This window comes from Solanum pennellii, chromosome 11 (genome assembly GCF_001406875.1).
Source record: "Solanum pennellii chromosome 11, SPENNV200".
In the NCBI taxonomy this organism is placed as follows: domain Eukaryota; kingdom Viridiplantae; phylum Streptophyta; class Magnoliopsida; order Solanales; family Solanaceae; genus Solanum; species Solanum pennellii.
In genome coordinates this window covers 2,689,638-2,756,894 of record NC_028647.1, presented here as the reverse complement: position 1 = coordinate 2,756,894, position 67,257 = coordinate 2,689,638, and the positions used below count along the sequence as shown (strand labels likewise).

Sequence of the window (67,257 nt, the reverse complement as noted above, 5' to 3'; positions counted from 1 at the left end):
TCGCTTTATACACAGAAGTGTATAATTCTGTTTCTGTTTTGTATAAAGCGAGAGAAAATTGTATATACACATGCAGAAATGTATATCTTCGTGTTATACACTTAATTATACAATTTACAAACATTTTACTTCAAATATTACAGAGAAAAAGGCTAACGAATTATACAATTGCGAATTATACAATTGCAATGAAATACAATTTTCTCTAGCTTTATACAACAGAAGTGTATATATTGTGTTTCTGTTTTTGTATAAAGCGAGAAAAACATATATCTTCTTGCTATACACTTATAATTATTCAATATACATACATTTTAATTCGATTCAACTGTATGCAAAACAAATTATACAATTGCAGCGAAATAGGTCAGCGAATTATACAATTGAATATGTATAGCAAATTATACAGTTTTATGTTTGCTATGGAGCGCAATTATGCAAAGTTTGCTATAGCATACAAATATGAATTTTTTGTTTGCTATATATGAAAGTTGCCCTTATCATAATATAGTCATTACATATTTATAATTTAAATATAAAGTAATTTATTTACACGTGCCAATATTTTCACACATCTAAAAATCAATCACTTTCTAAAAATGTAAATAAAAGTTTAATTTCTTAAAACTATTAAATTTGAAAACAATATTTGAAAAAAAAAGGTTTATATATAAATATTCGAGACCACAAAATTTATTATCTATCCGTAAAAATTTAATTCTCTCATTATATTTGAAATTATAAATTACATTTTCTTTCGAAATAAAATAGATATTCTTTAAGCAACAAAAAGTGATTTAACTGAAAAAATAATAATTTACAAACTAAAAAACATATTATTCTGACGTGATACATATAATATTATTCTGACGTGATACATATAATATTTACATATAATCTTGTCCCTGTACAAAAAGATAGTGTTTAGATCGGTTATAAATTCCATTGAATTTAGTAATTTTGATTTTAAATTTTTAATAAAATATTGAATATTTACAAATTATTAATTTGAAGTGCAAACAGTTTAAAAAGAATTAGAATTTTAAATAAATTAATTTCAATTTCTGATTTTGTCTCTGCTGATTCAATATTATTATTTTTTAAAATTTTGATTGTTCATCTGATGTCTGATACTCATATTAAAATACGATTAAATCTAAATTCGTGCTAAAGGTCTCACATTAAAAATAAAATACTTCTTAACAAAGGTGACGACAACCGTTATTCAAGTATTAGTCCAACAAAAAGAATGCTTAATTCACTTAATTTGCTAATTGATTTCTTTTGATAGATCACACGTGAACACTGCCATTTTTTTAGATGACTATATATCAATTTAACATATAATTTTATTTTTTAGAAATAAAAAAAGAAGTTATATATTCCTTCTGTCGGGTATTATTTATCATGATTTCTATTTTTAGAGTTAAACTATAAAAATTTTGACTAACATTTTAATTTTTAAAATTTATTTTTTCATCATATTAATATGCGAAAAATTACAATTTATAGTACTTTTCATATAGTTTTAGAATATCTGTTTTTTTGTTTAAAATATCAAATTAATGTGATCCAATTTAACTTTAAAAATTGGTTAACTAAACTTGCGAAAAAACGTAACATGACAAACAATACCGAACGGAGGGAATATATAGCTTCAACAAGAAAATTATATATATGTAGCTCCAAAAAACTTAATAATACTTCTTATAAGAAGTTTTTCTTTGCAATAAAAATCGAAGAGTGTCAATTTACTAAAATATAAAATTATATAAAAATAATTTTTAAAAGTCATAATAATCTATTTTATAAGTATATATATATATATATAAGTTAAGAAAACTTGAAATTGAACAAATTATAATCATTTATTTTACTACACCATTAAATATGAAAATCAAGCTTAAATTTTTTTTTTTTTTTTAAACCCATATAATCATAAAGTTGCTTCAAATGAAATACTTTGTCATTTGGAGCTGATATACCCCTTATTATGAAAGTAGCTCGTATATCAAAACAGTCAAAACTCAGTTACCTATTAGCTTTCCAAACAGACCCTCTTAATAAAATAAAGAAAACGAATTCAGGCAAATCAACCAAAGCAAACACCAAAATTTCTTGCCAACACCATAAAGGGTTCAAAAATAAGTCAAAAAAGCAACACAATATGTAGAATGAACAAAACTTTAGATATTCGACAGGATAAGAAAATGGTAAAGGAACATAATAGTTCTACGAATTCTCGAGTATCTTCTAATCAATCTTACAGTAACTCTTCCATCTTCAAAGGTCTTGGACGCTCAAACCTACATATCAAAGTATACTCAAAACAATGAGATTCATGATCATCGAAAAGTAGCAATGAAACAACTTAACTAAAGTGAAAGCACCAAAAGATAAGTATACCTGGAGGAAGTGACTGCTTCAACTTGTCAGCCTTCTCAAAGTCGGACACACAGAGTGTGTAAAGATACTTGGAGCAGCGAACCTTGAACTTAACCATATCCTTGTTCTTCTTGATCTTGACAGATCGTGCATCCTTCCTCCTTGCTGTTAGAAGGAAATCCTTGATCTCGTGGATTTGCTTCGGCTGAAACCAATAAAAAAATGTTCAAATAAGCAGTCATCTCTCCCACAAGGATAAAAATTTCCACAAAATAGTCCTAAGCAAAGTTGTCATACACAACCCTCAACAAATAAACATTTGTCTGCTTAGCAAGTGAGAACTGATGTACGTAGGATAAAGCGAGGAAAAAGAAAACAAGGAATCACATTCCTCAAGACTTAAGCTATAATCAAACTTCATTTCTTTTACCAATAAAATACCCACTAGCAACTAGAAGATAAGTAGCTTCATCCACATTCCCATAACTGCTCAACATATACCAAGATTATCTAACAAATGCACACATAAGCAGAGAAATAAGAGAGTAGAGACAAGAAAATAACCCCGAAAAAATCCAGTTTTGTTCATGAAGTAATCAACTTTATTGTCTGGGAGCTGACATAGTTCAGAAAGAAATCAGGGGAACCTAGAGGGGATAATATCCTTAAGCAACTAAAAGAGGGCTAAAATCTTGGATTAAATAACACTTCAAGCACCACTAAAAGAATCTAATATATCCACATCATGTATTCAACACATGAAAACTCTTTTTTTGTAACGGAAAATTCGGAACTCAATGGACAATGAGCCCGTCGTCATGCCTTTTCCACTTAGATTTCTGTCAGCAAAAGCACAACTATCCCACCACTTGGATACCATGCTTTTGCAAAACAAGAGCCTAACCTATCCATCAGCACCTAAGCTATAACCATCAGGTCAGAATTCCAGAGGCTCGAGAATAGCTTTACTATTCACAAAGAAAGTCCCAGAAAATAATACTACAAGCACCACCAAAAGAATCTAATATCGCCACACATCAGGATTGTCTTTCAAAGCAGAAAACACCTAAAAGTTTCAGTAGCTCACAGTTCAAAACTCGACGAATAACGAGCCTCCTCATCCCTCCACCACTTAAGACACTACACTTTGGTCACAGACCAGTATCAACCATAAAACTCACCCATCACCACCTAAGCTCTTACCACTTCGACACAATACTTCCAGCCACAAACCTGAATTAATCACTAAACTCACCCATCACCACCTAAGCTCTTACCACTAAACCAAACCCTTCATCACTCGAGCTTTAGCTTTTCTACTCACACAAAATTACTAATTCCAAAAGCAACTACACAAAATTAGGTTATATCTGAAAAATCAACACCGAAAAACCCATAAAACATAGAAGAAAAAAACTTTAATCACATAATCACCTAACAATCAACGAACCCTCAAGATTAATCTCAAACAACACAAACTAGTTCCAAAAAAACATTTAATCATCAAAAACTCATCTAAAAACAAAACTTCACAACCAAATGACTAAACATACAGTAAATTCAACAATGTCAAAAACAAAAAAGAACACAAACCCACCATGATTAGGTCTTCAAATTAGGGTTTTGCTGCTATTCCTGCTGCTGCTGCTGAAGGAGAAGACAAATGGAAAAACAAAGAGGCAGTAACTATATAAATGGGATCGCTAAAAAAAAACCCTAATTTGTTCACTTTACAATTTTACCCCTAACCCGGAACCGGTACCGGAACCGGAACCGGTACCGGCCCAGCCCATTAATATCCCGTCAGGCCCGGCACAATTATCCACATTCCTTACAGGGCCTTAACTAGCCGTTGGGCAACGGCCCAATAACGGATATATTTTCTTACCAAAAATCCCAATTATAAATACCCAAAAAAATATTCATTTTATTACACTCACTTTCTCTCTCTCAAATCATCTCTCTTAAGTTTATTTGCGTACTCGACGGCTATCTGGTTTTGACTTGATACGACTTTTCGGTAAACTCGTTCCATCTCTTACTTTTTATTTTAACGTATTGAATTTTTGTTAGTTTTGTTGTTATGTCGTCGAGTAAAGGTATGTTTAAAGGAGGACATAAGAATAAATATAAGTCATCTGTTTCTATTAATCAAATACTTCCTCGTAAGTCCAAAGATGATTCTTTCGAGGATAGTGAAGATTGTATGCATGATACTAATAAAAATAATAATAATCGCGAAAGTGTATCGAGTGAGGAGGAAGAAGAATGTAAGGGGGTTTCTGGTATGAAAAAAATTATTAACGATGATTCTAAATAATAGAAAATTATATGGTGTTAGAAAGAAATACAAAAAAAAAATTATAAAATCAATAGCTAGTGAAAAAACTCTTCATTTTACTTCTCCTAAAGATTTTAATACATATATCAATAGATTTTATTCTAATCGTTTGATTAATGGTATTCCTAGAATAACTTGTTTAAACGATGTTACGAATTTTTATACACAATATCAACAATATTTACGTTTTTATTTTTCGAAACTCGATTGTAGAGTTTCTCTTGCACTTGATATTTGTCGTGATGTTCGTAATTTAGATTATTTAATTGTTACGTGTCATTGGATAAATTCTGATTGGTTAATGGAAAATCGTATCATTGCTTGTCGTTTTATTGAAAATAAAAATAATAGTAATTTTATTGTTGCATCAATTAGAGATATTTTGACATTTTTTGGTCTTAATAATAAAATTATGTGTATTTCTTCTAATAATAATTTTTTTAATGATATTTCAGCTTTAGAAATACAATCTATACCACCTTTAAATGGAAATTTTCATGTTAATTATGTATGTGAAATTTTTAATTTAATTGTACATGATATAATTGATCTTTTTAGTACTTATATTTCCAAAATTAGAGGAGCAATAATATTTATTTTTCAAAATAATTCAAAAACAAGAATTAAAGAATTTAGAAAAAATTGCAATGATTTTAACCTTAAACCTAAAAAAATATCAATAGACACTTCTAAAAATTGGAATTCTTTATATATTATGTTAAATGTTGCATATAAATATAGGGAGCCAATTTCTGTTACATATAATAATTATATTGAAAAAAATTCTGCTAATTTTTTAATTGATTCAGATTGGGATATTATTGAAATTATTGTCAAAATTTTATCAAGATTTCATAAAACTATTAAAGAATTTTTTAGTAATTCTGATCCTAATATTTGTAATATTTTAAGTCATATTACTAATTTTGCTTATCTACTTTCTAAATATAAGGATAATGAAATTTATAAAGACTTTATTATTCCAATAAAAGAAAAAATCAAAAAATATTTTATTCCTATGCCACCTATTTTTCAAATTTCTGCTGTATTAAATCTTGATTTAAAATTAATTTATGCAAAAGAATTTACAAGAGGATTATATGAATTATTAGGAATTGGTGAGGAAGTAAAACCAGATTTGGAAGATGCTAAATCTAGTTTATTTTCAAATACTGAAGCATTATTTAATTATTATAAGAAATTAAAAAAAGATAATGATAAATTAAAAAAAATTTCTAAACCTAATGATATAGATTCTGTAGATGATTATGTGCTTAAGTTAATAGGTTTAAAAAAACCATGTGAGTTTAATGCTTATGTGAGCCAACATGGTGAATCTACTAATATTAGTGTTTTGCAAAGGTGGAAGGATAGATCGACGTTTAATCGAGTTATGATAAAAATGGTTCGAGATGTGTTCAGTGTTCCAGTTGTTTCAACTGTCACGTCAGAAAGGATGCGCATTCGGTCATTGCCTAGGAGGACAACGGAAATGCTAGTGTGTGTTGAAGATTGGATTAAAACAGAACGAAGAAAGCAATACGTAGAAGAAATAACTCAACTAGAAGATGGAGATGAAGAACTAGAAGATGATGTGATAATGTTGGATGATGATGAAAGTGATAATCAAGATTATCAAACTCCAATTAATCCTTCTTATATTGATATTAAGGAGTTGATTAATATTTTTTAGAAAAAAATTGATCTTGTAGAAATTTCCATTATTATTATTTTTTGTATCAAGTCTATGTTCAGAAATGAAAGTAATTAACTTTCAATTTTGTATAAATTTTGATTATTTTGAATATCAAAAGTTATATTCAACCCTCTCTAAAAAAGCAAAAAAAAATAAATAAAAAATCGAAACTATTCAATACACGGAGTAACTCTATTAAAATCAACCCTCTCTTACCATTGTAAAAATAATTAGAATCATATTAGGTAAAAAAGCAAAAAAAAAAAATCGAAACTATTCAGAATACACGGAGTAACTCTATTAAAATCAACCCTCTCTTACCATTGTAAAAATAATTAGAATCATACTAGGTAAAAAATCCAAAAAAAAAATCAAAACTATTCAGAATACACGGAGTAACTCTATTAAAATCAACCCTCTCTTACCATTTAGAATCATACTAGGTAAAAAAGCAAAAAAAAAAAAAAAAATTCGAAACTAATCAGAATACACGGAGTAACTCTATTAAAATCAACCCTCTCTTGCCATTGTAAAAATAATTAGAATCATACTAGGTAAAAAAGCAAAAAAAAAAAAATCGAAACTATTCAGAATACACGGAGTAAGTCTATTAAAATCAACCCTCTCTTACCATAATTAGAATCATACTAGGTAAAAAAGCAAAAAAAAAAAAAAATTCGAAACTATTCAGAATACACGGAGTAACTCTATTAAAATCTGAGATCTCTGGTTAACGATGAATAGGTTCAATCCTCATACCACTCTCATAAGGTGGTTGCCAAAAATTAAAAGATAAAATAAAATCCCTTGCAAATAACCAAGATAGAGACTATCAACTGAAGTTAAGCCTCTTAGTTTTAAACTAAGAAATTGTACAAGACTACTGCAACTGCAACTGCATTAACAATAAACAAGAAGTCGATGGAACGCGTACTGTACTCAAATGTGTCGCGTTTAAAAGCATTTTCGATGAACAACAGAAGGTCCACTCTCGTCGTAATCAGCTTTGGTTATGTGCTGGTTTTGAGGGAAGACAACTTTGGCAAGTATAGCACCACCAATCCATGCTGAATATGAAGTCAAGTTTTCTGGCATATATTCTGGAGGCTGTAAAGAATATCACAAAATCAAAATTCAATAAGTAGGTTATGTCATCGTGCTCGATTAGAGAAGCAACGTGGTAGTTCCTGATTCGGGATTACAATTCACACAACCTTCTCTCGTGCTCTTCTTAGCACAACCTCTCTCGTGTTCCGAAGTTCGAGCCTTGTGCTAAGCTAACTAAGTCTAGTATTTAAATGGAGAAGGGTAGAGGAGTGGTTGGCTCCAGACAGATTTCTCGGTTATTAAAAACAAAATCAATCCATTTTCTTTTAGTTGGGATTTACAAGAAAGATACCTTTACGAGTGAAGGACGAACTGCTGATGAGCAAAGGGTAGCTTCTCTCTGAAACCGATCTTCAAACCCTGCAACCACGAGCGACACAGGTTTAATTTATTTTGTAATGGTAACAGTATATTCATCAGCACAAATGCTATGCTGGTAGCCAAATTTACAAAGATCCAAATAGTTATCTATCCTGGTCTTCTTACAAGGACTCTTTAAGACCTGTAATATCGACTCTGCTTCAACTACAAAAAGTTCTTTATACCACAAATTAAAAGACACGTAACTATCTTCTGTAATGTGTTTGTCTTCGAAGCACCTAGCATTTCTTTCTCTCTAGACAGTGATATACAATCTTAATCTTCTGTAATGTGTTCGTCTTCAAAGCACCTAGCATTTCTTTCTCTCTAGACAGTGATATACAAGCTTAATCTTCTGTAATGTGTTCGTCTTCAAAGCACCTAGCATTTCTCTCCAAACGCTCCACCATATACAGGTTTTATTCATATGTATGTTAGCCCGCAAGACCCAAGGAACACCAGAGTCTAGACTTTACAACAAATGGCCAGTGCAAACTTCAGAAGGAAGGAGGCAGTTTGAGCATGACCAATCTGTCCGTGCCAACTGACTGATTGAGGGTTTCGCGATCCGTTCCCCTCTTCACCTAACACTCATTCGTGATATATGTTAGCTTAAGTAGTGATGGGGAGGAGAAACAGATTTTACTTCTCTTCAATGTGATACTCCAAACTGATCTACCTCAAGTTACAATTATTGTTGTTATGTTCTTGTTGTTATTAAAACAATCTCAAATGTATCAGTAGATAAATATCGAAAGCTTGCCAAACAAAATACCAATAACGGAACATTTAAAAGGAATAGTACACTTCAGTGCATTAATTTGAACGAGAAAAGGACTGTCTGTAATAAAAGCCTTTCAAATACATACAATAAAATTGAACTATTTGAGATTAAACCAACCAAAGTCCAAACAAGAAGAAAAGTTTTAGTAACAAACAGACACAAAGAAATACAGGAAAATATGAGCATTTGTCAAATTATATTCAACTAAACAAAGAGATGAACAAAACTGACCGGTTAAAGTAGCAGTGCCACCACAAAGTACCGTGTTCTCTAGCAGCTGGCGATGATTTTCAGATGACACAGACGAAATACTATGAACAAGCTGCTCAACTATTCCATGAGTATCATTGCCTATAATAGATGGTTGAAACAATGCCTCTCCAACAGTGTATCTTTCTTTTCCAATTGTGATTACCTAAATCACAAAAGATGAAATGAGATTCATTCAGACATCAACAGTTCTACATGGTAGATAAGGATAACAGAACGACAATAAACGAATGCCAGCAGGAACCTTTTTTTTCTTTAATCAAAAACACTGAACTGGAATACACAATGATCTTAAAATGCAACTCCCCTTACTGCTATTAATATAAGATGTTTAGTGGAATGCAAAAATCTCAGCCTGTAGTTTCTATATTATGATGTCTATGTAGTTCTCTAATATTCACATTGATGGTAAGACCCCATTTTCTCAATCTTTTCTAACTTTCCTGTATAGGATTCCCTTGTTCCTTCACCCTCCTATCCTGAAAATGAGTATTGCACATGGCAGCACTCTTTGGAACCCTAACTGGGTGACTTATGCTATTCCACAGAAAGAGGCAGAGGAAATATCTAAGATCAATCCTAATAATTGTTAAATCAAATCAGTCTCCGATCTCATCAAAGCGCAGCGAAAGACGTCAATCCTAGAAATGTTAAAATCAGATCAGTCTTCAACCCCATAATGGGTCACCCGGAAGAATTCACCAATGGAGGTTTTAAGCCTCTTTGCTGGAACAAGACAATCAGAAACGAGAGTTCAAAGGCATAATGTACTGGCTTGTTCTGCACCACAATGTCTTTAGGAGAAATCAAAAGAAGGATTTCTTTCAGAGGTTTGAAAACAAAAGCTTATGTTTACCTTAAAAAACTAGAATAAGTTCTAGAAATTAAAGATGTATTAAAATACAACCAACTGGTTTTCTATCAACTTCATATAATGGTGCCTTATAAGCTGAAATGTAGTGCACAAAAACCTGGCCATCAGGCAGAGTATGTTTCTCTTGCAGGCAAGAGTGTTGAAGCTTCTCATAGGCAATATCATCATCAGCACAGCATGCATACTGCTCTTTCAATTTTTCAACATCAGAAATATTGAGTTTCACCGTGGGATTTGATTTACTAAGCTCATCTGCTAGTAGCTTTGTCAAATCCAATCCCCCAACTTCCAACCTTCTTGATGCTATGTGCTGAACAGCACCCTCAATGACAGGTGCAATATCTAAAAGGTCATAAAAAAAAGACATTCGGAAGAACTCTGAGAAATCAACACAGATGGGAGAAAAAACAAGGAAAAGTAAAGTAACATTTCCAAAATAGAAAACAAACAGTTTAACCTTTAGAAGAAGCACACGAAAAAATCTTGAATGTTCATTATAGCAAAATAAGCAGAAGTCCTATTTCTGATAGCAACAGAGCGAAATCAATTCTCATAGTTCCTTAATCCAAGGCAAGAGAAGAAAACATCAGTGTTCTGCCCATACCAAATGAATAGAGGCTACAAGATTCTTTTCTTTCTGACCATTTATTTGTAAAATGTAAGCATCAAAAGGGTCTCACTGTACCAAACCTGAGTAGTGATGAGCGATAAAGATATTTTTCCTACTGCTCAGATTTTACTCAAAAGCAAAATTGTGTTACTAACTTACTATGAGCTCTCAAATTACAATACTTCTAAACTCAAATGATGAAGTCTCTAATTATACAGAAGAATATGTAGCATTTATATGCAAGAGTGATATTACAACACTGCAAACTAATATCCTCCTTGTAGAAACCCAAAACCAACTTATCAAGATGCAAGAAGATGAATAGAAAGTATTCAAGGTCATGAGAATTATCATGTTCCATACAGATGTGCTGTCCACCAGCACACAATCTTCTCTTGAATATATGTCGAGAAAAAAAATTCTGGGGTGGTAGTGGTGGACATGGCCAAAGAAGGTGGAAACACAAGGTGGACATGTGCAATGAACAGGAAGAAATGAGGTATCGCCTCTTTTTGTTTTCAACACAACTTGTTAGCTGCAGTTCTCAATATTTTACTTGTGCACATCCAGTCGACTAGAGTTTAAAATCAGGCTTCTACAACCATTGATCTCTTTCTTTACACTCTTCTTGTGGATATGCTTCTCATCAATTGAGATTGCACCTACCATGTGCCCCAAAATACCTCTAAGGGGGGTGATAAACCATCCCACGTACTGGTTCTTTGTAAAAATTACCTCAGTCAGGGAAGCCAGTAGCTTGAAACCTTTCATGAAATACCTTTCTCTTTTCTAGAGCTCATATTTAAGGTTAGTGATTTTTGTGGATGCATGTGTGGTGCCGTCCCTGAGGGATATGGCTGCAGCAAGGTTGAAGTGCCCCATTTGTACATATATTTTTTTCATAAATCAGCATTAACTGTAATAGGTACAGCCTAAAAAGTCTCAACTATAAATAGACGAAGAAAATGCAGAACATTGAGGGACATATCAACCCTAGTAACCACAGACAGGATTATAACCCTGATCTGTTTCTCGAAACTAATAAACCAACAGAACTACTAAGTTTTTCCAACCAATACTGCAATGATAACCACATTCTCAAGCCTTCATGTCTCTGCTCACTTATACTTTGCCAAAGGAAATACAAAAAAAATTATGTATGCTACCTAATGACAAGTGACTAAATAAGTAGGCTAAATCTGATAACAGCATAAGTAGGCTAAATATGATAACGGAAGACTAAGTGACAGAAAAAACAAAGAATCTTCAAATACATGGATGTTGAAGGGTGATAAGCTTTAAGTAATGCAGTTACCAATTTTCCCATGACCAACATCAACAGTACAGCCAGATATGCGTCCAACTGCATAAAGCGACAGTACTGCCTGCTCAGAGGCATAAAACCCCGAGATGTTGAATGTTTCAAACATCAACTGCACCAATTGTTCCCTAATAGCCTGTTGACACAAAGGCAACAATATGTATATTAAATTACATTTCCAAACCAATACACAGAAAGACACCAACTTGATGTTGCAGTTAAAAAATAATAAGCAAAATCTAGCATCCAGAACCAATGACTTACTATATTCTCTATATTTCAAAACTTTTCTTTAACCTCATAAGACCAAGCCAATTATTAATCCCTGAGGATCCTCTTTAAGCTTCATAACTAGATGTGCTGGATTACAGAAAGGAAAGCCACTAAGGACATATTCACTTAGTTGCTATTCCTTTTTAATTTTTATATCGATGTTTCTGGACCAGCTTGTGTGCATCTAGATTAATCCATATATCACGTCCACAAGCACATGTTTCCAAGGTAATACTAATCATGCCCACCAACCTGGAGTAAATGGGCTTACACCAAAGGTTGTAACTAGGATTTGAATCTGAGATTTCCAGGCTCTCTCAGTTACTATTCCCTAGCAAAGGAGTAAAGCTTTTCAAGTTGACATTACAGCCCATCCAATATGCAATTCTTTAAAACATTTTCTTGTCATGTGCATTCGCAGTTTGCATACTGAAAAATCATTCACTAATTTCTACGGAAATTTGGTACTAGCCCACAAAAAATAAATAAATTACAGAAATTCTGAATAAGTTTTTAAAGAAAAATCAAGAACTCACCTTGGGAGTGCAGAGCGGGTCAGTGAACAAAATTTGACCTTCATTTCCAATTTCCCAACCAAGACCAGAATAAAGAACATGATGCAACAGGTCTTCCATTGCATCCCAATCTTTAACGAAACCCCTCTCAATGGGATCCACAGCCACTTCCTCCTCCTCAAACAAGGAACCTTCATCATCTTCAGGAATGCGTTTCATTTGGGTTGGTATTACCTAAACCATACATTCCCAAATTTACAAAAAGCAATAAATATACCATTACCATCTTAAAATCCAAAAGATACACAAACTTTCAATCTTGAAGCTCTTTCCTCATAGGGCTTTCTTGTTCTTCATTCCCAAAGTTACAAAAAGCATTAACTATATCATTATCATCTTAAAACCAAAAAGAAAATATCGCACAAAATTGGGGCAAAATAACAAGTAAATCGCAGAAAATTCCGATCTTGAAGCTCTTTCCTTATGGGGTTTTCTTGTATTTCATTCCCAAAGTTACAAAAAGCCTTAACTACATCATTACCATCTTAACACACACACACACACACACACCCAAAAAAAAATACACAAGTTGGAAAAACAAAACAAATAAATACCAGAAAGTTCTAATCTTGAAGCTCTTTCTTATGGAGCTCTTTTATACTTCACTCCCAGAGTTACAGAAAGCATTAACTACAACATTGCTCTCTTAAAAACCCAATCCACACAAAATTGGAGCAATTAACAAGTAAATAGCAGAAAGTTTCAATCTTGAAGCTCTTCCCTTATGGTTTTTTTCTTTTACTTCATTCCCAAAGTTACAAAAAGCATCAACTACATCACTACCATCTTAAAAACTCAAAAAATCCACACAAAATTAGAGCACAAGTAAATAGCAGAAAGTTCCAATTTTGAAGCTAAAATTCATATGGGGTTTTCCTGTACTTCATTCCCAAAGTTACATAAAACATTAACTACATCGTTACCATCTTAACACCCCAACCCCACAAAAAAGAAATACACAAATTGAGGCAAAATTAACAAGTAAATAGCAAAAAGTTCCAATCTTTCAGCTCTTTACATATGGGGTTTTCTTATACTCTGCCTATACACAACCAAAATCAAGAAAAGAGTCATAAATACAGTATAACCACAACAAAGCTCCAAACTTTCCCACAAATTAAGGTAACACAGCAAGAAAACTCCAAATTTGGACCCTTTTTTTTTGGTGGGGTTCCTGTTTTACAGTTGAGAAAAGTAAAAAAAAAAGTACCATAGCAGGAGTTTGATCTGGAATAGCGAAACCAGCTTTGAGCAATTTAGAACCAGCATCCACTACTACTGCCTCCATTGTTGAAAGCTCTGAGAAATTGTTATCTCTTTTTCTCTTTCTCTTTTTTGATTAAATTAAATTTCAAGAACTGAAAATTGAATTTGCTGCTATTCCCACCTATTTTAATTTCTTCCCCTTTTCATCTTTCTTCACTCTTCATTTTTTTTATATTATTTTTTCCATTAAGAGTTTTGGTGAAATTTTTTTTTAATTTTTTTAATTTGAGTTTTGATATGATAGAAAATTTTATTTTGAAAAAATCATCTTTTTTAGAAAAAAAAACAACAAGAAAATGACTTGTAATACACTCAAATTATGATGTTTCTATTGTTATAGTAACACTTTTATTGTTATACACTTTTGTTGTTGAATGATTGAGTAAAATTATTTTTGTTTAGAAATATGATTTTGTATTATCACGATTTGAGTTTTTTTTTTTGTTTTTCCGTTTGATTTTGAATATGTGTATTAGAATTTATTTAAATTTATGCGCATAAAAATGTATTTCTATTTATTTTATATGTGTCATATAACTTGTTTGGTAAAGTTTATACGTGTAATATACACTATTTAATAGGTCTATACACTTTTTAATAGGTTTAAATGATTCAGTAAAGTTATTTTTATTTACAGATATGGCAACATAAATCATTTTTTGTATTATCGTGATTGAGTTTCTTTTTTTTTTAATTTTCGTACTGAATATGTGTATTTAAATTTATTTAAATTTATGTGCGATAAAATGTATTTGTATTTATCTTATATGTGCTATATAACTTGTTTGGTAAAGTTTTAGGAGGCCATAAATGTTTATTTTTCTTTTAAAAAAAAAGTGAGATTTTTGATAAAAGTATAGAAGAAATTAAGTATTTTTGAAGAGTAAAAGAAATTGTTTTTCAGAAGCTAAATAATTTAGGGAAAAGGCTCAAATATATCATCGAATTTTCAGATTAAGACTCATTTATGTTATCAGTTAAAAGTTTGACTCATTTATGTCATTACTCTTAAAGAAAAAGGCTCGTTCATGCCATTATTTTTTAACAATGATTTTGCAAAATCATTTTTGACACGTGGCCAATTATAATTCTGCCACATCATCAATTTTTTTAATAAAAAGAAACATGATTCTGAAAAAAATTTGAATTAATTTTTTTCAAAAATAAATTGATGACGTGGCCAATTATAATTCGACCACATCATCAATTTTTTTAATTAAAAAATTAAAATTCTGAATAAAAATTGAATTGTTTTTTTTTTATTTAAAAAAATTGATGACCTGGCCGAAATATAGTTGGTCACGTGTCAAAAATGGTTTTGCAAAATCATTTTTAAAAAATAATGGTATGAATGAGTCTTTTCTTTAAGGTAATGACATGAATGAGTCAAATTTTTAACTGATGACATAAATGAGCTTTTTTCTGAAAGTTCGATGGCATATTTGAGCCTTTTCCCAATAATTTATTGGTACAGTCACATATATCTAAAGTTGATTAACCAGCGGTCTCGAATTCGAATTTTAGGAACGGAGCAATCAATATGATAAGATACATATCTTTCGTACTTATTCAAGAAGGAAGAAGTGAAGAAATATACGAAAAAATTACTAATTTGCATTTTTTCAAATTTCTGGAAGTTTCACCCATGGAGTAATGAACAATTTTTTTACCGTTTATTAGGAGTTGTTTGACAGTTCACTGAATAAAAACAACAAGAAATAAAAAGAGAGACACAAGTATCTCGTAGAACATTAGAAAACACAAAGAATAACAAGTATCTCGTATCTCTTAGAACAACATTTTTTGCATATCAACCGTAACCATAAAAAACTATGATAAAAAAAACTGTTCATATTGCTCCATGGCTAAAACCTCCAGGCATATATAGCGTAAATAGAACTAATCGGACAAATAAAATTTCAAATATCAGATGATTATATGCAAAATTTCCTCAATTTTTCATGCTTGAGAAGTATCAGCTTATTTACAAATAGTTCCAAAAAAAACATGTAGCAACTAGCATATAATAAGTTGCCTCATTTCACTACCCAAAAAATAATTACAGAGTTTCCATTTACAATTATTTTGGCTGAAGCAAAACTGGATTGCTGCTTATTTACAAGCTATACACAAAAATAAAAATGTCTTCAGTTCTTCAAAACTGGATTGCCTCGAGAAGAATTCATCGATAGAGCCACGTGTTTCTCTGGAAAAAAAGACGATATAATGGTCGTTAGTAAGTTAGTTAAAGACTAAAGTACCACGAAACGTTGTTATATATCAAGGGAGGGGAGGGGAGTGTGTACTAACCTCCTGTCGCGATGAGTTTTTCAACACGAGATACAATGTGTTTTCCGTAAGTGTATTTCTTGAGGGCAGTAAGGTGTATTCTAATACGCGAAAGAATTAGTTCACGACTTTGATCATCACATGTCTCAAGAACCTTCTGTACTACATAGTTTCCAAATGGATCCTTCATCATAGCCTGCATTTCGTTGAACTTTAACATGTTAGATTTTGAATGACGATGAAAATGTTCAAGCAGAAAAAGAAAAAGAGATGATTATGTTGTTGTGGAGATGGAATGTATATGCAGAAAAGGGGCATTACGTGTTAGCAGGGTCCGAGAAAGACCAGCACACAAACTATCTGGAACGTATGATCACTCTCTCGATTAAGCCTTTTACCTGTCTTTGAATTGAACATGTTGGTTACCTATAGTTAGCGCTCAGTTTCTACCCGAGAAGCCTATTCTGTGCACTTACCTTGAGTTTCGTGCTGAACTTTACTGATAGACGTGGAAGGGATTAGACAGGGCGATGGAAAAAGATGAGAAGGGACAGCATCACAGCAATTTGTGAATAACAAAGTTAAGCAAATATCTTCTCTAACGTTGTTATGTGTTCCGATTACTAAGCTAAGGATAGAAGTACTACATAGTCTACCAATTCTACTGTCATGATGACTAAGATTTCATCGTAAGAACAAATACGTTATATGACTTCTCCTGGAGGTCCTGATTAGAGTCCTGACGTTTGTAGTGTTGATTCATATTGTTGCTGATACGTTCTCTTCAAGACTACGTAAGTATTCTATCCCGTGCTAAAGCAAATGGCAGAAGCACGGATGTAGAACGTTCACTTAACACATGCAAGAATAAGAGATAGTGTGTTCTTGTTTTTCCGCTTTGCAGCATTTTACCTTTCAAATGCAGAACAGAATGGTGCAAAATCTGTGTAAAATTAAAGAATAGTAACAGACCTGTAGAGGCTCATTTTCTTGTGTCGAACCAAGCATTTCGTTCACCAGAATTTGACGCTCCTCTGGAGTTGCAAAAATCAAGCACTTTTCAACGACATTAGAAGCGTACTTGTGCTGACTCATCTTTACAATTTGTCCAGTAAGTTTGCCTATTATCTCAGACCTCTCATGTGGTTTACCGTGTTGCAGTACATGCTAGAGAAGTAAGAAGACAATCGAAATAAGAACCACGAACAGAAGTCCAGCAACTTATAATACAAAAAATCGAAGAATTCCTCATCATCTACTGCAGACGTTTATCAGCATTCGAAAATTCAAAAATGAAAGCTAGTACCTTAATAAACAGCTGCTGCATAAACACCTATTCATCGTTTCAGCAGAAAGTAGATGTTGGAAAACAAACTCCACATTGTAACTAAATATTCAGCCGACTAAAGGATATAGCTGAAGTTTCCATGACATGTACAATCAGCTAAAGTCGAGCATATTCAGACGTTTTATCAAAGGTGAATAGAACTTATAGTCGGAAACCTCTGGTGCCAGTTGGAATCGCGTATTAATCTTTTCCTGATTTTTTATCAGTAGGTGTAGTAAAGAGCTTTGTTCCTGTAACTTGGCGGTCTACATTGCTAAGAGCTTACTTGATTTAAGACAGCATTCAAAAAGGCGGTTTCAGGTCAAATGAGAAGTGCCTAGAGACAGTCTTAAGTAATAACGTAAAGTAATGATGACAAGAAGATTCTTCGATTACCTGAATGACATAGTTTCCATACTGATCAAGCACTAGAGTACCGGCAGCCTGCATTATTTCATCCATGATGGTCTTTTGTGTCTCCGGGTTATTGCAGTACTCAAGGACTCGCTGAAAATGAACAGATCCAAAGTGGTTGAGGAAACTCAACACATCAAAACAAAGAATCGAAAACAGAAAAAGAAAACATATCAGTACCTGAATGACACGGCAGCCATAAGGATGTGTTGATAGAGACACCACATGCCCGAAGAAGGAAGCTACAATAAAGTGAATTCGATTTTGAGGTACATACTCTATGCACTTCTGAATAACATGATTACCGTTCTGATCACGAACACATTTCATCACATAGCCATCTAGTTCTGTAGCCATTTGCTTCTGCAGTTCCACATCAAAGACTTCCAAAGCCTGTGATCATATAATATGTTTTCATTCCGTAATCCAGAAAAAAAGGACAAAAGGATGAACTATTAAGCAAGGATATCATACTCTATCTCTTCGTCTGACTTAACTGTTATAGCGGATAGAGTTCAATTACTTTGATGTGATAAAAAAATAGTTTTTTGACTTTCTTAAACTCCGAGTCAAGTCAAAACCATACAAATAAACTGAAATGGAAGGAGTAGACAAACACATATGAATGCACAAGACGTGACTGTGCACTAAAACTAGATCGAGTTGTTGCACAGGATAAAGTAAAAAGATCAACCTTCTGAATAACTCTGCAACCATACATTTGAAGACTCAGAGGCAAAACATGACCGAGAAGTTGCCTTGCTAGTTCCTTTCTTTGACTCTCCGTTCCATGCTCGAGGAACTGTGACAATCAACACAAAATTCATCTAGGATAGTGTACAGTTTGAAGAGAAAAGAAAAAGATAACGATGGTGTAAACGACTATCAGTACCTTTTGTATGACATAATTCCCAAAGACATCTGTCATTAAACTGTGAGCATGAGGAAGAATTTCGGGGAATATCTTCATCTTTTCTTCGACAGTGGCAGTTTCCAGCTTCTTTTGAATAAATCGACTCCCGTACTGATCCTTACTAAGTAATAAAAAAGAGGCAGTAAAGGAAAAAAAGAGATGATATAGCTAAAGTATATACGAAAAAAGCAGCTTAGATGCACCTGAATTCGACAACATGATTAAGAACATCCAAAAGATCCAACGACCTGGGGTTGTTCTTGAGATCTTCCAGTAGAGACAGTGAAACATTTCCATCAGTAACGTTCTCCGAATGCCATGAATTTTTAGATTCATCGGTAGGATTTCTCAAGGCAGGAGGAATCTGTGGGAGAGGATCACTCTGATACATAGGACTTCTCGATCCTACTGTCACATACAATGAATTTGCTATTTTATTATCTTGGCCTGAGCCAAGAGCATGAATCACATGATACCTATCCGTTAAATTGCAAGAATTACGTATTAAGGAAGGGCAATATTGTTGCTTCTGTTGCGGGAGTGATGCTGTATCAGCATACATTGTTCCAAGAACTTTTAAGTCTGTATTGCCATGAGAAGTTGCATATTTCGGATCACTCCTCAGATGACGTCCATTCCCATTGACACCATTTAAATGAGAACCTAACACATTTTTCAAACAACGTGAGAACAAAAAGTAATTCTAATGCACACGATATCACGACTGATCAATAAATCTTACCAAGATTGTTATTCAACACCATCTTCGGGTTATATTTGTATCCACCAGGTAAATATCCGGTAGAATCAACAACGTGATTGTTATTGACGTGCTGTTGGACTCTAGAGTTTTGACTCACAAACTCAGGACTGAGGTAATCCGTATGCCCATCAAGGTAGAATGTGGAATTATGGTCAGCATAATCGGAAACAGTACCTAAATTTTCAGCTCCATAGTATTCATTTAGTTGATGTTGCACGCCCTGCCTATAACCATTTGATAGTCTATTTTGAAGCCAAGTCTGCTGCATATTATCGTCATGTTGAAGGCGAGATAATGAGGCAGTAAGATCAGATACTTCGGCATTGAGGCCATTTGGGCTAGTTATGTCAATTGAAATCTTGGGACTAGGTGATCTTGTAAATGAACGAGGGTCAGGTGTTCCACTCCTTCTTATCGGTGAATTGATGGCAGATGCAGAAGAATCAGGGTGATGTGGATTAGGATTCTGAATCTTCTCCAATCCAGAAAAGCCGGGAGGAGCATTTCCAGTGTGTGATGTCTTTGTGTGTTCCATGCTTTCAGCGTGTGAAAGATCAGCAGGCGCGAGTGCAGATTGGTCAAGTCCTTCCTGAAAAAGAAAAGTATATCTCATCTTAATTCAGAAGATTCGGAAGTAACATGAGAAGTGGAGGAGGAGAACGCGGTTGTCTTCATTAGAACTCATGGATTCAGTTAGGTTTCTGCATTTTCTCGATGATTTGACATGATAGATATTGAGAAGATGATAACTTTCATATGAACGTTAATCTGTCACGAACACATGTCAACTTGAGAAAGTATTGGTACACGTCAATAGAAGCATTTCGATATAAAGCAAATATACAAGCACAAGACAAGAGAGATCACCTGAACTATGTCCGCGAAACTCTTTTTCCTCACACCAATTCCAGTGTTGGATTCCAATGTTCCTCGTGACAGATTCCTCGCAGCAGTCTTCCTCAGCTTAATCAACTCGTCTTCCGCCCTCTGTATAGGGAAACCAGGCTGCATCGCGAACAATGATGAACCACCACCTTGTTCCATCAAATTCTTGCTCATAAAAGCACATCCTCCTGCCTGAACCCTCTGAGCAATTCTCCAATCTTCTCGAGACATCAACGGAGGGGGCAATCTAGGATTAAGATTGACATTTGAGTAATAGTACGCTAAGTACGCAGGGTGTGATCGAATTTGCTCTTCTGTCAAAATGTCATTGCTTGAATTACCACCACCACCACCATTGTTACTACTATTAGATTGTGCTAAGTTAGAATTCTTAAACAAACTTCCAACAGCACTCAACGATCCTTCGACAGTAGGAGGAGCACTACCACTCCTCGATATATTCAAATCCCTCTCCCGTTCACCAACAATATCACGATTATGTTGACGTTGCTGTTGCCTCACAAGTATCGACTCGAGCTCACTCTCCAAACTGTTCTTTCCCTTCAAATTCCCATTATAATTTGGTGCCAACATCTTATCAACATTACTCACATTCACACTAGACAGAACAATGTTATCTTCCACACCCCCTTTAGTCATGTCAACTATACAAATCCCATCAAAACACAACAAATAATCACAAATTAGAGATCCAAATCAATACCAACAAAGATTTTAACACATCAAGAACAAGATACTAGTACCAAATGAAAAGTGAACAAACTTTGACTAGACTAAAGTACAACAAAAACGAACCCCGTGTAACTCTACACGCGGGATCTGGAGAGGGTAGAGTATACATAAACCTCCCAAAAAGTAGAGAGTTTGTCTTTAACATACATTAAAAGTGCTTACTCATGGTCTATCGCGCACTTGATAATGTCACTCTGTACTAGTGTCCACACATGTAGGTACCTCGTGCGTTGTGGTCTGGGGCGGGTAGAGTGTACGCAGATATTACCTTTGTTTCACAGAGATAGAGAGGTTTTTTCCGAAAGATCCCAGATCAAGAAAATCAATAGTAATAATAAAAAAAAATCTCATTTCTCCACCTCATAATTGCTAAGAACAATTAACATACTATACAAACAGTAGCAGAACCAGAAATTTCAATAAAGGCAACCCCGTGAACTTGTGGGGTCCAGGGAAAAGCCGAACCACAACGAATTCTAACAAAGGGAATTCAAGATTTCACATCCTTTAATTTTGAATCGCGAATTCAACTATTAATATATATATATACAGCATAATTTTCAAACGAAAGAAATAATTCAATTACATAAACATAACATTCAAATTAAACACACAAAAAAATAATATCCAATTTTTTTTTTAAGACATAACAAAACATATATTATATGAAAATTACTTACATTGATGGAAAATCTTGATGTTTTTTTTTTCTTCTCAAGCTTCCATACGACAATCTAGTAAAAGGGGTTGGGGTTAGAACATGAAAGATGAGGAAATTCTTAGATTAAGACTTAATCAAACGTTAATTAAGCAATTATTAAGGTTGTTCAATTCTTTTATGACTGATAATTAATTACGTGTACTCCTATTGTTAGGGATGTGTTGTGGTTTTACGTGCATGAGGGATTTTTTTTTGGTTAATTAATAACTTGTGACAATAATTATTAGAAATTAGTATTAATTAATTAAATCTTGTTTAATTTTAAAAGGATAAAGATGTGTATAGACACGTGTTGTAATTATAAGACTTAAGACCTAGTTAGGAGAAAATATTGGAACCTAAAAAAAAGTGAATCTTGAAAATTGTAAAACACTAATAATTTGCATTGGCCAATTCTTTGATTACTTATATTTTGATATATTTATCAAAATCATTGTCAGTGAGACAGTGACGGAGTCAGAATTTTCATTATAAAGGTTTAAAATCTGAAGAAATAGACATAAGAAATAGCTGAAGGGAGTTTGATATTTATTATATATACCTACAAAATTATTTTAACCGTACAAAAATAATATAATTTTTCACCGAATGAAATTCAGATGAACCCTAATAACAATGTAATTGTATCAAACAAATTGTGTAATGTAAACATAATTTATAATGATATTCTTTGTTACAAAGTTAAGCATCCAATAACTAATGCCATAAAAAGAGAATTGTTTGAACTAAATCATTTGAAGCCCAATTTGTATAAAATATCGGAGTTCGAACACACCTTCTTTCTTTTATTTCATAGTCTCTTTCGTATTCTCTTTTTCTTATATTAAGCATCAACTCTAAAAAGAGACGTAACGTCAAGAGACTCCTACTAAATCAAATGACATAAGAAAGTATGTATTCTGTTCGATTTACCACTTCATGACGTTACGCTAAAAGAATTAGCTATTTTGTAGAGATCTTCTTTCACCATTGGCCAACTTGATTGTGGAGATTGTGAATTCAAAGTGAATAATTTTCCTCCCTTAGCACAACAAACAGCAACATTGTGTCTCTCAAATGTAGGGCTTTCAACTTGAAATTCTAATGTGTAATATTTTTTATTAGAATCCTCTCTTAAATTTGCTTGAATTAATGTCCCTTTAACATTAGGTCTTTTGCCTGATCCTGTAATAATCTTCACTATAGCCTCACCTACTTCCTTTGGTCCTCCAAATGTCTCTATCCTGCCAAAAATCGCGTTGAAAAGTCGTCAAGCAGAAGCTTAATATTCTTAAACGATGATAAATTAGACTTGTATAAATGGCATAATACATGAATGTCTTTTAATTTGATATTGACCGACGTTTATGTTCTCCAGTAGGTTAAACTTGTATAAAGTTGAATAAGTAGAGACACACGTTCAGGTAGGACGTATGTATCTACTTATTCAACTATATACAAATTTAAGTTGTTTCTTGTATACACCAAAAATTGAAGGACATAAATACCAGATAAAAGCACGTTTACGTATTACGCCATAATAATTTGACTAAAAGATGCATATTTTGATATACTCCTAATGATAATGTTACCTTTAAGGACTAACTAGCAACAACAAAAAGATCGAGGACATATCAAAAAAAACCTAGCTGAATTTTAAAAAATTCAGAATAAAATCCTAACAAAATGCAACATCGAATTCGTAAAAATTATATGAAATGTACATCTTTTAAGTAAGACTAGGGATGGAAGCTTACGAGAAATCAATAGGAACTTGTGAAACAATGACACTAACATTGAGTTCTCCATTTGATCCCGGAGGACCAAATGCAACAACTGGTTCATTCACATTTCTCCGTCTCCGATCACCATTGCCACTCAACGATGGTGGATCGAGTGATCGTTCTACTCTCCCCGCGGCTCGATACAATATAGTTTGATCACCAAACCAATTTGATGGATACACAAACTCTGTAACAGAAAAAAATCCGTCACAAATAGTTTTAGTGGCAACTCATATTATTGCTACGAAAAGTCGAATCTTTTGTACTTAGTTAAAAATATACCAATGATGTTAACTACTTACTAACCAAATCCTTCATTTGTGTCAAGACATCGAGTATAACCTCCGATAGGGTAGATTACATCGAGCTTAAGACTCCGAGCACCATCGGGGGATAGGCCTAGTAAGGAACTAGTAATGCCAGTAAAATTGGCACCCAAGGCTACTATAGAAGCTGTGGCAATGCCTGTAAGTAAACGCCGCCTGAAAACTGATTCGAGTGGTGAAAATTGATTGGGTTGGATTGTGTCGTTTTGGTTATCTGAGGGCGACTCCGGAGTCATGTATATTTGAATCCTTTTAGTGTATGTTTTGACTCTGTTGTCATGGACAAAATTCTGACTCCACCACTGATTAGACGTAGTATTTCTTGTACGAAAATAATGATGCATTGCCATTATTTTGCTTTATCTTCTTGATTGGGAGAATGACTATGATAAGTTGTGAACTTGTGACGAAGGAAGAAAGATGATGAAGTAAAGGCTATCCAAATCTTGTGGTCCTTATTGTTTCTTGCATCTCTTCTAACTTACTATACACAATCTAGATAACCACTTAAACTATTATCAAACAACAAACGATATATTTTGGTTGAGCACATAAACAAATAATAAATTGTTTCGAAAACTTACGTATGTATTCTCACGCACACAATGCATACTACTTAAAATAAATCATCTCCTTGAATTATAGATTAAAACATCACCCACGTTCAAATTTTTGTCGAAGAGTGTATATAATCCAAGGGAGATATTTTATGTTATTAACTTATCTATGTAATGAATAGCTGTAAACATGTACATATCATGTGTCGAAACATGTCATACTTTTGAACGTCTAAATGAAAAATACGTTCATCAAAGACAAATACAGAAGAAATGTTGAAATGCTCAGCACGATTAGAATTGTGATTTGAAGGCCAAAAAGGGATCCAAGGCAACAGTAGGATTGTTCAACTACCTGTGAAGTACACTACTATTTTCATGTTACTATGCCATTTAACAGAGGCATCACAATTGAACCATTTATGCCACACAGCGTAGATAGATTTTTATGTACAATTACAAGATCTTGTGCGTAAAGCAAAAAGGATATCTTGAACCGCGAAAAGTAAATTAATTTTTGGGCTTCTTTTGTGAGCTCCCCTCTCCTGGTTCAAACTTGCGTTTTATGCCCAAAAAGTGCTCAACCTGAAAGACATTGCGATAAAAATTACAACCCTGAGAACTAGATGATGATCAAATAGAGAGCAAAATGCGCAAGCACTAAAAAGAACATGTCAGATAAAGAATGAGAGTGTTCAGGTGGACAGCTAGTGAGCACAAGTATACTTGCATTTGCTCGTACTCTTTGAAAATACTGACAGGTGCAAGTCGGGTACTCTAAAAGTAGTGCATTTTTAAAGGATCTGAAACGGGTGTGGCAGTATTTTTGGAGATTCCGAGCAACACAAGTATAACAGCATCATAGCCTTTCTATGCAAGTATAATCACCAGGAAAAGACACTGACCTTCTTATCACCAAGCATAGGGGTCAAACCTCCAGGCAAGTCCTTCTCAACAGTAGCAAAACCACTTCGAGGATCACTAGTTTGACTGAAAATGACAGAACACTTTGCAAATTACAAACCATAGAGAATGTTGGAGATAAATAAAAATACAAGCTTGCGACAGGAAAATATGAGAGATCTCTGACAAAATGTATCTCTAAGGCCAAATCAAAATTGATAGAACTTCAACACGGCAGAAGTATAAGAACCCTGCCCTAGGCAACTGACAAGTCAGCTGCATAGTTGATAGTCCGCGGGAAAGATCTACTTTTTGAATTAAAGCACTTAAAAGAGAGTAAGGAAAAAAACGAACCCTGGTTTAACATGTCCGCTAAGAACAATATATGGAGTTCTTGTTTGAGCATGAGTTTCTCTCATCCTCTCCACAGACTGTGATGGAGTATCTGAATTTTTCATCTGTTTTATCTTCAGCTCCTCCTGGTATTGCCGCATACGCTTTTCTTGCTTCATCTTCCCAGGCCCCTTCCCATGAAATTTATGTGAAAGCAACCGAAAAGCCTCCTTTGGAGTCAGCTGAAGAAGAAGAAACCACATATCAATTGAAAGATGAGGCTACACTAGAATAAGCTCGTAGAACCAGAAGGAATTCATCAAATAGGTGCTCAGCAGTCAGCCCCCACTCTACCCTCTTTTATTTGGCAAGTATCATTACAGTCATTTTCATTATATGAAATTAAAAGACTACCCCCTCTCAACCATCATATATACCAATCTCATTACAGCAAAATCAAATGATATGGGTGCACAAGTGGAATGGCGATAATGGACATAGTAGTCTTACAGGAGCAATCTCGCCATTCTTACCTGCTGTTCCTTAGGAATCCCCTCCATCCCATTTTATGTCCACACGCCAGTACTAAATTGGAGTTTTATGGTATATAAAGAGATGTTATTGATAATAAGAAACTTACACTGTTGAATATTATAGAGGAAAAATTTCCCTATCAGACCATACAGACACAGCAAAATTTTCCCTATCAGAAGGCAGTGACATCTTTGTACAAGAAAGTGTAGGACAGGAGGACAGCTTCCACAGAATTGTCGTGGGGGGATACATTTGGATAAACAGAATAATACTGGTTGAGGGGTTAATAGCACAAAACTACTGGGGAATAGAAGTTAGAGAATCCAAGAACTCATTAATTAAGTAGAAGTACTTACGATTCGCCCATACTCATCAGTCCTTTCTATGTTTATTTCCTTTTTCCCGTCCTCGCTACGGATGCCTACGAGCTTGCTCTTCTTCTTGTCCATGTTTCGACCACCCCATTCAATATCTTCCTTGAGAGTACCTCGTTCTTGCAAAAGTTTGAGAACCCCTGATAAACCCTTTCCAACTGGAACTTCACGTATCGTATCATCTGGAGTTACTTCCATTTCCTCCTCCTTTACAGAGGGCTCCTCTTCCTTGGTTTCCTTCACTTCTGTCCAACCACCATCCTCGCTCTTCATTTCTTCATCAGAGGGTTTTGGCAGCACGTCTTCCTCCATGAAAACATCATCGTTACCAGGTTTTTGTTCCTCTACAAGAGCAAACAGGTAATAATATCAGATAACACCACCCTTGAAAGCCTTTGCCAAGTTCCAGTACAGACCAAAGTAAAAGTTGAGTTAATGATAAAATAAAAACGCAGCAAAAATGCAACATAAAAATGTGAAATATGATTGATTAACCGTCGTGTTATGTCCTTCCAATTCTACCAGACGTCCCTGGGGGGACGTAGAGATATATGTTGAATAGGAGATGTATGATTCTCTTGTCTCAGAATCAATTGCAGTGACAAACAAGATTTTTGCTATTGAAAAGCTTGTATTTATCTTTCTCTTGAAGAACTTCTACAAGGTCTTTTTGTTGAAAAACTTATAACAAGGATAACTCTAAATGCTCATCACCCCCATAAGGCATGGACATGCAAGAAAAATGAAATTTCCATCAAAACAGCAGAACTTCTAATCACAAATAAACTGGAGAGAAGATTTATATACTATAAACCTCCAAATTTTGTTGCTTTCTTTTTCTTAATCATCTAAATTAGGAGTTGGAGTAAGAAGGACGAATGACTAATTGTAGAACATTTCAAAATTCTGTTTCAATATTGTATCTGGAGAGTCAACTGTAATAAGTTTTGGAATTTTGTGTCAATATATCTGGAGACTCTATTGCAGTATCGGTAGTTTGTTTCGATGATAACCCCATATGACATTACTCAACAACCACTAGGGGAGAAAAAGGGACTGTTAAATTGAAGGAGTGATTCCGTTCAGTGATTTGCCGACCTCAATATCCAGTGTTCTCTTCCCAACTCACAAATTACTCATAACTAGTTACACTTAAATTGTGCAAGCATACAAACCTATTCCAAAAACATGGCCTATCCACCACATGCAACTGGATAAACCTTTACCAATTACCTTGAGAAATCACACATAATAAAATGGCTATTATCACAATCAGTCAAGCAAAATTAAAGAGTAGATTACCTTCATCAAGCTGAAGCCCCCAGACAAACTCTTCCATCTCTGTGAAGACAACCTTGTTCTCTTGTGCCTCTCCAGATGCAGAACTTGAATTATCCGCCATTGAATCATTTGCACGGGAAGCAGCAAGCGAAGCAATTGACTCTGGAAAGGTTTTGGCAAGGCCCTCTTGCTTTCTCAATGCAAGTTTTCTGGCTCTTTCTAAGGATTTTCTAAGCTCCTCATCATCATCATCAAATACTGCATCATCTTCCTCTCTCTGGTTGTTATTAGTTTTATCGGGTCGAAGTGCTTTGGATGCCTCTTCAGCCTTGGCATAAGCAGCCTGGTAAGCATTGCTCCTCGTCTCTGCATCTGCTCTCTCCTTTTCTTCCTTAAGGACCTGCCTTGTCTTATCATTGCGAGAACCAAGATCACTGACACCCAATCCAGCAGATTTGGCCTCCGCTTCAAGGGCATCTAGATCCATCTTCTCTTTCTTCCTCAGTGATTTTTTCTTCTTGGGCTTCTTAAATTGAACCATTTCCTCTTGAGTATAGTAGTCGGACAATAATTTCCCAGAAGAGTTGAGGTCTTCCATCCGATTTATTGAGGAAGGCCCCTGAATCCTTCTCCGTAGCTGGTAATCAAAAAGGGTAACTCTGTTAACAAATGTAACCTGACATACAGTCTTGAAACCATACATGATTAAATAGATAAGAATGGCTTACCTCCTCCAGTTTCTTCTCTGCATCAAGACTGAAACCTCCAGTTGCATCAAGAATAACTCCCTAAAAGAAAATCTAGGGTAAGAAAGACAGATTGGATTCTTCTTAAATTGAGGACGAAATGCTATTAAACAATATTCAGGAAATACAATATTTTCCAATAATTAAAAAAGAAAAGGGAAAGAAAGAGTTAAACCTCCTCTTCTGCCGGGTCATCATACTTTGGTAATATTTTCCTTTCAAAACCAGGTTCATCATTGAACCTACATCCAATCATAACGAGATAAATTAGTCATTCAAACTTAACAAAGAAGTGGTGATTACAGGTATATTAAATCTCACTTGTCATCATAGATCCCTGTTTTATTTTTTGCAGCCTTGTAAGCATCATCCCTTCGCTTCTGTTCTCCGATCTCCACATTTTCAAGCACATCAACCTCTGGGGTATACAATTCAAGTCACTACAAAATCCGAATCCACAATACTGAAGGCTGAAAGCAGAGATAAAACAAGAGAAAATATGAACATATCACTTATTTGGTTACCTTGATTAACATCATCACCAGCAAGTATGCTCTGATCTTTGAGTGTCAAGACAACAGCCCCACCTTCGACTACTTTGTCAAGCCCATGGAGTACTTTCATCCCACCTAGCTCTTCTGTTGAGAGAAATTAAAGACAAACTTCAGAGCATTCTTCAACTATTTCAATTAAGAGAATATAATAAAGCCATTTAACTTCCGTTCCCAAACTGCACAAAAGCCAAATCATAGTACATGAAAGGAATGACCTTGGCTACTTTCATTTCCCCAATGACGACTTCAAAATTTTGGATTTCACATGCAACACCAGTTTGATTAGAGTTGGATGACAGAGGGGAATCCACCAAAAATTTTTGAATCATAAGACGACTAAAACTAGAAGTGAAATCAAACATACTAAGAATGAAGAGCAGGAAGCTTTGCACCCAAACAAGATAATGCACCAAGTATATTATTTTTTTCTGTTCCAAAGACAATATATTACGACTTTGATTGAATGGGCATGGTCTTGTAAAACATTTAATTAGAAATATTAACCAAAAGAAATATTCAGAAATAAGATCCATACTTGCAGCTAGCCGAGCATTCTCCTCATCATCACTTTCTTCTTCATTCATCTTGTCCTGCAAGATTATAATATATCATGAAGACCTGAAGTCAAATCAATCCAATTCCTACAGATAAAAGAATCACATGCACATCAGCAGACAACCTACCTGCTCTTCGAAAATCTTCGAAAGCTGTAAGGCTTTCTCCTTCTCAGCATTCCTTATCTCCTCAATCTTTCGGCTCTTGCTAACCCACGCCAACACCTCAGAAGCACCTTCTGATTTTTTCTTCAACCTCTCTTCCTTCATCCTGCAGTCATAAGCATTCCTTCAGCCTATAGCTATCAAGTACAACAAACATAACTTATCAAACCACATCTATATTCTAGTGTGTCAAAACATCTTTCAAGAATTCTGTACAGCTAGCAACCAATGTGCATGTACAACTGCCCTGGTTAAATTACTAAACCACCACCATACACATCATAGGAGCCAGTGCACACAGCTACAAACCACGTGCTAGCTTAGGACAGATGATAAAACAAATCTCTCAACAAAATGAATACAAATGGATAACCACTAACAGAATGGTACAATTACAGATTAAATTTACTAAACTAGCACCACCATTGCCGACTTTCTCCGGTTCGTTTCTAGTTAAAATTACATTGTTAATGTTAATAACATCATGACCACCAGACTGGTGGATACCATCATTAACGCTATTACTGAAATGTGTGACAATCTAACACAAAGGCTTAAATCGTAGGGAGAGCACACTTTTATTAATTAGATTATGTCCTCAACGCAATTCTCATGTTTTACTTGGACAGCCTGAAAAGAAGCATGCCTCACTCAAGACAATCTTACAAGAAGAAGATTCCAACTGGTCAATAGGTGTTACATGTGTCAGTAAACATCAGAAAGCATCAACCACCTCATGCTTCACTGCCCCTTTGCAACACACTTTTGCAACATGTTCCTAGCCCTTTATGGTATAAACTGGTCTGTGCCCTTCAATATCAAAGATGCTTACACTACTTGGAGCTCTATGAAAAATAGACACTACAGGACGCTTCAGAGTTAGCTCAGCTTATAAGCTACTCAATAAAGACCTTCAGCAGATGGACAACTGGCCTTGGAAGAACAATAGAAAGTTAAAATACCCTATAGAGTAGCATATTTCAACTGGTTGTTAGCCCGGGAAGTGGTGTTGGCACATGATGACCTTAGCAAGAGAAATTTCAACATAGCTCGAAGTGCTACATGTATGCTGAAGAAACTGAGACAGCACATCTATTTCTAAATTGTCGAATCACAGATATGCTATAGAAGATCTTCATTAGGCACACAGACACTGTTCGGACAATGGCAAGAAAGATTATTGAGGTCTTCTTCAGGTGGCAAAAAGCAAGTACAAGATTGCCACATAGAGATAGATGGAGGTTGTACCAGCCTGCATTTGGTGGACAATCTAGGAAGAGAGAAATTCGAGATATTTTTAAGTTGAACTGCTTTAGATTTTTCTATTCTTGAGCTAACTAGAGATACATAGAAGATACTGTTTCAGTGATAGAAGCCTTCGTTTTCTGATAGGTTGACGAAGCAGTTTGTTCTTCTTTTTCACATGTAAATATGGTTTCAGCACAACATAGATGTTATATGGATAAATATATACAAAAAATGTGCCTTCTCCAAAAAAAACTAATATAAACTATTACAACTTTTTTCTTTTTTCCTATCATATCATAAGATATTAGCTGAAATTGATTGAATGGTAAATGTTGTATTCAATTAAAACAATACAGTACGATACGATAGAACACACTACAATACAATATGATTGAATACAACATTTACTTTTTTCTTTTTTCCTATCATATCATAAGATATTAGCTGAAATTGATTGAATGGTAAATGTTGTATTCAATTAAAACAATACAGTACGATACAATAGAACACACTACAATACAATATGATATATTATGAAACAATATAGTAGGATACTAGATAACAGAATACAATATGATAACATTACGAAATAAATGAGCCAGTAACAAATGGGTTACTTACTTCAGAATGCGTTCCTCCAGCTCCGAAACAGCAGCAGCAGATTGTGCTCCACCTGTTTCAACTGCATTGTTATGTGACCTCTCCTCATCTTCATGAGAAATAACAATTTCCTGCTTAGCTGCATCGCGATAATCAGAATCTTCATCCTTCCGTTTATCCTTGTCCTTACTCCTATCATGACCCTCATCTCGCTGCCTACGGCTGCTCCTATCTTTCTCTCTTGACCTCTCCTTATCATCCTCATCCACTTCCTTCCCCTTCTCTTTAGCTCTATCTCTCCCCTTCTCCTTCTCAGCTCCATCTCTACTTCCTCTTTCCTTTTCCTTTTTCCTATCTCTTACCTTCTCACTATCCTTATCCTTGCTGCTCCTCACCCGTTCAGTCTCCCTATCTCGTTCCTTATCTCTTCCCCGTTCACTATCTCTCTCCCGGTCAGTATCCCGATCTCGTTCCCTATCTCTTCCCCGTTCACTATCTCTCTCGCGGTCTTTTCCACGATCTCTACGATCTTCCTTCCTTCTATCACGAGTTGACGAACGATCCTTCTCCAACTCTTTACTCTTCTCCCGATCTCTTCTATGCTCTTTCTCTTCTCTTCGTCCACTACTACTTTTCCTATCCTTATCCTTACTACTTCGATGCTTACTCGAAGAATCCTTAGATTTATCATACCCGCTTTCTTCCATATCATCTTCCCATCTCTCCGAATCAACACTTCTTTCACGTCCATCTATCTCCATCATTCCCATGGCAGGCACACCGCCGGCAGCTCTAGGGTAAAGCAGGAAGAAATTGGCACACTCCGCCGTGAGATGGAGGTACACCGGCAGTCAAGGGCGGCTTTAGGGTAAAGTAGCACTAAAGCCCCAAAATATCTATGTAGTTCAATTTTACAATTTTGAATATATAATTTGAACAAATAGATATATATAAAAGTATGTCATTTTTTTTTAGGGATACTATTGTATAAAGTTTTAGGGGTGGACATAAATATCGAAAAATTGAATTGAATCAAATAATTTTGATTCTTTAAAATTCGATGCAAGGATTCCGAAACTATGGAACACCGAAGAATCAAAGTTTTATCAAATAAAACTTAAAATTATTTAAATTATATTACGTAATTAGTTAATAATATGGCTCATATCAATTTTTAGATCACAAAGTCACAAAACAGTGTGAAGTGTAAACCTAAAACCTCAAAGTCTAAATGCATCTTATGGTTTGAATTCCGTATAGAAGAAACTTTATTGAGCTTTTTCGCAGAGAAATCGTTATAAAGTGTTGTAGCTCAATTAAAAAGAAATTTTTTGATATATTTGTAATTGAGAACCAAATTCAAATATGAGTTAAAAATTTCAATTGATTATGTCTGGTGTGCGTAGAACGGTCAAAAGAATTTTCACTTCTTTAATTAAGGATATTTTAGTTCGATATGCTATCTTCTTAATGTTTCAGTTCTTAATAGATAAGTTGGTTTGGATTGAGACGACCACCTTTTGGTTTGGAATTATAATTTTTCTCTTTTTATCAAAAAAAGAAATTTGCTTCGAACAAAACATTAAAATAAAGCTACTTTTTCCTTAATTCATCAATTCTCATTTATGAACAAATCACTAGGCCTCTTTTAAAGGATCAATAAGGAAAAATGATGTGACACAACAAATTAAGGCCATGTATTTATTCGAAACATCAATAATTTTTAAAATTTACATAATATATATAATGACAATTTAAAGTTTTATAATAGATATATGTAAATATATTTATTTTCCATGAGGATTTATAATTAAACAGATACTTTATATGCGTGAATATAATATATTTTACTATTGTTATGCGCATAAACATAATGTATTTTGCTATAAAAAATATCGTATACACATGAATACACTTATTATGTACATTTTTACCATTATTATATGTAATCTGATACATTTTGTAATTAAGCAAAATTCACTATGTTTTGTAAATCTGAGTACAAATAACACTAAACAAAATTTCCATCTTTTTATGGGAAATTACTTTTAGTAGCTAATTTTACTCCCCTGTTACTTTTTATACTGATACTTTTAAATAATTACAGAACATAGAAAAATTATGTAATTTCGCGATATACACATGTACATATATTTGTGTATTTGCAAACCCTAATTGTCACTGTCAGTCTCAACTTCACCCGTTTGTAGTCCCCGAAGTTCATCCAGCCTTACTCCTACTTTATGAAGGTTGAGAGGTTGTTTTCAGTGGACCCTCGATCCAAGTAATAAGAAAAAGTACGACAAGGAAATACTGTACTGAATAAGTCATCCCGAAAACAATGGAGAAAAGAAACAATAATTAGTACATATAATAAATGGACATTTGAGGACCTGATGTTTACAATAAATGTACAGGATACAGAAAAAGAAATAAACATTTTCCTCTTTGAATGTTTGAAAAAATAAAACAAAAATAAATCTGTGTGTATAGTTTACCTTTTCAAAAGTACATCTGAAGTAAATGTATATAGGATATGAACCAGAACAAAACTGGGAAAATGGATTCTAATGGAAGTATAGGATAATGTCTTCAAGTCACAAATTATCTTCATTTTCAATCATATCGCGTACCTCACTAACGACTACATATGCTTTGTGGCCGCCAATTACTTCCGCTTGTTTCTTCCCATCCCTCCATAACTACAGAGAAATCACATTTACACTATGTTTTTACCATGAAAAGAGTAAAAGCATAGAAGCTAAAACCAGATAAGAGCAGAATTAGCTGTCGAGAAGCTAAGTAGCCGTGTTTGTTACCTGTATGGTCGGCATTTTCTGTTTAGGTTTCGTCACCACATGTATTTGGACACATGAAAAGTAGAATTTATCATCATTAAATGTATTACCAATAATTCAAACGACAAAATTTCCTTTAGCTAATCAAATAAGAACAATACTACTCTCTACGAATGAAAGAACAACAGCATTTTATGAAAGAAAAAGAGTGTTTCAAGTAGCAACGCGTCTTTTAGCAAGTAAAGGACTTGTGCATTGTATGACTGTTGCATGCTAGCTGTACATATGAAGTTAATGTCTATTATGGGGTGAAATCATCTCTCATGCTCTGCTAGATGGCCCGAAAATGAAAGGCCTACTAAAACGAACAAGGGATAAAGCTGTACTTCGGAAATCATGTGCATGTCCAACATTTTTTTTACGACCGTGGTGTCCAGATAACTCTGTCCATCTAGACAAGGCTAAGACAAATGGGAAGAATCACCTATAGAGTTTTGGTCTCTGCTGGCGGATTTGAACCTGAGACCTCATGAATTTTAATTCACTTCATTGTTCACTAGGCCACACCCTCAGTGCAGCACGCCCGATATTTTCTAAATACACTTCTTAAACTTTCAGAGGCACCCCCATCATCCAATTTATGATTCTCTAGCCATTGTCTGCATCAATTCATACTACCGATTCACAAAAACAAACATACCGCATCGATTGTGCGGGTAACCTATCTACCTCCTATGCAATTATACTGCAATTTTATCTACTTACAGAAAAGAATATCAGGTTAGGTATCCGACCCGACAGATAGCATGTACTGATCGGATACAATGCACCAGTCGTTGGATTAATTGAAGTGCATGCAAGTTGGTTTGACCCTACTGTTACTTAAAGAAAAATTATTATAGGATTGGTTTACCTATCATTGACAAGTCTGGAAAGGAATACAAATTTTTATGTTTTCATCAGAGGATGTTGCAAAGATGGTGTTACAATAGTCTCGCGTGCTTGAGATAATTTTATAAGTTTTACATGTTTAGCAGTTAACAATCATATAGCAAAAAGACATTAAACATATGGAAGGTGTTGAAAGAAAGAAACCCTTACAGTTACTCCAGCGCGAACCACAAGCTTGTGTGGAACATTATTGACATCAACAGAGTAAAAGCGTGTTCTGGGACATTAAGATGGTAAAAGATTTGGATCAGTACCCAAATTCAACTAAAACTCTTCGCGCTCAAGAAATTGATGTACAATGCGTTCCTAGGTACTCACAAGCAACTTCCTGCTGCAATCTATAGTTATAAATTGATTTTTGTAATCTACTTTCAGGAGTAACAACAACCATCTAATCCAGTTTATGAACTCAAGCATTTTTAGTGTCCACAAACCTTGCCTGCTATCTAAATCATGGGGACTAATTCTAATAACATGCCAAAAGGTCTCGTCTGTTAATCAGAGAGCTCCTGGACTGTCTTTCCCATACATAAGAACTGTTCACCAATCTATTATTGGGTCTTTCAGGAGGTAAATAAAGAACTACAAAATTCAGAGTACCTAACCCTTCTCAAAATGCTTATGAGATACGAGTAGTCTCTAAACCAATAAATTTCACAAGAATCTAAAGTTTTGAAATATCTCTGACAGCTATAGAAAAGTTTGAAGAGTAGTGCGGAAGTTGATCAGGGAGTAGCACAAATGCTGCTTGCAAATCCTAAATGAACCAATAGTAAGTGCAACAAAAGTAGACACTTAAGGTGTAAAGCTTTTTATTTCAATGTGCTATATCTGAAGGGAAATGCATGAGAGCACAACCTTGGGAAGTAGTCAGCAGCCAGTTTTTCCAATTTTGGTTTCAAGTATATGCATTTGCGGCACCAGTTTGCCATCCTGCAGATTCAAAGAGCTATATACATCAACTAAACACCATATTACAACAACAGCAACCCAGTGTCATGCCATAAGCTCATCCACGAGATAACCTAAAGAACTTCAGCTTCTATCTTTTAGGTCATGGTAAAATGATCCACTAGGAAACAAGAGCCGTCATCTAATCAGATTAAATGATAACCATATGAACAATTAGAGGACAATTAAATTAAAATCAAGAGACACATGGAGATGGCAAATCAAATGACTTCCTAGGAAAGAACATTGGCACTAAATTTCAAACATGTAACCTTACAAGAAACTCTTGCATCTGCATATAAAACATAATCAGAACTAAGTCGCTACCAATAATTGGTATTTTCCTATATGCTTTCTAGATGTCAGCACTTCCTAATGAGTTTATCTTTTTCTAGTGGGCCTAGTGACTACACACTGCAATCACTGTAAATGAGCCAAACAAGGCATACATGTAAACTTATTGCTAACACTACGGATTAGCTCATCTTACTTACTATAATATATAGACATTATCAATAAGCTTTACACTAGGAACTGCTTCGTTAACTAGGAATTGATCTGTTAATCTCGATACACTAGTAACTGGTCCGTTAAGCTCGTTATACTAGGAACTGATTCATTAAGCTCATTACACTAGGAACTGATTGTTAACACTCTGGATTACCTCATCTTACTTACTTAATATATTAGACATGATCATTACGCTTGTTACACTAGGAACTGATCTGTTAAGCTCGTTACACTTGGAACTGATTTTTTAAGCTAGTTACACTAGGAACTGATTTGTTAAGCTCGTTACACTCGAAACTATATGTTAAGCTCATCAGACTAGGAACTTATCCATTAAGCTCGTTAAACTAGGAACTGATCCGTTAACCTCGTTACACTAGTAACTGGTCCGTTAAGCTCATTAAAGTAGGAACTAGGAACTGATCGGATAAGTTCGTTACACTAAGAACTGGTCCATTAAGCTCGTTACACTAGGAACTGATCCACTAAGCTGGTTACATATTTCATATCAACCTGGAGGAAGTAGACATCTCATAATAGAGGGACATGTGACATTTCACCATTTATAGAGATCTCATTGAATCACTCTTATGTCGAACCATTCAGCCGTACTCACTGTTTTATCAATATAAGATGGCATAAAACCAAATAACAACAAAATAAACACACCATTTCCCATTCTTTGGTACAGAAGACAACTGACAAATCATAAACCAACAACCACAAAGTGGGGCTTGGAGAAGTATATATATGCAAACCTTACGCTATCTAGAAAAGGTAAAGAGACTGTTCCCAATACACTCGGCTCTAGAAAAAACAGTTCAAATCATATAGAAAGCATGAACAATCATTCTGAACAGTAGTACCAAGAAATTAACAGAGCAATACTACAACTACTACTAATAGAGTGAAAAATCATAAACCAGCTAAAAAAAAAACACAACTTTATACACCCCTTTTCTCTATATCCAATTTAAAGATGGCCCTTTTTATTATTCAACACATTTCAACAAGAAAAACACAAAAACGCACCATAGAATCACAATAGATTCATCAAGCTGTTGTGCTTCAGCTATAACTCGATCAAATTGGGGTTCATCAGAAATGTGTTGTAGCTCAATCGAAGCAGGTGAATCATCAAGATCTTGTACAGAACTTTCTCCATCATGATTTTCCAAAACCTGAACTCTCACCTTAAAATCCAAGTGAAGTCTTGAACAATTTAGGGAAATTGGTGCTAAAAGTACCAATTTTGAAGCTTTAAAAGCTGAAATGGACGATGGGTTCGATTTTCTTGCGAATAATTGTTGAATAACTGGAGAAAATTGTGTTGAGCTAGACATTACTTTACTGTTCGATAAAGCTATACAGCGTTGACGGCTCTTGTAGTGGTTGTTTGGGGCATAGAGAAAAAAGACAAAAAAAACATTGGTTTCTTTGGGGAAAGACTAATAATATTATTGCGGTGTCCGAGTTAGTTTATGTGATATACGCATCTCGATAAATTTTATAAAGTATGTGTTATATTTCACTAATGTTATGCGGTATGTGTTACGTCTCACTAGCAATAGATATAAAATAATTCTATCTATCAAGACTACGATAAATGGGAAAATTTGAATCATGAAATATATCGAGGCTCGAAAGTTGCTATATGTGTTACGTCCTACTAAATTTATGGGGTATGTGTCACGTCCCACTAGCTATAGATATCAGGTAATTTTGTCCATCGAAAGTCAAGACTAGGACAAATGAGAGTAAAATTGCTAAAATTTAAACCTTAAATCTCATGAAATATATATATCGAGGCTCGATTAGAACCCTAGAACTATGAATAAAAAAGAACTCGCATATATTGGTATAATTTTTGTGGTAATCTAATTGTTTTTATGTATAATGAGATGACATCTTCAAAATTTATATGTCACATCATCATCGAGTTTTCACGAGATATAATACCAATGAGTTTGAAATGTTTAGTTGGGTGCCTTGAAGAGGTAGAGAAAGACTGTTTCTGAAAGACGTTCGAGTAAAAAGAAATGAAGCAATCTATATATAGCCATATACTGTTGAGTAACATGCAATCAATATGACATAAAAGTTTCTTCTCTAAAAGACAAAAAGATGATTGCATTAAAATCACAAGCCTGAGATTAATAGTACAACACACAGAAAATGAAATTTTGTTAAATCTAAGACTTGAAAACATCTATAATGGCCATTGTGTTTATATTGCCAATTTTCTTCACTCATAAACTGTGGATGATTTTGGAGAGAGCTGAGTAAGATCCAATAACTGCTGATATGCTGCCTATTATGATGATAAGTATACATGTTACTACCTGCATTAAAACAAGACGGATTTAGGGCGGGTTATACATATATATAATGAAGATCACGTTCATTTTGGACCTACTGACTATCGAAACAACAAATGGTTTGAGATATAGGGTGCGTTTGGTATAGAGGAAAACATTTTCCTTCATACCGAACATACCTGAATGGGGCTTATTTTTCCCTTCAAAATTCTCAAGAAGCAAGCACAAGGTAGAATCAGTGTCTGGAATATAAGAAAAGATCATATATCAGTACAAGTCTATAAATGGAAACAGAAAATCGAACTATGTAACGAAAACATAGAACTGGTTATATAGGACTCACAACGAGCATGGTGAAAAATGATCCGATCAACGCCATCACAAATGCTGCAGGAGAACAGTAGAACAGATTGATATCTTTTTGAGGGGCAAGAACACAATGTTTGTTCAGACAATATTGATAGGTTAACTTACCGAAAAATGGAATTTTGAGAGCCACGAATAATGTGGACATAACCAGTGCTGTTCTAATGAGGATACTGTACATGTGCGATTTGGTGTGGTTCGATGGTATCAACTCCTCTAAACTCATAGCCACAGGGGCCATGGTCAATGCATATTTTGTGAATGGATTAACGATCTGCAAAAGAAGTGTCATCACGTGTACAAATGGTTGTATCAAGGAGAGAATTCGATTAATCAGGTTTCACTTACCGTGGTCCAAAAAGCAATCTTGGAGGCAACTAAATCTGTTGGTAAGTTTAGAGTGAACTGGGATTGAGCTGAGTCCCCAAACATCATGTATCCCATCACAGCTGCTCCGGCATACAACACAGTCACAATAGCGAAACTGCATCCATATCACATCCATTTTCACAATGAACATATCAGAAAAGCAGGATTTGTTATCTAAGGAAATCAAGAATGTTGACGCAGACAAGCTCTAATCTAGCTCAACCTTGGCGTTGTTTTGATGTGTGTATATATTTACCTGGTAAAGAGGACAGCAGGGAATTGGCTACGTTTCTCCAGTGATGTGTATATATTGGGAAACACTGCATGCCCGGAGTAACAATATCCATAAAGTCCAATAGCAACAGGAAGACTAGAAAGATTCAGAACAGTTTCTGTGCTTTGAGTGCCCACGTGATCGACTAAACCAAGCCAGTACAAGCAAATGACAACCATCACAGAAGCAATAACTCCTCCAGCTGAAAATTATAGGCATACAAATTCAGAATTTTCGTTGTCCAACATTTTGTTTTATTGGTACTTCAGAGATGAAGATCTTCTAATAGGAAGTTAGCTACTGACCTGATATGTAACTAAGAACAGTGAGGTCTCGCAGCCAAACGGTAGGAAGAACAGCTAAGGTGGTTACCAAAGCAAAGAGATGCCTTGCATCTAATTGGCAGCCTCCTAAATTCAAATGTGCATTTGGAAATAAAGCCGATAGGTTATCTCCCTCCAAAATTATGTATTCAACACAACAGGACTGCAATGGAGGACAAAATTAATGAAGCATATACCAGGATGAGGCACAATGTTGGAAACTAATAAGCCGAAGGATATTATAAACAACGTGAAAGCAACATAAACTTACATATAACTCCACGTACAAAATTATCTGCATCAACAAATACACAAAAGAAGAAAAGAATCAGTATCAGGAAGGCCGTGATTCTTGTATACTTATGCTTTAACTGTCAAATATGTAGCTAGTTTAACATTATTTATGTATCAGGCATGAGATCATCGGCCAAAAAAATGAAAATACGGATTTTTGTTGCTATGGTTGAAGTGCAAAGACAAATATTAATCATTAGAACATACTGATATGATAATTCTTCCAACTGTACCAAATGCAGCCTGACCAATATCCGGGTAAGTTTCAAGCCCTGGTTGGCTGTCTAAGCAGTATCTCAGGAGAATGCCAGTATAGTACGAAAGCACACCGAAGATGAACAATATAGAAAGCCCTGCCCATCCACCTTCTTTCACAGCATAAGGTGTAGAAAGGATTCCTACTCCACAAAGAACATTAATACCTGTATGAAAACAATATGTTCCTCACAAATCTTCTATGAAATATCTGTACGATCAATTACATTATACTGTGTTGAGAGAACAAACCGTTTAGGACGCCTTGGCCATAGGAACTTTGACGGGAAACTGGTAATTCATGTGCCACCGATTTCTCATCAGGAAATTTCTTAATGGCAGATCTCCTTGATGGAAGAGGAGGCAGTAAAGTATGAGAGCTACGCCGCTGTGGTGGTTGATCCTCTTCTGCTTGTGATATGAGAGGCTTATGAAGAGAGGGTAACACTTCAGGAGTGTGTCTCCTTGTGAGTGATGAGGCAAGAAATGAGCTGCCTAAACGTGTTAACGAAGGTGTTCCAAGGAAGGTAAGACTTGGTGAGGGAACACTACTGTATATGTCCATAGATTGCCTACAAGAAGTGTTCCGCAAAGGTTAAGAGGTACGAAATGTGAAACAGGAACCAGGAGGATAGCGAAATGTAACTAGTAATCATTCAAGAACTCGAACAATGATGGCACCCCAATGAGATTATGAGTCAAAAGATTCATCTTCCAACACAGTTCATAATGCCTAAAAAGAATCATTCAATGAAACATGGAAACCTCATCATGCTACCAAACAACAACTGCAATGACTCAAACCAAGCAAGTTGAGGCCGATTATATGAGTCCTCATTGCTCCGTCAAAGCCCACGTAAGACTAATATTATACAAATTAAAAATTACTAGAAGTTAAACCCCATTATGCTATCAACAACAACATACGCGTGTATGCAAACCTTACCTCTACCTCATGGGACCCTCGACTCAAGTACAACAAATCAAACGACAGTGAAGAAAACATAGCAACTAATAAGGAAACCCCATTACGCTATCAACAACAACAACATACGCGTGTATGCTAACCTTACCTCTACCTCATGGGACCCTCGACTCAAGTACAACAAATCAAACGACAGTGAAGAAAACATAGCAACTAATAAGGAAACCCCATTACGCTATCAACAACAACAACATACGCGTGTATGCTAACCTTACCTCTACCTCATGGGACCCTCGACTCAAGTACAACAAATCAAACGACAGTGAAGAAAACATAGCAACTAATAAGGAAACCCCATTACGCTATCAACAACAACAACATACCCGTGTATGCAAACCTTACCTCTACCTCATGGGACCCTCGACTCAAGTACAACAAATCAAACGACAGTGTAGAAAACATAACAACTAACAAGGAAAGCATTCAGAAAAGAACAGTAACAACAACAATATAGTGTGCTAACTGAAACACAATAAACAACATAACACCAAATGATTCAAACATCTATTCCAACTCAAGATATTGAAAATCTTTTGAATACCTATAACTCTGAGGCCAAGCAGGGTTATAAGAGCTAGGCTTGCTCTCGAGCCGATCATTATGATTATCATCATCATCATCATTAGAGTAATTTGAAGAATCAGACTCATTTCCATCTCCATTTTCAGATTTATCCAAATGCTTCTCCTGATGATCATCCTCTTCATCACTTTCTATGTAAAAACTATGCTCAGAGACAGAATTCCTCATCTTTTGTCTCTTTTCAATCCTTCCAAAAACTCTGCAAAAACACAAAAAATCCCCTCAAAAATACAAAATCAAACTCTTAATGGAAACTAAATGAATCGTCAACTAAAATCTTTACAAGAAAAATGTGTAAAACCCCTTCTTTTCGTCGAAAAATTATACTATATATATATACACACAAAAAGCTTTCATGTTAGTCATACACGTAAAAAAATTGTACATCAACAAAATTAGTGGCACCCCATAAATAAAGAAAGTTCAAGATTTGAAAAAGCAAGAATCTTTTTTACTCCAAAATAAAGATTATGAAAGTAAAAGTCAAGGTGATGACAAAGATTTGATTTTTATTGAAAAATTTCAACTTTCCAAAGACAAATTCAAGAAACCAAAGTATATCCCTTTTTCATAAACAAAGAAAAAAAAGTAAAATAAAAACTTTCTAATTATTAGAAGAAAATTTCTTACTTTTAGCTATGAATACTCAAAGGGTGTTTCTTGTTCTTGCTGAAAAATCTCCAAAGACTTTGGCTTTTTCAAAATTTTGAGTAGACACTGAGATTTACTACTATATATGATATTCTTGAAATTATATATTTTGAGAGAAAAAAAAAATATATATATATATAATGAGTAGAAGATGATGACACAAATTATAGATGAGTTATTTATTTCCCAATGACAGCACTGCACATGACCAAGTTTTGGTTTTTTCATAGTATTATTGGATCGTTAGATATTTCGTGAGATTATTTTATTTTAATTTTTAAGTAAAATAAGTAAATAAAATAATTTATTATTATTTTAATTTTTATGTTTGATATTTGATTTAGTATGAGTTAAAAAAATAAAAATAGTTTGTTAAAAAATATGATTTTAAATTTAAAATATGTAAGAATATATCAGAATGTCTTTGAATTTTAGGTGTAATACATAAATATGTTTTTTTAAAGATTTTGATTCAATTGATATATATTTCGTTTAATTTTGAGTGAGCACAAATAAATATTCAATTGTGTAAAAAATATTATTAGTAAATCAGCTCGAAAAAAATGGTTGGAAATTATCTCCATATAAAGAGGAGTATTCATTTGAAAAAAACAAAACAAATTTTAAGTTAATATGGCTTTTCTATGATAATGAAATCAAGTTTCAAGTCGGTTAGGTCAATTATTTCGAAAGGAAAAAATAAAGGTCGAAATCAACATGAATATGAATTCGATAACTTTGTATAGTTGAAAGTTGTCAAATGAATTGATAGAATTGAAAAGAAATAAAAAAAAATGAGCTTAAAAATAAAATCAAAAAAATCTCTACGACTATCTCGAAATAATTATCTTTATTCCACCAATCAAAAAAACTAACGACCACTACCTAGTTCTAATTGGTCTCAATCAAATTATCAAACTTAACTTTTATCTTTAGAACTATAAACTCTCTTTCAGATGAAATATCGTAGGTGTTTCGAGAGTTTATTAGTTACAAGTTTGAGTTGTAATCTTTTTTATTAATGTTTATATAACGGTATGATGTCTACTTCATATAAGATTCGATTTATTTTTTGAATTCTTTATGAACACATATACTTCATACATTAGACTGGCCTTTCATTATTGTTCGTCAATAGATTTAAAAGTTCATAAATATATATATGTTACTAAACCTTATTAGCTTCGTTGATTACATACCTTATATGTCTTTTTGTTTCCTTCCCTTTTTGAAGAATATTCGTATTTTTCGGTTTATAAAATATCGACGATTTTTTAAGAAATCGTTATTATAAAGGGTATTTTTTTAATTAATAATCTAAGGACGAAGATATTTTTGTGTTAACTGTTTACTCCAACAATATTATATGACAAAGTTAGTCAAAGTAGGAATGACGATGTGTATAGATAGATCGAAAAAGTTCTAAGAATAGACAATTATATAAAGTATAATATTTCTATAATTTATTGAGTACATAAACTTAGGAATATATGAATATCGAAAATTAAAAGTGACAGAGAATTGTATAGTTTTCTTTATATTATTATTAATCTTTTAATTATTATATTTTCCCTTGATTTTCATTATTACATGTAGTAATATAACTTACATTTTCTCTATGATTTACGATCTATTACATAAAAATAAATTTATCTAAAACGATTCAAAAAATAACGACTACGAATAAAAGTGGGCCCAGTTGTACTTAAAAGCTGCAGTTATGGCTCAGTAAAACCAGTAATATGACAACACAACCAAGTTGCTTCGATACGTAATTATTATTATTAATTATTTTTGAAAAAAAATTGACTTACCTATGGTGGAATATTAAAATATTCCAGTATAAACCTTATATTTCTAGATCCATATTTTTTTTTTAAAAAAAATAGTTTATTATATTGTCGACATTACATTGAAATGTTGTTATAAAATTATATAGTCTGACAAAAAACTTAATTATCATGATAAATATTTTTATTATGAATGATTATCACAAAAAGATCAGATTAATAAAAAAGATAGACTTTTAAGTGATACGAATTAGAAAAATATCAACAGTTTTAATTTGGTATATAATATACATTTTTATAAAACGAAAATCAAAAAATTGAATCAAAATTTGAACCAAATCAAAGAATTGAACACCGACTTTTACAAAGCTTTTAACTAAGTAACACCGATATAAATAAAAAAAATTGAATTAATTTATTTCGATTCGATTTTTGGATAGTAAAACTAATCGATAAGCTTATTTTATTTTCATTTTTTAAAATAAAATAATATTTGACAATTAGTGGGACCCACGCTGACTTGGCATGGTGCATAAGTCCAAAAATCAATACAGTCGTGCTCGAATCCCTATGATCCTAATATGTTGGAAAAATCGTGTTCGGATCAATTTGTGAGTATCTCGATAAATTTACGGAAAAATTAAAATTTTATCTTTAACTTAAAAACAATACGAGATAGTCGATAGTATTGATAATATAATATTTAGTTACGAGGAGAATTATTTTGTGCAGATATTCATTATACAAGGTTCAATTATTGCTTATAATTCATATAAGTAGTTATGCGAATTCTTAAATTACAAATCAAACATCATATTAATTCTCTATATCACCAAACGCGATAATAATATACAGTAATACCTGCAAAACTCATCTTCAAATCAGGATCAAAATACTCCTAAAGATTTAAATTTATATAAATATGTTAAATTTTAGAATTTTAATTATTAATAATAAAGTCTTTTTTTTATAAATTCATAAAATTAAAATCAGGCTCAACCTTTAACGTATATAAACTAATTTTATTTTTTATATTTAAATATTAAAATTTAATTAATTTAAATTTGTATCTCGTAAATCGTAACAATCCTAACTATAATTTGTCGTAATTAAAGTTTAAGATCTAAAAATATTGTAATAAATTATTAAACTTTTACAGATAAATATCAGAGCCGTGTATTATTTAAATACTAAAAATGTTTAACAAATTTGTTATTAGTCTATTTTTTTATATTTTAAATAGATATGCAAATCAAAATATGTCAGAAATTGGATAAAAATAAAAAATTGAATGATTGTTTTTCTTTATCGATTCTCCGCATATATTTTACATTTATTATGTCTAGATTCATTTAATAATTATTGTACCCTTCATGTTATTTTCCATCCAAATTCATTATTCATTTATTTTTAAGAAAAAAAAAAACATAAATATCAACTCTAGATCTTGACCAAATAATTCAAAAGAATAAATAATGAAAAAGACAAATTAATTATTTTTTTTTAGGTTTGAGGATGACTATGTATACGTGTAGCCAGTTCATAGTAATATTATAAATAATATTTCAATTTTTTCAGAGTAAAGTTGTGCTTGAAAAAAAAAACTGACTCGTTAAAAGTTTGGTTCATTTATAAATAAAGTTCAGAATCGACATAGATTGATTTATAAGAAACGAAGACAAATATTGTATCAATAATACTTATGATAAAGTGATAAATACTTCATGCATCAAATTACTTTTTTTTTGTTATTATTATAAACTCTGGACATAATACATAAATATACCCTTTAACTTGACTTCAAATCAATTTATGTCCTTCAACTTAGGGTGTGCACAAGCAGACACTTAAACTTGTATAAAGTTGAACAAATAGACACATACGTCCTACATGTCATTTTGTGTCCTACGTGTATTTTGTCATGTAGGACTCATGTGTTTATTTACTTAAAAGTTGGATAGTTAAAGTGTCTGTTTGTGCATTATGAAAATCGGAGGTCAAAGTTGAAATTCAAAGCCAAATTTAGAGTCTAATATATGTATTATGCCATTAAATATTTATATGTATTAATAATAATAAATCTAATTTGCTTTCTTAGATGTATTTTTTCTATTGTACCTAACACACCCTTAAAAATGAAACATCATTTTCACTTTGTTTATTAAATTCCTTTTGGCTTGCTTATTAGTCTCTATGTTAGTTGTCCTAACACTATCCTAAATAATTAATTTGATAAGGGAAAAGGGTCAAATATGCCCCTAAACTATTTGAAAAGGTTTAGATATACCCTCCGTTTAAAGTTGGTCCATTTATACCCTCGCCGTCCAACTTTTGGTCTACATATGCCCTTTTAGGCGTTAGTTGGCCAACTCGGAATATCCAACTCATTTTACTTTTATTTAAATGTCAAATGGATTTTCCACGTCATTTTTATGTATTATCACTTGACATTTATATTCAAGGGAAAAGGGTCAAATATGCCCCTAAACTATTCGAAAGGTTTAGATATACCCCCGTTTAAAGTTTGGTCCATTTATACCTTCGCGTCCAACTTTTGGTCTACTTATGCTCTTATGAGTGTAAGTTGGTCAACTCGAAATATCCAACTCATTTTACTTTTCTTTAAATGTCAAATGGGATTTCACATCATTTATATATATATTATCACTTGACATTTATATTAAAAGAGAAAGGGGTCACTTATGCCCTAACTATCCGACCCAATTTTAAAACACATATACGACCGTCTTTTAAATGGTTCAATTATGCCCCTAATCCGACTCATATATGTGTGAATTATTTTGTTATTTACATCATCATCGCCTGCTGCAGCTTGCAGTTGTGTCTGTAACGTTGTTGCGGTGAATTCCTCTGCTCTAGCCCGTGCCTGCCAGGTTTGCGCCTCCAGCTCTGCGTTGCGCCAAAACGTTTTTCAAACCTCGACTTCCTTTTTCTTTAGTTGTCGTGCCATTGATTCCTCGGCGATTCCAATCAGAGCACGATAGTGTTCGCCATTTAAATGGTTCAATTATGCCCTAATCCGACCCATATAGGGTATTTAAAAAAAAGGGTCGGGTTGTATAGATTATTTAAAAGACGGGTCGTATATGTGTTTAAAAATTAGGTCGGATAGTTAGGGGCATAAAAGACCTATTTCTCTTTTAATATAAATGTCAAGTAATAATATATAAAAATGATGTGGAAAATTCATTTGGCATTTAAAGAAAAGTAAAATGAGTTGGATATTTCGAGTTGACCAACTAACACCCATAAGAGCATAGACCAAAAGTTTGGACGCGAGGATATAAATTGAACAAACTTTAAACGGGGGTATATCTAGACCTTTCGAATAGTTTAAGGGCATATTTGACCCTTTTCCCTTGAATATAAATGTCAAGTGATAATACATAAAATGACGTGGAAAATCCATTTGGCATTTAAATAAAAGTAAAATGAGTTGGATATTCCGAGTTGGCCAACTAGCGCCTAAAAGGGCATATGTAGACCAAAAGTTGGACGGCAAGGGTATAAATGGACCAAACTTTAAACGGAGGGTATATCTAAACCTTTTCAAATAGTTTAAGGACATATTTGACCCTTCTCCCATTTGATAAAGATAAAGATAAAAGGAGGGTGGGGGGAGGAGATCACTACAATCCTCACTATAATAACTTTATTACAATCGTATGGAGTCTGAAGAGAATAAAATATACACATATTTTATCGTTATATTTATAAAAAAAATATTATTTCTGTTAGATTTATGTCAATTATATAAGACATAAAATTAAATTTTCATGATCGTGCATAACCTAAGAAACTATATAGTATCATTTAACAATGATTTTATATGCAAATTAAAAAGAATCACATTAATCAATGGGAAAAAAAAGTGAATAAAAACAGAAATAATTAAAATAATAATTATGGAATCTTACCTTTTTATGATTTGGTTTATTAAAAAAAGGGTTAAATTAAGAGATTCCAAATTGTAGAATCTTAATGTGATTCAATAGTTTTTTGCCACTTTCTTAGTGTTTTACTAACCTACTTTGTTGACTCTTTAACCTAATAATGACACAATCTTTTCTATATTATGAAAGGCTAAAATTAATATTAAAATAAACGTAGCACGTCATCAATATATTTTATTTTCTTTTTCATTTCAAACTTAAAAAGAAAAATATCCTAATACTGCATATTATAAATAACTTTTTCACTTAATTTAACATTTTTGAAATTAAATTAGTGTATGGTTTAATACTTTAGAGTAAAGTTTGAGAAAAAAAAAATTAGAATAAACAATGGAAGTGAAAAACATGATTTTTGATGTTATCTAAATATAATTTAAAGTTTTTATTTGAATTTCTCATAGCAAATTTTCAAATAAAGTGAGATAAATATATGAAATATTATCCAAAATGCAATCCGCGAAATTAACTCATAAAACGTACCGTTTAATACATAAAAGAACTATTTTTTTTATGCATAATAAATAAATTTTGATTTTATAAAATTATTTTTAATGAAAATTGTATGAAATAACAAACTTTTAATTCATATCTAATGTTATACGCGTAGTTTATTTTATTTGTAATTAGCATCAAATATCTTATTTTTTGTCATCTGATTCGGTATACAACTAGCTATTTTCGGTGTACAATTAGTCATTTTATACATTTCGATATAAAGTGTGTTTGTGTTTTTATACACTTATAGTTATACAAATACAGTTCTTATTACAAATTAAAATGTATAAATGAGTTTATACAAAACTGAATAATTTGTATGTTGAATGTATGTAGCGAATTATACAAATAAAAAGCTTCAGAACAAACATAAAATTTGCTATTAGCTATAACATACGAATATGATTTTTATATTTGTTATATGTAAAATTGCTCTTTTTCCTCTTTTTTTTAGCTAATGAATGAGTAGGATATTCAAAAATTGTTATACGTGTGATTTCGTTCTATTTAATAGGTTTCAATTATATAAAATCGTAAACTGCCAAAAAAGAGCATTTTTAACACAATCATATTCGAGATACATTAATCAGACGCATCGTATACAACATTTTCTCACAACTATAAATTTTATTCCTTTAAATTTAAGCAATATCGTGAGCAATCAATAGTTTAAGTTAAAAGCAAGATATTTTATTTTTAAATAATTGATGGAGTAAAAATGATGATAAAGATATAAAATGATTTTATTTGGATAAGATGAATTTCCAAGTCTATTATTCTATTGCATTATTGCACATGGATATTTTCTACTTTTGAAGGGATATGAAAAAAAAGTAAAAGTTTATGTTCTAAATTTTGTCTCTTATTTCAATTTTTTTTAATGGATGATCCAAGTTTAATCCCCACTAAACATTTTTCTATTTGGTCCTACAATTTTAATAATTAAATTTGCAAAACTAAAGCACTTTTATTTGGATTATTTCATAGACTTTTAGTGGATCTATCAAATATTCCCAAATCTAAGTATGCCAAAATAAAAAGGGCTTCGACTAATTTGAATTCGCACGATGTAAGATCGAGAAGAATCTCATACTATGATTCTTTCAATTTTCTGGACTCGAATTTGCAACCTAAAAAATAAAAAGATTCTGTTCATTTCATCACAATCCTCGATGATATGCAAGATCGAGACTTATAATTTGGTAACTTGACATATGATTAAGGTGGACCCCCTCAATATAACGGGAGTTTAGTACATCGAGACAATATACATAATATGGGATTGAGATGAAATAATTGAGAAATTTGAACTTAAAAACTTGGGCCTCTAATTGTTTTGTTGGTTGCAACTAATTGGGCCTTTGGAATTGTCCAACTGATAGGCCCATAAGAACCTATAGCCCAAATTCAAAATGCATCTTTGGGCCTCTAACATTAGACTCGAGTTTGATGTTTGCTCATATATTTCGTTCGTACGCTCGCAAACAAAATATTAGACTGTCATATAACATTTTATCATATAATTTTCGATTTGCTCAAAAGAGATTTTTAGACCTTAGTCCAATAATTTCATATGTTGCAATAATAATAATAATGATAATAATAATAACTTGTTTAATGAATAATTGTCCAAAAAGAGACGATCGTCAATTTTAACATTCAAACATAGCTCCCCTGATGTTCGGTATCTATATAGTAACAAACCCTATTATTAAGAGACTTAAGTTCTATTAGAAAAAAAAAACTTATCTAACCAAGTGTCTATATTACTAATATATATCCACACAATGTTCGAAAATTATATTATACTTCGTTTAAACTCGAATTTAGATCAGAAAATCTCACGTTGAAAATAAAACACATATAGAGCTCGAACTCAATAAACCTAATTTAAGATGAAGAAGTATTTTTTACTCTGCTACTACTCTGTTGGTCATATTGTTATTTTATTGATAATATTTTAAGGATCGTATTATATACGAAATAATAATAAGGATTAGAATAACAATCTCGAAATATAATGTGAAATTCTTTTATCCCGCGTTTCTTGTGATTGCAAGTTGCAAAGAATATAACTTACGACATTAACTAGTGGATAACCACTTCAAAGATAAGACTTTGGAATTAGATTAGATCTCCAATTTCGAAAAAGGCTTAATTAACTTAATAATTAAACTAATAAAATAATTAATTAAAGAGATTACTTTGTAGCTAAGATGCTTAAAAGATTACTTTATGCTAATTAATATGCTTAATCTACTTTCCCAACGTAATTGAATCACACAAGTATATTATATATGTATATGTTATATTAAAGTTGAAGAGCTAAAAAAAAGATAAGCAAATGATCAATAAATACTAAGAAATGGATGGTGTTGAAAACTCCACCTCTATAATAAGGGAGCAAGAATATTTTTTAGTACGATAGTGTCGTCGAGTCAAATCATAATCAATAGTTTATCTATCGACTTTATATCAGAAATAACAGATGTAAATGAGATATTATTAGTGAGTCAAATTACACCTGACAAAATATCATGTGTCTGTCTTGCTTTGTGACGACGTTCCACATGGTTGTGGGTCCAAATAGAGAATTTACGCTAGAATATTTTTTTTTCCAAATATTTTTATTACAAAAAATAATCAAATATATGTTGGAAAATAAGGTAAATGATAGGAATGGGGACATTTATCCAAAAAAGAAGAATCTTGCAACACTTTGTTGTGTTTGATTTATATTGAGTTGACATGATTTGACAAGCAATTTGCAAATTTTTTTACTTCAAATTTATTAAAATCTTGAATTAGATTAAAATATATATAAGAATTTGCAAAACATAAAAAAGTGATTGTGATAAGTTATTATGACCATATTTCACTTCAATGAAATCAATAGTCCTTTAGTACAAGTAGTTATATTCAAATCTCTCTAATGACATCCTATATTTTTATATTGTTCGGTTGATATAGCAAAATCTTATTATAAATAACTTATAACATAACATAAAAGATCGATTATAGAGTCTAATAAACATAAGTACACTTCTGCTCATTTATTGGTGTAATTATTTTTGAGTTTGTACTTTGAGGATTTATAGGACGTTTACATCAAATTAATGAGTGAATATCAGATGTATATTTATATATTACTATTACTAAATTACCAATAATTGAACAACATGCATTATTTACTACAATAAATAAATAGTTACACTTGTTTGACGTGAATACTCGATATGAATAACTATTATACAAAAGGAAATTCATTTCATCAAACAAATGTTCGTCGTATATAGTCATTAATAACTCGATCAGTCGTATACAATAATATTAGGTAGGAAGGTTCACAACAACTAATATAATGATCGACACCGAGATAACTCCTATAACATAGCAAGAGATTTTGAATACGAGATATGAAAAAAAAAAAAAACTTTCCATCTCTCTCAACTAAAATATCAAACTCGATTATACATATCTGAAATGATTGAAATTTACATATACATGATTTCCACGTCAGAAATCACTTTTATAAAGCTAAAAAAAAACCATTAAAATGGTATTCCACATCATATATTGTACGGATTGTTCCCCATTTTCAAATGGTTTACGTAAGAAAGCTCATTTTAAAGATTTAATAAAAGATTTAAATAATTAATTATTAAAAAAAAAAAACTTATCCTTACAAAGATTCTTCAAACTTACATGAAAAAAATTTGACTATAAAGATAAAAAGATTTCCTAATTACAAAAAGGGACTTTTCATGAACTAGGGTTGATCAGTTATCTGCGTTCGTAATGGAATAAATGAAATATTATCGTCATTTATGATCAGATATTTTGAATTCGAAATAATTTGAATTAGAAATAAAATAGTAAGGAGATTTCAAATTTTTTAAATTAAGATATTTTTAATAGAAAGCACTTCCTATATAATAATCGTGTGCGATGTGAATCTGAATTAATAAAAATAGCCAATAATTTTGCTTACTAAATGATTAAAAATAATAAAGTACAAGCAAAATTCTAGAATATAAGTTGAACGAAAAAAGATCAATTTTGTCCATAAACTTTGTGCAATGATCTAAATTTTTTTCTCTATTAATTAATAATTAAAGTCAAATATACCTTGTTGTTCCCGAAATTTCATACATTTTGGGGCTAATTATATTTTATTCAAAAGTTTCTCAGTTTTAAAATTTTTATATTTTTTATTACTTTCGAATATATTCTATGATTGTTCAATACATTGCAAATGATACATACTTAATGGGAGGAATGTATTCGTAAGAGGACAAGAATAATATTCGAAAGCAGACTTTTTGTAATTTTTTTTAAAATGAGATATATATATATTTATATTTTTTTAATCTTTGTGATTATCCTATTTCAAGAAACAAATAGTAGAAGCATTGTTGTATAATTTACAAACTAGTTAAATTTTTCTTCAATTGTTTGATCGTTTCTATTATTACAACTTGTTGTATGAAGCGTCGTGGGATGTATAGGATTTCTCTAATTTTAATTAAAGACTTTAAATTCGAGTTTTAAATATGAATAAAAAATTCTAATTCAGGAGTGTCCCTCTTAAATTGGCTTTATGCGGAGCAAATTCTGATTAATACGTCAAACTTTAATGCGAATGTTAAACACTAAATCAAACAAAAGAACTTGTGATTCGAAACAAGATATGTTAGGAGGGAAACATATAAATTGACTAAAACAATAAATTATAAGACTAATTACATAATAAAAATTACTGATTATATATCATACTTGATCTTCATTATTATTCTCTTAATGTTGTAATCTTCTCTGATACATTTATAGCCACAGAACATTAATAACTTACTCAGTATTAAATTCATAAGTGAATTTAGAAAAGATTGTAGAACGTACATAAATTTGATTACTCGTGTCTTTTGAGGACCTTCAGCTCAAAAGAGAAGATGTTTGAAGCAGGGTTGTATATAAGACAAATACGACAAAATATCAAGATAGAAAACAAATGAAACAATAAGTAAAACACCACAAATTATAAGAAACTACATGATTAATAAATACTATGTACCACTGATAAGGCCATAACATTTTACCATCTACTAACCTTTCTACCCTAATTTTCAACTTCCTCGGTAAATTGAAGTTATGTCGGATCATGTCTAGTTACCGCCCCCAATTCTTCTTTACTATCAGTGTCGGATCCAGAATTTAAAGGTTGTGGGTGCTCATTTCCAGATGTAAAATTCGCTGGAAAAAATTTAAAAAAAGAAATGTTACTGGCAGGATTCAAACCCTCGCCAATGGCTTTGCGCGCCTCTTATTGCAGTGATTTAAAACAGCTCACCCACAACTGCTTTTATTCTATGAGTGCTCATTTAAATTATAATAACATATGTATCATATTTTCTATATATATATACAAAAAATTTCGAAAATCAATGGGTGCTCGAGCACCCGCGTCTGGCTTACTGGGTCCGCCCCTGTTTACCATACCTTTAACTCTACTGATTCACTGCAGCTATCCTCTCACACCTCATCACCAGCGCATGTGCACACCTTCTATTCGCATATACAAACCATGTCAATTTGCGAGAACATCCATCATCAAAACAGAATGTTATATTTACCCCTCGTTTAAGATTTTTAAAGGGATTTATAATAGTTCTGAACGACTCAACTCATAACCTTAAACTATCGAGCTATTAACACTTGAAGTTGTCGTTTTAATAATTAAAATTCATAAAATTCAAATATTGATGAGTCAATAGTCAAAGAAATTAGAGTCATAAAACTCATACCTTTCACCTATAATTTCCACTATATGCATCTTCTGTTATTAATTTCCTTGGAATAAAACTGAAAAATAAAATAAAATAACATAATTCTTTGTGACATTAACCAAGCATAATTAAGTACATAAAGTCAAAGTCCAAATTGCATACTTACCAAAATAAATAGTAAAGTCGAGATCATCCTGAATTCTTTTAATTCGAGGGAAAAAAGTCATAATTTGCCGATGCAGCATCATCAAGATTCTCATTTTCGAAAAAATAATAATATGGAATTTAGAAACAACTTTTTTTTTCTACTCCACATTATTTCTATTTTATGTGAATCTTGATGATGCTGCAGCTGCAAATAACAACTGTACATGTGTCAATCAAAAACACGATTTGACCAATTGAAGGAGGGAAGTGAAGGGAAAATTGCTATGCATCACTCACTAAATTATGTGATTATTGAGATTCGTAAATTGATTTTTCCTATTTGGAAAAAGAAAATCAATAGAATAGCTAATAGCATAAAAACGAAAAGAAAATCAACAGAATAGCTAATAGCATAAAATGTTTTTTTTTTCGAAAAATATGAAGGAGGAAAATATATGTATATATCTCTAAAGGGTTTTGGAAAAATAGAAAGAAGAAGAAAGAAGACAAGTTGAATAAAAGAGGTTATGAAGTATAGTTATATATATACATAGTTGGTTAGAGCCTCCTTTCATTTGAGGTATTATTTAATTTTTAGGGTTTTGTTAATTTATGATTATTTGGGTGGAATAAAATATTGTTTGGTGTTTATTTATAAAAAAAATTCTATCTATGTTATTAGCACAAGTAAGGCATAAATCTATTACGTGATTGATCTCGCTATTCAGGTAGAATAAAATATTTTTTCAATGTATATTTACAAAATTTGCCCCTGTTTGGCACGAGCAAGGCCCAAATCATCGTAATAAAAGGGTTAGGATTTTTTATGTAATTGATCTCACTATTGGGGTGGAATAAAATATTTTTTCGATCCTTATTTACAAAATTTGTCTTAGTAATTGACACGAGCAAGGCACGAATCATCATAAGAAAAGGGTTGAAGGCTATTATATATGTGATTGATCCTACTATTCAAACATAATAAAATATTTTTTCGATGTTTATTAACAAAATTTGCCATAGTAATTGACACGAGATAGACACGAATGATTATAAGAAAGGGGTTGAAGGCTATTACATGATTGATCCTACTATTCGAACATAACAAAATATTATTTCAATGTTAGTTACCAAATTTTGCCCTTGTAATTGGAACGAGCAAGGCACGATGAATCATCATATATAAGGAAAGGGTTAGGGACTATCACGTGACTGATCCCACTATTCCAGCGGAATAAAATATCTTTTCGATGTTTATTTACAAAAAGTTACCATGTAATCAACACGAGAAGGCATGATGAATCATCATAAGAAAAGATTTGTAGACTATTATGTGATTGATCGCGCTATTCACACGAAATAAAATATTTTTCTGTGTTTTTTTAGAAAATTTACCCCTTAAACATTACACGACATGGTTATGACGTATCTTGTACATCTTTTGACATATCACATTTGATATAAATAACATCATATTTGATAACTGGTTAGGAGGTGAGTTATGCATGTATTAAATCATATAATAACTGGTTAGTAACATATGTTTTATCCATGTATAAAATTAATAAAATTTATACGCGATAAATCTTATATATAATAGGATTATATATTTAGATACTAGAATTTAACCTCTAATAAACCATAAATTATATCTAGTAATACAAGATTATTGTTAATGATGTTCAATCAAGTAATGATAAATAGATGGACTATGGATCCACAAGGCAACAATATATAATTATTTCTCTTATTATATAGTAGTAAACTGATTTGATGTCATTAGGATAATTTAAAAAACAGACAAATAAAAGATAATCATCATACTTTTTTGTTTGTTAATTTGTTAGTCTTATCACATTATTAGCTCTTACTATGATCATATATATATATATATATAAAAGGAGCGGATGCAGAGTTACGATATTGATATATTTATATCTAACAATACTTTTGACGTATAATATAAACTTACGAATATATTAATGGGAAGAGGGTCTGATATACCCCTCAACTTTGTCATTTGGAGCTGATATACCCCTCGTTATAAAAGTGGCTCATATATGCGCTTACCGTTATACAAACGGCTCACATATACCCCTGCCGTTACAAAATGGCTCACATATACCCTTCATTTAACGGAAGTTAAAAAATTAGTTTTAAATTTATATTTATTACTTCTAATTTTTATAAAAAAAATTATTTAGGGGTATATATGATTCTTCTATCAAAGTTTAAGGTATATTTTAATTTTTTTCATACATAAATTATTTTTTTGACTTCTTTTATTATAATTATTTGAATTTCATATTCTTATTTTGTTTTTTTCTTTCATTCCTTAGTTTAAAGAATAAAAAATTAAAATATTTTTTTTTTGTGCATTGTAATTTAATTTCGTATTCGAAGAAAAAATTTGGTCATCTACAATAAGTTTTACAAGAATATTAGTGAAATACAAATAAATTTGATTATCAAAATAATAATTATAAATTATTCATTTATACAAAAAAGTCAAAAAAAATATGTTTGACGAGAATTAAATTTACTCATATGAGATTATATTTTTTAGAAAAAAATAATTAAAATTTAGATTAAAATTATTATTTTTTTCATTTCCGTTAGAGGAAAAGGGTATGTGAATCATTTGTTTACAAGTAGGGGTATATATGAGCCACTTTTATAATAAGGGGTATATCAATTCTAAATGACAAAGTTAAGGGGTATATCAGACCTTTTTTCCCTATATTAATTAACAATATAAATATTTTTTAATCGAAGGACTATACTTTTTAATTATGGCAGCTTTTTTCTGTTAACAATCAGGTAGTTCACCATGTTACGTTAGACAAAAGAATCTAAGGAAAACATATTATTTTGTTATATAATAAAAAAAATATATAAAGTGATTTAAAGTGGAACAATTCGTACATATTATGATGTGGACACTTGACACCCTTTTTTAAAAAGATTTTTTTGCTTGATTTATGGAAAAAAAAAAAAAATGTCTAAAACTTTTTCTTTATATTTCTCGATAGATCGATGTTTAATATCCGTATAAGAATTTAATTAATTCCATATTCAAGTATTGTAAGATTCATTTACAAAGATAATGCTTTTAATAAAAGAAAATCATTTAGCTTGAATTCGAAACCTTATGTAACAATGCAAAGTGAAAAAATCTCAATAATCTCACTATGATGTATTGTTTAAAATTTCTTATAAAATGTTTCTTTTAAAAAAAATTCTACTGGATGTTCGATATTCGCATAAAAAGTACGACTATTTTAAATTTGTGTCTTGTTGGAACTCAGTCGGCGAAAAATGCTTCCTACCAATAGAGGCATACCCACCTTTGAGGGAATGGGTGCACGTCCGATTTTTCTGTGTGTATATTCACGTAAATTCTTAAGTAAGGATTATGTATTTAATTGTGCTCCCTAAAACATATAAGAGCGAGATTCGAACTAGAGTGAGTTTTATGTTGGATTTTGTTTAGTTTATTTTTTATATATACCTCGATTTTATACTTGTTTGATATAATATTTTTTGATGAAGTGTCGATGCTTTGACTTACCCATATCCAACTTTAGCAGGACTCCATTATCGATCTTCCGATTCTTGATTCACCTTTGCCTATCAAAATTTTTTTCGTATATAATGCTCAAGTCTAAACTTCTGATAAAGAGAGAAATAACCACATAACATTACTGTTATAGTCGTACATGATAAAAAAAATTAATATAAATTCCATACATAATTAATTATAAAATTTTTGTCATGGAATAATATGATTTGTTAAGAGAATGATCTTATTATTTTTAAAAATGTTTATAATTTTTTTTTAAAAAGTGTCATAAGTATTACGTGGAAGTTAATTAATCATTCCTTTTATTCAAAATGTGATGGGATACTAAGATTTTATTTATTTAACCAAAAACAAGGACAATTTCAAGAATAATTTCCTCAATTTATGGGCCATGTATGACCCTAATCATGGAAGACAACCTAGTACCCTTTGGATATTTTTCTTATCTTCAATCTTTCATTATCACGAAAGGGCGCGATTTAACGAATCTTTCACTTTTAAATAGAAATTTTAGAATTAAAAATTCGAAAATATATAGAACTAGACATATCGTAGATTTGGCTCCTTCAATGAATAGAAAATACCAAATAATTAAAAATAATAATTCATTCTTGACCTCAAACTGTTCTGGTAAACTCAACTTCGTAGCCAAATCGATCATATGTAAAAATCTAAATATTTGGAGAATGTGGAAAACGAAATAACATTTACTGATATTAGTAGACTATAATTTTTGAAGGAGAATCTTCAGCAACGAAAAATCAAAAATATATCCTTGCTTAATATATAAATTACGAGTTCGAATCATGGTGACATCCATTAAAATAAACTATGTATGAATCACACTCCTTAAAATACACCATAAATTTCCAAGATTTTGATAACATAAATATGTTGTTCATCGAGTTACTTTTTTTTAAAAAAAATTAGTAATAAACAATTGTATATGTATATATTTAATTTCTTTCCTTTAAAAATTACAATATGTAATAGTTGTTTTCCATTTTTTGAAAATGAAGATGATGTTTGCAAAATCATTATTTGTACTTTCTCAAGGAATTTATTTTTTTAAAAAAAATAAATGTCTTGTAATGCTACCTTAGCATGACATAAATATGATGTAGTGTTATTGTTATAATATTTTTTTTTCTATTTATTTTATTTTTATTTTTGTTTAAATTCACATTTTCACCTTGTTTTACCTTCTTTTGCCCCCCTTGCTTAAGTTGTATTTGGGCTCCACCAAATTTTACAAGTGGAGTACCAACAATTTGAAGAGATTTTCCACTTATAATGTTAACTGATACGATCAAGATATTCTGTCAGTTGTGATTTAAATTCAACGATTATATCGTATTAGAAAAAAATTATTGCGGTCCTATCAAAGCAACAACAATCATATCGTACCGACAACAAAAGGAAAATTCTATTGCATTTTTATTAAAAGAATCATGTAATTTATCGACTGTTATATGACTCAGCAAATAATATAGTACGATAAAAATAATAATATTCTTTTATCATAAACTAGTGGCGTGAACCAACAACAATATCGATTATGTAATATTCCTTTGATTATTTGTGTGATACAACCTTGGGAAAAGTAGATTAAGCATATTAATTAACATAAAGTAATCCCTTAAGCATCTTAGTTACAAAGTGATCCAAATTTGAAATTCATATAGTTTGTTAAGTGGTTATCCACTAGTTAATGTCTCTTATAATCATTTAATTATTTGTGGTTATGGTTTAATTTTGGGGATAGTTACGTTTCTAAACACTTCGATCAACTAATATACAAAATATGAGCAAAGCATATATAATATATACATTCACAGCGTATATTATATGTATATTTCAACAATATTGGTAAATTATTTGACTAAACGGTATATATACGTAATTCTTTCTTTAATTTATGGACCCAATGATGAATTTTTTTTAAAAATTTTAACTTTATTTTATATAATAGACATCTTCAGATTTTCATGTGATATATTCCAATTTGTAGTACGTGTAATGTCGAAAAATAATGGAATTAAAAATCTTAATTTTAACGATGAAAAAGAATAAAAAAATAGTAATAAGGTAATATTTAGTCTAAGGTCTAATTACTAAACATTTAAATTGGACAAACGTTAAATTCTAAATTATATGTTACGTTAATTAGTTAAAATTTATAATGTCAATGAGCAATTAAATATCTGACATAACATGTGTTGCAGCATGAATTATTTTTTGAAAACTTACATAAATCTTCGCTAGTTTAGGAGTAAATTACTTAGATACACTATAGTTTGCAATATTACGTATCTTATCATATTTTAATTTAGTGTAAGACGTCCAAAGAATGTATGTATAAATACATGAGGTCAAAATTAAAAATTAAGTATAATTTATTCTAGATATATTGAATTAAGTGAAGTTTAGATGTATATATATTGTAATATATAACATGTCTCACTCGTCTCTCTCTGATATCTCAAAATACATACAAATCATGCTATATGCATACAAATAATGTTTTTGTTGTTGATATCTCAAGAAGTATAAAATTCTTCGTTTTAAAATAATAAGTTCTTAAAATTTATTACGAATGAACCTATAAAATTTGAGCTCAAACTAAATCGATCACACATATTTCGATAAATATATAAATTAACATACACAGCACAAAAAAAAAAAGCAAGATAATTTTGAATTCTTATTTCATGACTCATAAAATTCAAAAATAATATTTTCGTCGATAAAAATACATGAGTTATTTTTAAAAAAAAATGATATAACTCTGAATTCATATTTCATGACCCATTAATTCTTAAAAAGCATAGTCTATTTCACAACAACAAAATTTTGTAATTATCTAACTTCAATTAAATATTTATTTATCGATTAACTGCATTGATTTATCATATTTTAATAGTATTTATTTTCAAACACACGCTTAAAAGGTAAATATTTTTTAACTCTTTAATTCTTATCTTACCATATGTATTATTATAATTAGGATTTCTTTAATTTAGTAATAAATTTTGAATGAGCAAAATAGATAAACTAATAAGAGTAAATGTTATAACATGGTGATTAAAAAAAATAAATCTGTCATACCTTAAAAGTAGGCTTTTGAGAATCTTGGTCATTCTTGGCACGATTGAGATGTTTCATTGTAAAATAAGGATCAGATATCAATGTTGAACAAAATTTTGAAACACATTTGAATCGAACAAGAGACCGCACCAGGTAACCTGCTAAGAATTTTGACAGGTATTTCCTCTGGAATACAAACCGCGACCTAAAAAGGACAAAAAAGAGCGATCACACAATTTTTATGAAGTATTTTTATAAAATATTCAACATTTTAACGAACAGACAAAACGAGTATTTACTAACAAATAATAGAACTGAATATGAGATTTACTTAGCAATTGACATTGGTATCAAGTAAACAAAACAATGTACTAAAAAGAATAAAAAAATTACAGAGATAACATACATTATTCCTATTTATCAGAAAACATTCGTTAATATGTAGCTCAGATACATATTATTAAAGATATAATTATATGGACGGTTATTTAATATTGTAGTGATTAATTACCGTCGTTCACTTGCTTGGACGTGTCTAAATGGTTGCATAAGCAAACATCATAATTTTTTTATAGCGTAAATTACATAAATCTCATAATTTTTATATGAAATTACAATCTATCCCTAATAAATTTGTAATTAAATTAATCCCTTAAAAAATAAAAAAATCGGATACAATAATTGAACCTCAGATACATTAATATGTAGCTCAGATACATTAAATACTCTCTCAGATACATTAATATATAGCTCATATACATTATATGTATCTTAGAAACACTAATATGCAGCTCAAATACATTAAAGAAATACGAGATTTTTGAAGATTTTTAAAAGTAATAGAAAAGTGAAAATAAGTGAAACAAAAGATATATATTACCGTAATTTCGTCTTTTTAATAGCTATATGAAAACGTTTGAACACTTTATGAAATTTCTAATTAAAAGGTATAATTGTTAGCAAGAGTATATAATAGACAAGTTATAACATTCATTAATTAGGCCCAACAGTAAAATGTCTCATGTTTTAAGGAAAAAAAAATAAATGACAGAAATTCCACCTTTAAATTCTATTATTATCATTATCCCCTATTAGTTTTATAAATTTTCAAATTTTTTTATTTTCATACATCAAATTAATGTATCGGCGCATCATATTAATGTATCTCGTACATCAAATTAATGTATCTAGCACATCAAATTAATGTATCGTGTATAAACTGTACCTCAAATTAGTGTACCATGTTTAAAATATAATGTATCTTACTTAACAATTAATGTATCTCGCTCATCAGATTAATGTATCAGCTCTTATATTAGTGTATCATTTGAGGGATTTTTGTCATTATAAACTTATAAGGGACAAATGATAATTTTACCTTAAAAATATATGATTTCATTTGCCAAAAAAAAAAAAAATGAAAGCAATTAAGCAACTAATTTGTTGAGAAGTAAAATTAAGCCCATTAAAGGTTCTAAGAGAGACAATCATTGTTCCCTTGAATTTCTGAGCCCAAATTATTGAATGAGCCCATACTTGTCACGCACTATCATCGAGTGACGAGTCATTAAAAAATAATACGTGATATCTTAAGTTGTCACGATAAAGAGGTAGATAAGTATATATAATAGTGTAAGTAGAACTATAGACTAAATCGTCAAGATGTAACACTATTATAAATTTATTATGTCAATCAATGTTCCCCTATTAAGTTTTATATTTTAAATCTCCCAAATAGTTATTGATATTTGAATCTCTTAAAACGCAACTTCCTTTAAAGTTGAAAGTCAAGTCTACCCTAATGGGCTAGAGCAAGAAAAAGTTCATCTCTATCACTTTAGAGCAAGAATACGTTCATGTCTATCACATAAACGTTATTGTATATCTAACATTATGAAATTTAAAACTTTTATTGCTATGCAAATATAATATTTTGATAAATTCGATATCCAATCAATCGAATAACAATAACAATAACTATCCACATTATCAATATAAATATTTTCACCAAAATAAAATGTATGCGAATTATATAAGATTTTTATAAAGTAAAATAACATTTTTTGATAAACAAACTTAATTAAGTTCTAGAAGAAAAAATAAGAACGTGTTAGGAAAGAGATATAAATATGTTTGTGTTTGTGGCTAAATTTAGCACAAACTAACACTCACAAAATTCAGTCTAACATTTCCTAACAAAGTTATATTAATTTTTAAATTTATCATTTGCCTTTTTGACCTACCGTAAGAAATACTACTGACTACAATTACCGAATTATCTTCTTATTAACAATGGTGTAATTGAGAGAAGTTGAAAAATAATTATAGATTTACGCTTCATTTGAATTTATATTATTGGTGACAAATTTTATCGATCAAAAACGGTTCATCAATTAGAAAGGAATTAAAAGAATATAACATGACGAGCTCTCCTAGGTTTTATTTCTATTATGGGCTACTCTTTGCACGCATCATAAATAAGGTTGTATTATTATATACTTTAATTAGAGATATACAAGAGTTGTTAGGGTTAATGAATAAAATCCTTTAGCCGTTTCTTTGTGAATTGATAAATTTCATCTATATAATCATTGTTGGGTCTTTCACTTGTGCATAAATTATTAGGTTGAATAATTTTATTTTTTTCATGATATATCTAAAGAATGAAAGTCTTAAAACTAATAAAATCTTAGCCATTTGTTATAATACAATACATCAGTTTTAGTTCAAAATTTTTTTTTGTAGTAGATAATAAGTTTTAAGTACTTTAATTTAAAGTTCTAATATATCAAACAATATTTTACTATACATCTTTTCACTAAAAATTTAAAAAATCAAAAGATATGAATTTAGTTGTTGTTATTATTCCTTTTTTTATTCAATTTCCCGGCAGATAAATGTTTCATCCCCAATAGTTGTTACTATTCCTGTTTTGTTGTTGATAAATGTTATATAAGGCTTTCCCTAGTATTTGTTGTGTCTTCTTGACTTTTGTATTTTCTTTTCATACCGCTTTGATGTGCAAACTGAGGCTTGGATCTTTCAGAAATAACCTTTGTACCTCTATGACTTAGATAATTCTACACAGTAACATACTCAGAACTATAGTCTAAATTGTCAAGATGTAACACTATATTACACATTTATGATGTTGACTAATGTCCACATTGAATCAACTAAACTTCATAACTTTTGAACGCGCAATATTTGAATTTTACGATCTTAACTAGAAGCTTTCATGTATTTTGGGAGGAAATAACATGATTTGTCTTGTGATTGAAAATTTGACAATATTAAACTTTAAAATTAAAACTAACCACGTTTTTAGGTGTGCATCACTATTTGTAGTGGAATGAACATGAACAATTGTTTACTCGTAATTTCGAAGTTTGTGTTTGAAAAGAAATCATAATAGAGAGCTTTTTCTCCTTTAATATATTTTACATGATGTGAATTTGAATCAGTCAGGGCCTTTTGAAGAAAGAAGACTCTTACATCGGAGGCAGATGAATTTTGACTTGGACTTATATGATCTTGGACAATATCCCCTTCAGCTATAACTTTTGAGTTGAATTAAACATAATTTATTTAGGATGACTTAAGAGTTAAACCTTCTCGAGATCCACACCATTTGCGAAATCATTTTTTTTTTTTAAAAAGAAAATTTTCACTTTGGATAAACAAATGAATTCGTATTTATTATATAAATAAACGTAAAATGTATTTTAATTATATAAATACAATATAATTTACTGTCGTGAGATTTATCATGAACCCTTAGCGCCCCTAGCTCAGTTGGCTACCCCTACCCCACCCACCCCACCCACCCCTCTATAATTTTCTCTTTGATATATTTTGTTATATGTTTTGATGTGCCAATTATCCACAAGATTTTGCATAGGTGGTTAGTTATCCATAAAGGGAGATTTTACTTTAATTTTATGTTAGTTGGGATCTTCCAATATCCTTGGGCATGACTTGGATTCTATCCTACGTGGCGACAAATAAAGATTACACGTGGCGTCGATAATGTTGGCAAATAGGTAAGCTACTAAATGACATGTGGCACCATTTACACATATCCAAATTTCTACTTATTATTGGTGAGGTAGACTCCATTTAATTTAACATAATAATAATTCTTTACCCTTTTGTGATGGTCATGGTCTTACCTATACTCTCTCTGAATTATATTAGTTATCATATTTTTCTTTCGCACGTCGTTTAGCAAATTATGAATGATAAATATCTTTTATTAACTCTTTTCAATGTAAAAGAATATATTTCTACTTTTGAAACAACAATTTTAAGAACAAAATAAAATTTTAATGTCCTTAACTTTTTTATCCCAAATGTTGGGAGAAATTTTATTTTTGGTAAATATTTTTCTATTAAAATTGACTTTATCATTCACAAAATTTTGATCATCACAACATACCTTCAATGGATAATATCAAATATACAAAAGAATATTATATTTTTGCATTTTATGTGGATAAGCTCATTTACACATCTCGTTTTCTACTTTTAATTCTAGACTATTAAAATATTAAATACTTTTTTTATTATTAATCAAAGATGTTGAGTTTTGAATCCTGAATATCAAATAGTTTTTAGGTAGGAATATTTACTCTCAAAACAACCTCTCAACACAAATTTAAATCGATCAAATTTCATAATAAAAATATCGGATGAAAAAAAAACACACTAGAATGGAGGGGCATTTATTAAAATCCCATGAATTTATGATGTACAAACTTGCAATATTGTGATCCACATCTTTTTTCAACTTTGCTGAGTTGTTTGAACTAAATTGGTGAATCAAAACATCAAAACAAATAAAAGGGAAACAACTAATATACCTTTATATATATATATATATATATATATATATATATATATATAT

The 67,257-nt window shown here is 31.7% G+C and overlaps 7 protein-coding genes across 9 annotated transcripts; all 7 read right to left on the bottom strand.

The window, feature by feature from the left end:
* Positions 1 to 2,082: 2,082 nt before the first annotated feature.
* On the bottom strand, positions 2,083 to 4,118 carry LOC107003009 (60S ribosomal protein L38-like). The gene is made up of 3 exons (XM_015201251.2): positions 3,983 to 4,118; positions 2,407 to 2,590; positions 2,083 to 2,306 (listed from the first exon to the last, which is right to left on the bottom strand). The coding sequence occupies exons 1-3, from the start codon at positions 3,983 to 3,985 to the stop codon at positions 2,284 to 2,286; spliced, it is 210 nt and encodes a 69-aa protein (XP_015056737.1). The 5' UTR covers positions 3,986 to 4,118; the 3' UTR covers positions 2,083 to 2,283.
* Positions 4,119 to 7,106: 2,988 nt separating this feature from the next.
* LOC107002949 (actin-related protein 7) lies at positions 7,107 to 14,035 on the bottom strand. Its single transcript, XM_015201166.1, has 7 exons — positions 13,807 to 14,035; positions 12,558 to 12,770; positions 11,743 to 11,884; positions 9,915 to 10,159; positions 8,905 to 9,088; positions 7,822 to 7,889; positions 7,107 to 7,529 (listed from the first exon to the last, which is right to left on the bottom strand). Exons 1-7 carry the CDS (start codon positions 13,882 to 13,884, stop codon positions 7,377 to 7,379), a joined length of 1,083 nt encoding a protein of 360 aa, XP_015056652.1. The 5' UTR covers positions 13,885 to 14,035; the 3' UTR covers positions 7,107 to 7,376.
* Positions 14,036 to 15,779: 1,744 nt separating this feature from the next.
* On the bottom strand, positions 15,780 to 22,022 carry LOC107004368 (pumilio homolog 4-like). Its single transcript, XM_015202575.2, has 11 exons — positions 21,887 to 22,022; positions 20,436 to 21,118; positions 19,548 to 20,157; positions 19,009 to 19,468; positions 18,785 to 18,926; positions 18,587 to 18,694; positions 18,073 to 18,285; positions 17,875 to 17,985; positions 17,124 to 17,318; positions 16,173 to 16,347; positions 15,780 to 16,068 (listed from the first exon to the last, which is right to left on the bottom strand). The coding sequence occupies exons 2-11, from the start codon at positions 21,111 to 21,113 to the stop codon at positions 16,010 to 16,012; spliced, it is 2,751 nt and encodes a 916-aa protein (XP_015058061.1). The 5' UTR covers positions 21,114 to 21,118; positions 21,887 to 22,022; the 3' UTR covers positions 15,780 to 16,009.
* LOC107004370 (psbP domain-containing protein 7, chloroplastic) lies at positions 21,918 to 24,693 on the bottom strand. Of its 2 annotated transcripts, XM_015202578.1 has the most exons (4): positions 23,997 to 24,366; positions 23,664 to 23,877; positions 22,840 to 23,150; positions 21,918 to 21,940 (listed from the first exon to the last, which is right to left on the bottom strand). In XM_015202578.1, exons 1-3 carry the CDS (start codon positions 24,364 to 24,366, stop codon positions 22,844 to 22,846), a joined length of 891 nt encoding a protein of 296 aa, XP_015058064.1. In that variant the 3' UTR covers positions 21,918 to 21,940; positions 22,840 to 22,843. The 2 variants fall into 2 exon arrangements, with proteins under 2 accessions (XP_015058064.1, XP_015058063.1); XM_015202577.2 differs by lacking the exon at positions 21,918 to 21,940 and having other exon boundaries at positions 22,549 to 23,150; positions 23,997 to 24,693.
* Positions 24,694 to 24,838: 145 nt separating this feature from the next.
* Positions 24,839 to 32,789, bottom strand: LOC107004369 (SART-1 family protein DOT2). Its single transcript, XM_015202576.2, has 12 exons — positions 31,887 to 32,789; positions 29,982 to 30,123; positions 29,834 to 29,888; positions 29,269 to 29,382; positions 29,066 to 29,162; positions 28,920 to 28,986; positions 28,727 to 28,786; positions 28,020 to 28,635; positions 26,700 to 27,061; positions 25,831 to 26,051; positions 25,479 to 25,563; positions 24,839 to 25,158 (listed from the first exon to the last, which is right to left on the bottom strand). Exons 1-12 carry the CDS (start codon positions 32,633 to 32,635, stop codon positions 25,084 to 25,086), a joined length of 2,643 nt encoding a protein of 880 aa, XP_015058062.1. The 5' UTR covers positions 32,636 to 32,789; the 3' UTR covers positions 24,839 to 25,083.
* Positions 32,790 to 34,209: 1,420 nt separating this feature from the next.
* Positions 34,210 to 38,495, bottom strand: LOC107003187 (thioredoxin-like 3-2, chloroplastic). Its single transcript, XM_015201470.1, has 5 exons — positions 38,108 to 38,495; positions 36,473 to 36,547; positions 35,765 to 35,831; positions 34,685 to 34,702; positions 34,210 to 34,567 (listed from the first exon to the last, which is right to left on the bottom strand). Exons 1-5 carry the CDS (start codon positions 38,416 to 38,418, stop codon positions 34,463 to 34,465), a joined length of 576 nt encoding a protein of 191 aa, XP_015056956.1. The 5' UTR covers positions 38,419 to 38,495; the 3' UTR covers positions 34,210 to 34,462.
* Positions 38,496 to 39,144: 649 nt separating this feature from the next.
* Positions 39,145 to 43,625, bottom strand: LOC107003201 (amino acid transporter AVT1C). Of its 2 annotated transcripts, none has more exons than XM_015201489.2 (12): positions 43,472 to 43,625; positions 42,801 to 43,040; positions 41,527 to 41,846; positions 41,227 to 41,441; positions 40,997 to 41,020; positions 40,708 to 40,888; positions 40,385 to 40,604; positions 40,108 to 40,243; positions 39,868 to 40,033; positions 39,737 to 39,780; positions 39,573 to 39,635; positions 39,145 to 39,417 (listed from the first exon to the last, which is right to left on the bottom strand). In XM_015201489.2, the coding sequence occupies exons 2-12, from the start codon at positions 43,007 to 43,009 to the stop codon at positions 39,325 to 39,327; spliced, it is 1,671 nt and encodes a 556-aa protein (XP_015056975.1). In that variant the 5' UTR covers positions 43,010 to 43,040; positions 43,472 to 43,625; the 3' UTR covers positions 39,145 to 39,324. The 2 variants fall into 2 exon arrangements, with proteins under 2 accessions (XP_015056975.1, XP_015056976.1); XM_015201490.2 differs by lacking the exon at positions 43,472 to 43,625 and adding an exon at positions 43,125 to 43,195.
* Positions 43,626 to 67,257: the final 23,632 nt, after the last annotated feature.

What these genes read in the sequence shown, in the direction of transcription:
- LOC107003009 (XM_015201251.2), bottom strand. An exon ending in GAAGCAGTCACTTCCTCCAG is followed by an intron (nt 2,307 to 2,406) that starts GTATACTTATCT and finishes TTTGATATGTAG; the next exon opens with GTTTGAGCGTCCAAGACCTT.
- LOC107002949 (XM_015201166.1), bottom strand. Translation starts at nt 13,884, where the DNA reads ATGGAGGCAGTAGTAGTGGATGCTGGTTCTAAATTGCTCAAAGCTGGT. An exon ending in ACCCGCTCTGCACTCCCAAG is followed by an intron (nt 11,885 to 12,557) that starts GTGAGTTCTTGA and finishes TTGTGTCAACAG; the next exon opens with GCTATTAGGGAACAATTGGT. An exon ending in TGGCACTGCTACTTTAACCG is followed by an intron (nt 7,890 to 8,904) that starts GTCAGTTTTGTT and finishes TCGTGGTTGCAG; the next exon opens with GGTTTGAAGATCGGTTTCAG.
- LOC107004368 (XM_015202575.2), bottom strand. Translation starts at nt 21,113, where the DNA reads ATGACTAAAGGGGGTGTGGAAGATAACATTGTTCTGTCTAGTGTGAAT. An exon ending in GGTGTTGAATAACAATCTTG is followed by an intron (nt 19,469 to 19,547) that starts GTAAGATTTATT and finishes AAAATGTGTTAG; the next exon opens with GTTCTCATTTAAATGGTGTC. An exon ending in ATGGCTGCCGTGTCATTCAG is followed by an intron (nt 17,986 to 18,072) that starts GTACTGATATGT and finishes GTTCATTTTCAG; the next exon opens with CGAGTCCTTGAGTACTGCAA.
- LOC107004370 (XM_015202577.2), bottom strand. Translation starts at nt 24,366, where the DNA reads ATGGCAATGCATCATTATTTTCGTACAAGAAATACTACGTCTAATCAG. An exon ending in TGACACAAATGAAGGATTTG is followed by an intron (nt 23,878 to 23,996) that starts GTTAGTAAGTAG and finishes TTTCTGTTACAG; the next exon opens with AGTTTGTGTATCCATCAAAT. An exon ending in CAAGTTCCTATTGATTTCTC is followed by an intron (nt 23,151 to 23,663) that starts GTAAGCTTCCAT and finishes GATTTTTGGCAG; the next exon opens with GATAGAGACATTTGGAGGAC.
- LOC107004369 (XM_015202576.2), bottom strand. Translation starts at nt 32,635, where the DNA reads ATGGGAATGATGGAGATAGATGGACGTGAAAGAAGTGTTGATTCGGAG. An exon ending in GAATGCTCGGCTAGCTGCAA is followed by an intron (nt 29,383 to 29,833) that starts GTATGGATCTTA and finishes TTCTCTCAACAG; the next exon opens with AAGAGCTAGGTGGGATGAAA. An exon ending in CTGATGAGTATGGGCGAATC is followed by an intron (nt 26,052 to 26,699) that starts GTAAGTACTTCT and finishes CTTCTTCTTCAG; the next exon opens with CTGACTCCAAAGGAGGCTTT.
- LOC107003187 (XM_015201470.1), bottom strand. Translation starts at nt 38,418, where the DNA reads ATGTCTAGCTCAACACAATTTTCTCCAGTTATTCAACAATTATTCGCA. An exon ending in GAATCTATTGTGATTCTATG is followed by an intron (nt 36,548 to 38,107) that starts GTGCGTTTTTGT and finishes TTGAATCTGCAG; the next exon opens with GATGGCAAACTGGTGCCGCA. An exon ending in GCTGCTGACTACTTCCCAAG is followed by an intron (nt 35,832 to 36,472) that starts GTTGTGCTCTCA and finishes TTAATGTCCCAG; the next exon opens with AACACGCTTTTACTCTGTTG.
- LOC107003201 (XM_015201489.2), bottom strand. Translation starts at nt 43,009, where the DNA reads ATGAGGAATTCTGTCTCTGAGCATAGTTTTTACATAGAAAGTGATGAA. An exon ending in GCTTGGCCTCAGAGTTATAG is followed by an intron (nt 41,847 to 42,800) that starts GTATTCAAAAGA and finishes CACTTCTTGTAG; the next exon opens with GCAATCTATGGACATATACA. An exon ending in TGGCCAAGGCGTCCTAAACG is followed by an intron (nt 41,442 to 41,526) that starts GTTTGTTCTCTC and finishes GTTTTCATACAG; the next exon opens with GTATTAATGTTCTTTGTGGA.